The sequence below is a fragment of the Dryas octopetala genome, chromosome 2 (genome assembly GCF_963921425.1).
Source record: "Dryas octopetala chromosome 2, drDryOcto1.1, whole genome shotgun sequence".
NCBI classification, from domain to species: Eukaryota; Viridiplantae; Streptophyta; class Magnoliopsida; order Rosales; family Rosaceae; genus Dryas; species Dryas octopetala.
Genome location: NC_141367.1, coordinates 5,665,875 through 5,726,822, shown reverse-complemented (window position 1 = coordinate 5,726,822; position 60,948 = coordinate 5,665,875). Strand labels below are relative to the sequence as shown.

Here is a 60,948-nt window from a genome sequence, read left to right as displayed (position 1 = left end):
GTATGGTTTATGGGAGCCACTTCGCATTATAATTCAATGATCAAAGCCATGTATCTTATATATCTATCTACAAGGATCATCCTTGCCAAAAATTAGGTCAAATTGACATAATTGACATCAAATTGAAAGACGTACATCACGCCAAGTTTCCTATGGGTTGATACATGATTATTAGTAGAATACTTTACTTTAGCTTTTGGGTCGGGAGAATACAACACAGGAGGTATACCTCAATTAAGTACTACGAGGTGGGAGTTGATATTTTGGGGATCGACTTAGACACAGAATCAAACAAATTATTAGAATCATAAGAAAAATGTACCTTAGGAAGCACATCTGGAGATGATTGTACTAGTGGTTCAGTAGAGGGGGTTATAGATGTTGTATTATCATGGACATCATCAGCAATGACTGTTTACTAAACATTTGGAGTGGAACATATCTTGAGATATTTGAAGTCTGCTCCTAGTAAAGGATTACTGTTTACTAAACATGATCAGTTTGATGTAGTTGGTTATACATATGCAGATTAATTGGGCAGGTTCTGATGATGACAGACTATCCACCTCTGGTTACTTTACATTTGTGGGTGATAATCTTGTTACTTAGAAGAGTAAAAAACAACATGCGGTGTCAAGGTAGTGCTGAATCTGAATTTCGAGGCATGGCTCTAAGAGTATGTGAACTGTTGTGGCTAAGAAATCTGTTGAGTGATCTGGGCTTTAGACCCAAAACTGTTATGGATCTACATTGTGATAACAAGTCTGCAATCGAGATTGCCCATAACCTAGTTCAATATGATCATACTAAACATGTTGAAATTGATTGACGCTTTATTAAGGAGAAATTGAACACCATAATTATTGCTTTTCCATTTGTGAGATCTGAGGATCAGTTAGCTGATGTGCTCACCAAGGCAGTAACTAGCAGGGTGTTTATTGACTTACTTGTCAAGTTGGGTATGTGCGATATCCACGCACCATATCCACGCACCAACTTGAGGGAGAGTGTTGGGGTGAGTCAACAAATATGAGTGATTATGTAATTAATTAGAGGGATTCATATATGAGATTGTAATCAACATAATTAGAGGGATTTGTAATTAACGTAGGATGTACGGTTGGTAGAGAGTTGACTATGTAAACCTTCTATATTTGTACATATATTGTATCACACTACTTATACTTTTGTTTAGAGATGAATAATATATTAGAAAATTGATCATAAACTTTGAATTCTAGCATGACCTCATTGAAAATGATTCCATGTGAATATTCTAAGCTCATAGTACACTCGTTAGATGTAAATTTTCCTTTAATAAATGTCACTCCCCCACGCACCGTCATCATGAGCATCAATAAAATTCATGAATTGATCACTCCAGCACCTCATTACCATGCATATATATGTGTATATGTATATAGAGGCCACTTCCATTGAGGTATATCTCATCTTAAACATAATAACGTATGGTTTGTGGGAGCCACTTCGCATTGTAATTTGATGATCGAAGCCATTTATCTTATAAGTTTGTCTACAAGGATCATCCTTGCAAAAATTAGGTCAAATTGACATAATTGACATAATTGACATCACCAAATTGAAAAAGGTACATCACGCCAAGCTTCAAATATTAATTAAGATGATAGGGAGTGTTGATGGGGGTCAAGAATGAGCTGAGGTTTGTGGATGTGTGTCTGTGCAGCCATGGCCAACTCAAACTCCTTTAAAGAAATAGAAGGGAAAGAAAGTATTTGATCAGGTGGAGCATTGAGGTTATTTTCCCAGCAACCCTTTATTGGGTTTGTAGTGGTAGAGCCATCCAATCCTATGTGTGTCACATGCTTCACGTCTGTTGGGAATCCAATTTCCATCTCTTTAGTTTCCATTTCCTCGATCTCTTCCTTGTAAACTAATTAAGCAAAGATATAAGACAATTAGAGGGTAAACAACTAAGTAGAAAGAAAGAACATGTGTATATCTGTACTGCTATTATTCACCAAACAAAGTTTCTTGGTACAACTAATTTCAAAATGTATTCAATGATACTAGAGTCACTTAATTTAAATAAATAAAATATACCACATGATCTGGTAAACATTAATTTGATCGACAAACAAATTTGATGAATATAACGTACGTACAGTAACCAAATGCATTTTTCTCGATCTCTTCCTTATGTGATGTCCTATGATATATTAACTGGGGGGATTAATTTTAAAGTAGAAAATGTTGAAAAATCTACTAAAATTTTGGTTTCAAATCTACTTTGATATTACTATTAAAACTGAATAATATTTTTCATTTTAACACTGAAAATGTGTAGTTTTTATTCCATTACAAGATTTAACAAACACCAAATGAGAAAGACGAACCATTTTTTGACATCAATTTATGTCAGCTTGTATCCCAAACCCTAGAATGAAAATCTAAAAACCATTCCACTCAAGAATAGTCAAAGGGCATACAATCTCAGCCTAATTCCCATTCTATCATTCCAGTAAAACACAAGAAATGAGTGCTATTTTGAGCATGCATGCATGCTTATAGTTATATAGGCGTTGAAATGAATCAATTGCAACCACTCACCAAATAATTGAGAGAACGTACTCCTGATGCTTCCGATCAATCTCTGCATCCCAGTACTGGATATGTGAGGCTTCCTTAGAGTCAGGAAATGAAAAGTGCTCTTCATTTTTGCTCCAGCTGATGATGACAATTAAGCTTAATTAATACCAAACCAAGCAAATTAACAATTACAGAGAGAGAGAGAGAGAGAGAGAGAGAGAGAGAGAGAGAGAGACTTGGTGGTGGTGGTGCTTTTGGTTTGCATGGTTGAGTAGTACTTGCAGTGCCAACAGCAACGCTGGACTGAGAAGAGCAGCTGCCAAAGCCAAAACGAAGAACTGCAAATCTTTTTATGCGATCCCTCATTCCTTCATACACAAACATAGACATGGAAGCCATGGAAATGAATTAATGTGTTAATATATTAGCTAGGATTATTAGGCGGGTGTGTAGCTGGCTTTATGAACAAGCTAGATAGAATGATTTACATGTGGAATAATATCTGATCCATTATTGATAATTAAACTAGTTTAGTTTGGTATAAATTAAATCAATTAAGAAACTATGATTGTGGAGTGGGTGTTTGGAGTTGTTAGTTAAACTGTAACTCCAACTCATCAACCTACTTTTTTTGGCTGATTGCAAGTCCAATTAGTAGGGATTAGAATTGACTCATTGAGCAGCTAGCCGGCCCACAGACCAACCTTTGTTTTCATTATTAAACTGTTCCTAATAATACTTAATTGTATATATGGTGGGCTCCCCTCACTTGCCTCTCTTTGAGACCAAGCCACCCCGGCCCCCCTCTTCAACATTGTGATCATTCTCTTCCTGAGCGTTATGTTTGGATATCTCTCCCTCTCATTTTGATCTCATTTTCATCCATTCAAATCTATTCAAAATAAAGAATGAATTTCAGAAAAAAAAAATAAAAAAAAAGAATTCATTAATTTTTTTTTTTATACAAAGGAGAGGATTTAAACTTGGTATCTCTTTCAACAAAATGAAGAGAAATATCACTACACCAATAATTAACTAGTAATTTCATTAAAGGCAATGCTAGAGTGCCCTAATGATATGGAAATGCCTTTTTATTTAAAATATTAATATTATTGAATCTATTTTATTAATCAGTTGTCATATAAAGACTATTATAACCTTTATTATAAATCTTAAGAAATCTAAATTATAAAAAACAAAATGCAAAATCTCAAATTACTAAACATTGCTGAATCGAGATTGAAACTAGGAAATTAAACTCTCTACATATACCTTCATATCCCTCCTCTTTTTATTTTGGTCTATTCAAATCTCTCTTCTTTACAAATTAAAGAAAATACTTTCAACCATTTTTTTTTAATCTTTTTTGTAGATTTCACCTTTCCTCCTTAGCCACATGGGTAAGTTTTACTGAACTCCTACCTGCAAATCTAAAATTACAAAAAATTAAAAAGACTTCATCCCAAAATTTAAACAACCTAACGTCATCTCTTAAAAACAAAAAAATTGTCCAAATTTTAGAACCCTAAAAATTCATATTTGAGGAACTCTAACTATGGTGTTTTCTCTACTCCAAGGATATATTGAAGTTCTTTTAAAATCTGATCTTATGATTCATTTATAGTATTAATTTTTGTAAAGTCATCTGCCATAAATAGTGGCATAGGGAGTGCAGCAGTTTTCATATTCTTCTACAATCATGCATATCGTTTCTTTTATATTTTATTACTTTTGCAATTTTTAGTTCAATTATAATTGATATGGATAGATTGGCCAAAAAATAATAATAATTGATATGCATAGAACAATTTCACATTTCAATTACAACATGGGGAGTTAATTTTCTTTCGATGGCACTGTTTCAATGGAGAAGATCTAGATATATACAACACAGATTTCAATACTGCACTGTTTCAATAAACAAGAAGATGTTACATATCACTTATCAATTAAGTTGTAATTTCAACCATTAAATTTAGGTTGGGCAAAATAGTCTTTTAACAATAATGATATTAATTTGATGTGGCAATTAAATAGTGATGTGTACAAAATAATCTTGTCACATCAGATTAGAGCACAAAAGCCCTGTGCCCTAATAGGACACAAAATCATTCAAGAGGGCTTCTATATATCCATACCCTGTTGTTTTCTCACTTTACCCTTTAAAAAATTTCATCCCTAAAACTTCAGTTTTACAATTAATGAAACTAAAAGTAAAAATGTTTTTTATTTTAAATACCAAAATCTCAATAATTTTTCATTTTAAATACTACAGTTAAATGACTTTTTAAATTAGGTACAAACTGAAGAGTCAAAATAAAATTTTACCAATATGCCCCTCACCTTCCTAATTTTTCCCTCACTAACCCTTCGGTTGGCCACTCGCCGATGACCTGCAAGCCACCCTCTGTCGGGATAACGGTATGACTGCACAGAGTTCATAAAAATGTAAGCTTTAAGGCTTTAAATTTAGACTTGTGGTCTAACCTAGATAGAAACTAATTAAAGTCTAAGCCTTAAATCACAATACATCATTGAAAAACAACTAAAGATTTAAGCTAACTGTGACTCAATTAAAAATTTGTTGTTGTCTTGAAGTCTCTAGAGGTCAGCAAAAAGTTGGCTGAAATTTAGCCGACAATTGGCCGAAGGGTGGTGAGGAAAAAAAGATGGGCCTATGGACAAAATGCTAATCTCATAACAACGTAGGCACAAAATTAGTACCTAATTAAGTTATATTTAATTAGTACCTCAATCAATAAAAAAAAATGTTTTTTTTTTAATGTCCAAAACAAAAAAGCCCATAATCGGCTGGCCCACCTGCAAAAACACGGTGACGGACCGGTCCCATTTTAATGAGGTGAGCACTTGAAAATTGCCACAGTCAGAAAGTGGTAATTACCACTGTGCGACATTAACTATTTGTCATTGTTTGACAGTGGCAATAATTGCTGCAGTGCGATAGTGGCAATTTGCCCAATTTAAAAAAAAAAAACCACGCTGAGCGCTCAGCACAAAAAACACAGAAGAAAATATAATATGGACTTTATTTGTACAAAGTGGAACTATTTATTATTGCAACTTTTTAAGTGGGTTTGTTTATCATTAAGGGCTGTAAAATAGATTTTAGAGTAATTTACTTTTAAAAAAAGTCCATGTGTTGTTTTCCTAGAAAAATTTTGATCTATATTTTCTAGGGCTGGACACGGGACGAGATGGTACGAGATGGACTAGTTACCAATTCCAATCCCAGAATATGAGTACGGGACGAGATGAGACAAGATTGCCATTTTAATAAATGAATCTGAATCATACCATAACATATCCAGAACGGGACGAAACGGGATGAGTTCGGATTGTGTCAACCTTTTAAATTTTTTTTTTTAGTTGTCAAAATAACATATAACAACCTGTTTTTGTTTTTTTAGTCAAAACAACATTTAACAACCTAGAATTTCGAGAATTCATTATTTAGATCAGATGTAATTCAAACCTAACAAATAGAATGCCCAAATTCATTATATATGCAATTCAACTATAATTAAGTCTATAATGCCAAGAATTCAAAATGCAAAATTTGAAAAAGAGATGTTAAGCCTTATGGCTTATTACAAACAGTTAAACACAATAGTAGTACTTAAGCCTTATGGCTTATTACATTTTTACAAACACTCAATACTACTAGTAGGCTGCAGCAAAACACAAAAATTGCAGCGCGCAATAAACAAGAAAAAAAAAGAACCAATTCAACAGCAAATTGCAGCTTGATTGCAACCTTCCACACTCCAAGTTTACTTTTCCTTTGCATTTAGATTCGAAGTAGTGGCAGTGAGAGTACTTGCATATTCTACACAAATATCATCACATAAATCATTAAAATTAAAAGCAACAAAGCAAAGTACCAATATACCAAAAAATTCAAGTTACTTGAAACATAATCAAACATTACTTGATTCAACACTTTCATAAAATTAAAGTTCTTCAATACAAGGATCATCTTCCAAGATGGAAATACCAACCCCCCCCCCCCCTCCCTCCCTCCCTCCCTCCCTCCCTCCCTCCCTCCCTCCTTAACTAGCTTTGCATACATATCAAGGCTTCCACTGATTTAGGAGTCAATGATGAACTCCTAAATGCATTTATGACTCTGCAAGCCACCAGTGTTAAAACTACTCTCAGATGCCACTGTTGATACTGGAATGGCAAGACCATCTTTTGCAATGGCTTCCAACACAGGATACTTGGGACCATTGAGCTTCCATTACAATAATATGTCAAACTTAGCTGCATTATTCACTGTCCATTCTAAGGGATCCATCAAGTATTTATCCACTTCATGTGCCACCACTGCTCTATCATTCTCTTCCACCAACTTTCTCCAATCATCCAAAATATCATCCCTCCCACTACCTCTACCACTATGTTCTACTATTGAATTTGCAAAATTGTTTTGTAAATCACATTCCTTCTTATATATATGCCACCATTTACTTTTGGGCCATACTATTCATAAACGGTCATCATCAATTCTTTAAACTCATTGGTTATCTGCTGCATATCAACTTGAACCTTGGATCCAACACAAGTGCAATCACCACCAAATGGTTCAAATAGTGTGACCCACAAAATTACTTGTTGTATTTTTTCTCACGTTGGCTACTATGTCAACCAACACTTTTTCAGTATATGAACCGTAGCCATCTCAGGTGCCACAAACTTGTCAATCTCATGTTCAATAGCTAGAACATCATGAAAAGTTGTGTGGGTAGTGGGGTGCAAAGATGCACTAATCCTGAATGTGACATCATTAAACACCCTATAAAACATCATAAACACCCTAGCATTTTCCCAATCAACCTCACTTGGTGGTCCAACCCTAAGCCTCTTACTACTTCTCTGAACAACATCGCCCTCCTCATCATACTATTCATCTGGTTACTTGAAGTAAGCCAAAAAGGGGTTGTCCTCATCCTCCACCATTCTTCCAAAAGCCTTCTTAAATTTCAAGGTTGAATCCAATATTATAAATGTTGAATTCCACCTTGTCGGGACATCCATGCATACAAGACCTTTGCTGGACAGTTTCAGCTTCTCAACACAAGATTTAAAATATTACAATCTATGTGGAGAGGACCTCACATACTTCATAGAATTCCTAATTGCTAAAATAGACATATTAAGCTTCTTCAACCCACTTACTATTATTAAATTGGTTATGTGAGCAACACATCTCACATGGAGGTACTTCCCACCCAAAATAGCTTGTGAATTCTCCCACGTATTCATCTTATACCTAACTCAATCTAAAGTAACTTTATTTGCAGAAGCATTGTCAGCAGTTATGATCAATACCTTCTCTATCCCTCACTTTATCAAACAATCCTCAATAAGCTTCTCTATGGTGGACCCTTGGTGATTAGGAAACACATAAAGGTTTTAAAACCTTTTTGTGCATTTTCCAATCACTATCAATGAAATGGGCAGTCAGCACCAAATAATTGCAGTTTTGGATACTTGTCCAAGTGTCAGTAGTGAGGCTGATACTACGTGCACTTAAATCGTTCTTCATGTTCTCTTTATGGTCATCATATATTTTTAGAAATTGTCTAACTATAGTTCTCCTGCTAGGTATCTCAAACATAGGGCAAGCAACACTACAAAACCTCCTAAAACCTTCTTCTCTACAACACTAAATGAAAGCTCATCTATTACAATTTTGATCTAAATGGAGTCCATGTTTTGTTTTTCTAGAAAAATTTTGATATATATTTTGATTATTTTGATTAAATAAAAATAAAAAAGGACTAGAGCTTAGGAATCATATGTTAACTATTATCAAATAAACCTATGAAAAATCCTAAATTCAAACAAAATTGATCTCATATGTCATCTAAATTTGAATCTTATGTGCTAATACAAGTAATTATGGCTACTTATATGTAAGTGTTAGCATTTAATCAACATATATATTGGGAGGCGGCACTATTCGCAGACTCCCAATATGTATTCAAACGCTCTTAATTTTAGTATTCTCATTTTCTTTTATTATTTTAATTTTCTAAACTACCATTAACTATTGATTCTTAGCTTTTATGTTGGGCTAATTGGGCTTTCATAAAATACAAATCCTTAATCTTTAAGAAACACCAACGTCGTTAATCAACATGGCAAGGCAGTTACACGTTTGCCGTTTACGTATCGAGGTAAAAGTTAAGCTTAACCATCACCAACCACTGTCCCCTTTTCATCTCTCACATAAGCCATTGCAGCAAAGAACACCAAAGATTCTAACCTGTATCACGACAATACATTATTTTGGCAATTTAACTCCTCCACTGGCTCTAACACATAGGATAATCAAATCCCAAAAAAAAAAAAAAAAAAAAAAAATTGATGGACCTTTCACAAACATGAGGTAAGAATTGAAAGCTGCATTGAGAAGATTCAACTTTGGAGCCATAGTTTGTTCAGCCATGGTGGTCACAAAAGACAAGCATTTGGTTATGTGTGATACAAGGATTGGTTAGAGTTGAATAGAAAGGGTTTCACTGCACACCCAGCTACAGATTCTATTGCAACCCGAAACTACACTCAGCTGCCTATTATGCTATCAGTTCTCATAATTGTGCCTGCTTTGAGGAAGTATATGGTTAAAAACTGTGCCTTCATCCCAAGTGTACCTGAAGGTGTAATTAGAGAGCAAACCAAAGAGTCTTAGGCTACGTTTGGCACGTTGAACTGTGTTGGACTGTGGGCCAAGGGTGTTATCTAATTCAACTTAAATTAATACTTGGTGCTACCAAACATGTGCTAAGGGTGTTATTTAATACAATCCTAGCTAGCACTAGCTAGCACGGTGAAACAAACGTAGCCTCATGAAAATTACTTATGGGCATCTTATACAGATAAGATACCTGATTTAGATAATATTGTGTACCAATTTATTTATGTTCTGGAATTTACATATACCCATAATTGCTGTTATAATTGAAATTGAGAAGGATTTTACTGATTAGTTATGTATCAATTTTTATTTTCTTATATCATTAAGGAAACGAAATTTTAGATTAAAATTCAAAAAACATTCATGAATTAATAGTTAACGGTTCCAATTTGTTCTGAATTTTTGCTTTTGTGACAGAAAAATCCAATTTTTTCTTTTCAATAGAAAAAAGGTAAGGGAAATTTTTAGGTGTGAGGGGGTGGTAGGCTGGCCGGGAACCATCGAGAAAACAGAATGTTTTGGAAATTAAAATAACAAAATAAAATGAAAATCATAAAATTACATGGAGTATACGAATACAAATTGAGAGTGCCAATAGCGGCACCCAAAGTATTTCTATTAAAATGAACGATTATAATTTATTCAATACAGTCCAAGAAACTGTACAGTCCAGTCCTGCAACCAGCCCTCAGTGTTCTTAATCTAATTTCCCTGTAAATACTAAAACTCAATAAATCACCATCTTTTATTCACTCTTGAAGTAACTGAAGATCTCACTTCCGGATGAAATGTGTCAGATGTAGTCGCTTTGTTGGCAGAAATATTTGTAGAAGCAGAATCCTGGAAGCTAGGTAATGGTCTTGCATTCTGCTCATTAAAGTTCATGGATACATCATGATTCTCATGATTTTTGGGTGGAAGTTGAACATTAGGAGGTTCCTTGTCAACACGATTAGGTGTAGGTGGGACTTGAGGAGGTTCCACAGGAATTTTACTGGCCATGCCATTCGTATTTGGTCCATTCTGCTCAAATGATTAAAACTTACATTAGTCAACAGACATGTCTTCAACAATGCAATGTAAGATAACCAAGTTGAAGTTATCATATTATGTTACCTATGCAAATATCAAGCAATGAAAGAACAGCCTAGTGCTAGAACTGAACCAATCTTACCAGCAGGTCCTCGGGAGGCAGATGAATCAGGAACCCATGACCTTGTATTCCTCAGCTATTGCAGTCAAGATTTTCATCTTGGTAGGTCCATCAGGTGATTTGGTAGAAAATTTCTCCACTAACTGAAAGGGCAACATAAAAAATAATCAATAAAACGAATCTACTGACTTTTGACAGAGTCCACCCTGCAATCCCCAATTGGCCCAATTTCAGTTTCCATATTAACATTATTCAAGGAAATTACACAAGGTATACAAACATACCATGCGACTTACGCCACAATCCGGCGCAGTTCAACAGCTGCAGAGATAAATTCTTTTCCATATTTAGCTGCAAAATGCTTGCGAACATCCATGAGTTCTGGTATGTCTACACAACTTGGGGATGCAAATATTTCACTTGAAATTGCTTCCATCAGATCGATGGGGCAGTTTCTGTAAAAATATTAATCAAGTCAACACAATGCAAAATCTTTTAAAGAAAGAACAGAAAATGCAAACTGAAAATAGCAAAAAAAATATCACTTATTCTATGACAATAGCAAACATAGACAAGAAAAGCCTCTAAACTCCAAACCCTTAGTTGCAGAATTCTGTAATACTTATACTGATAGCTCTATGCATCAGCTATGCACCTAATTCCATAGAAAAATAATGTTAAAGTAAGCACTTCAACAATGGAGCACTTAACTGTAGTCTCAAATAGAAAAACTGAAGCTACATTCATTGGTGCCATTGATCAGACTGCAAAGCCACAAAAGCATGCAAGATTTTTGTTGATGTTGCATCAGACCTGTACTGTAAGGCCACATACTCCAAAATTAAAGTTCTACCTTCCTCTATCTGTTCTCAAATTGACAAAATATTCCTACATTGCCATGTGTCACTAACTGAACAAAGAACTTCACAGGCTGAACAAGCTATTTAAAATATAAAAAACTCTAGAACATATATAGAAATGCATAGAAAAATTTTGCTAAATTTAAACATAAAAGTGCATGCAAGACCAGAAAATGCCAAGAATATTCAAGATTTAATGGATTTTCCATACTTTTGTGACTCAATGATAGACAAGTGTGCGGCAATAAGTTCACAATATATCTAAACAAGTTCATATGCTGCCCTTGCCTTCTCTTCCCTGACCACATGTTCGACCTGAAATGCAGGATGTGTGTATAAGTCATCAAGAAATGTTCATGTTAACACACTGGAAATCTCATCAAGTACAGTCCACTACTAAGGTCAGACATCAAAAACAAAGAACTAAGACCACAACAGTGAATTCAAAATCTCCAAAAAATAAAAATTAAAAGAAAACAAGGAACCCAAAGTTATTGCAATTGGACTTCAAGGATCAAAGCCAAACCCGAATTCTAGCAGTCCGGTCCTGACCATTCTCAAGCAATTGGACCAATTCCGCCTTTATCTGCTTCACCTGTGCATCTTTCTTATTCTTCAACACCTTTATTCAAGACAAATCTTACATGTATAGCTGGCTCTATAACATTTGGCATGCTACCTTTTCCAATGATATTTGAATTCTAATTTAACGTTAAGTTTTAATGAAATGATCTATTGCTGTTATGATCTCTGCTGTATCTGAGTGTTGAATTTTGTCCCAAGTTACTATTATATATTTTGGAACAGAAAACATATGCTAAAGTAGATGGACTTTTTATTCATATAGGAATTCCAACAAGAAATCGAACAAAATGATCACAAATAACAAGTAAACTATCCCAGTATGTCATCACCTCCAAGTATAGATGAAAAAAATAAATAAAATAAAGCTAATCTAACAACAGGGGGAAATGAGTCAATTTAAATAATCAGAATGCTTTTTGTATTCCTAACCCTTAATTAGCAGCATCTTGCAAACCATCATTATGGATATGTATTTATGGGGCTCTCAGTAACAATGAACAGCATACAATCTCCCTTGAATGAGATTTGTGGCAATTATCTGGAGCCCAATCAGCCAGTTAACAGCTTTATCACAATTAATCAAAACAACATATTACAAATGAATCTTCACAACCAAAAACTGTATTAAGTCGTAGTCTTGATAGATTTCTTGGCAAATGTTTCAGCAACCAGCAGAGGGAAAGCAATTGTTGCATCGCAATGCACCTGGCACAACAAAGCAAAAGGAGGGAAAATAATCAGAATAATATTACAACTGAAATGAAGATGAAAAGATTCTTTTTGTTTGTCTGTCAAGTATACCTTAACAGTTTTAGCAGAGCCCCGTATTTTTCCCCATGATACAGCCTCGTCGGGATGAGCTCCAGAATCACTCCCATCAAACTCTTGTGCAGTATTGATGAAGACAGCATAATCCGCGCCATTACGCATCATATTGGCATTGCAAATGTGATGTTTGGGCAGGCCCCCTCCGAGGATGATCATTCCAGTCTTCCTTGGACTTGCATGGACAGCTTCACCATTCATAGCCCTAATATCTGTTTAAAGGGCATGCTATCTTATGATTTTCTTTCTCAATCTGCAAACCACCAGCTGCAATGGAAATGCAACAAGAAACATACCTTGCACTACATCAATGATGAGACCTGGGCTGCGGAAAGAATGAAAGTACAACATGTCTCCCAATGAGCCATCTGTTAAGCCTGGACAAAAAACTGGGATATTGTTCTGGAAAACATCAACAAAAAAACATTAAATGTTACTGCAACGATTACTGCTAGAATGCACCTTCCAAGTACCCTTGCATAATCTTGAAACACAACCCCGGTATTATAAAATGGAAAATATATATAGATCCTAAAAACAGACCCCGGGGCCACAGATAACCATTACTAATCAGTCCACTCATCATAATACAATTTCACAAATTTCTGTGTCCATGCATGTTTATCCAACCAAATTTAGACTTTCAAATGAGCAATTAGTACAAACATATAAGCTTAAGAACTAAAGATAAAGTGCTTGGCTTTGGTTGATTTCTTGCCTTGTATGCCCAATAAAGATATGAACTTTGATCATTTATTTCCTTCCCCAAGCGTGCAATCAGTTTAGACGGTGTCCACAATACATTCTGGTAAGAAATTCATAAACAAAAAACTATATCAAACACAGGTTGACAACCACAAATACCCACAAAAATAAAACCAAAATAATAAAACAAATTACTTAAAAAAAAATAAAATAAAAAAAGATACCTGCTCAGTTTGTTCCTTCAACATCTGGTCAAAAATGGGTATGATCCAATCCTCAAATTTGCAATAGTTATCATTAGGAATAAGCAAATTACCAATACGATTCAAGCCTTTGGACCGCAACTGTGCTCCGGGTAGAGAGAAATCACCCTTATAAGTGGGTGCAAGGCATTTTATAAGATCTTCCTCTATACCACCAGCAGTTGTAGCCACAACATCCACCATATGGTGCTCTACCAAGTACCGAATGGTATCCCTAATCCCAGACGAAACCAAATTCGAAGTAAAACCTAAAAAAACTTTGCATTTCACTGACTCTCTGTATTTCAAATCCCTCTCATCCTCACTGCAATCAGCTATGGCCTCATCCGCTAGCCTCCAATCTAGCTTCAGTCCAATTAAAAGGATAGTTGGTTAAAAATTAAAACATGGTGCTTGTATTTTTTAGAAGAGAAATTTACCATTTGGTTGACAACTTGGATGGCATCACCAAGATTGGAGGCTTGGAAGCCAGTGGAGAGCATAGAGCTGAGGAGGCGAGGGTAGTCTACTCCTTGATTGAAATTGTACCCTTCAATTTTGATGCATTTTTCTTCCAAACTCTCTGACTCTTTGAACACTGTGGAGTGTACGGTTGCAATCTGATTGTCTTCCATCTAGGGGTGGGCACGGACCAACCACAAAGCCCAAACCTTCAACCAAACCGAAGTGCTCGGATAGGAAAACCTGGAACCGAAACTGAACCAGTAAGGTTCCAAACAACAGGTTCGGATAACCAAGATAACCAAAATCTGAGACAGAGAGCGGCGACGGCGAGAGAGAGAGAGAGAGAGCGAGCGAGCAGCTACGGTGAGACAGAGAGAGGGATGAGACGGTGAGACAGAGGGAGCGATCGGCGAGAGAGAGATAGTGAGGCGGCGAGAAAGAGAAAGTGAGAACTGAGGGTGAGGGTCGAGAAAGTGAGGGTTTAGGGTTTAGGGTGAGGCCCGTGAGGGTGAGGGTTGGGTTTAGTTTTTACTTTTTAGATTTTTAGGAATTTTTAGGCTATATAAAAAAGTTTAACTAAACTCTAAACTCTATTAAAGTATTAAATAGTAACTACGGGTGCACACGGTTCGGACAACTGAACCACAAAGCCTAAACCTTTGTCCAAACCGAAGTGCTCGAAATGGGCAAATCTAGAACCAAAACTGAACCAGAAAGGTTCCAAATCGACAAGTTCGATTATTTGAGCTTTTCTGTTCGGTCGATTTGAATAACCGCATAACCAAAATCAGAGAGATGAAGGTGAGATAGAGAGCGGCGACGGTGAGATAAAGAGAAGGATGTGACGAGAGGTTATAACATTGCGTTTCGATCCCCTAAACTATTGGTAGGGCCTAGTGAGCAATTTTGCTCCTCAGATTGCGGTCAGATGTATTGTAAAATATGACCGTGTGGATCCGATGATTTAGTATACCATGTAACCATGAGGTTATCACTAGTTTCACATATGGACGTTCTTCCTACCTAGGATCGGTTGTAGACTGAGAGTTAGTGGGTACTACGGTGTCGGCTAGTGTGGGTCCACTGTATTTTAGTAGAGGTTGTGATTATTGCTTCAGTAGGAAGACAAAGGTACGCATGCATATTATTTATGTTGCATACTAACTTGATTATTTTTAGATAATAGTAGATAGAAACAACGCTCATAAGGAATTCTATTGAAACCAAGAAATATAGGCATGTCTGCCATGCATACGCGAATGCCATGATTATTAAATAATGAACGTATATATGTTTATGAATACTTGAGTAATATGGTGATGAGTGTGCCATGAATTTATCTTTGGACTGTGATTCTATAAATTTTCGTGATATCATCTATGGATTTGATATTTTGTTGTGAAACCCTTTGCGAGGGTATGTATGTGCTTGTCTGGCCTTACTAAATATTAAGATAAAACTTGAAACTTGTGTGATTACAATTTTCTAGTCAGGTGAGCCGAGCAAATGATCCTGTGACAGGACCGTCCCCAGATTCTATTTCTGAAACCCGGAGTGATCCTGTGGGATTCAAAACCAAGGAAAATCCTATCGAAAATTCGACAAAACCTCCCCTGAAATTGAACTAACCCAATTTTTAAAATACCTGAAAAATGCACTTCTATTCCTCAACAGTCACCCCAACCACAACCAACAAGGGTCTCTAACCCGTACAAAATTTATACAAATATAAAACATCCGTCATTTTCCACGGGTCATCAGAGTCTCACAACTAAAGGATCATATTTTTACACAACTAACTACAAGGAGAACACTAAACCTACAATGTCTATAGAATGTAGTGTAGTTGCCTTGACGTCATTGGCTTGACCCCTCCTACCTAGGGGGGAAAAAGTTAACACAAGACACCAAAAGCGTGAGGGAAAAACCTCAATGAGTGGACATAAAAGTAAAATAGAAAATGAATACCTTTCACAAAACATTTCCCAAAAAAATTTGTGTTTTTCTCAAAATACTCCCAAATTTTGAAATCCCTCAATTTTAAAACCATAACTAAATTCCTTTATAAACAAATCAACAAACTAGCCCACGTAAAGCTTTTCATTATTCAAGTAAACATAAATATCCAGATATATCTTCCATAAAACATGTAAGGTAAAATATCAAGAATAATATCACACCAAAAAATAAATAATTACATTAAAAACCAGATCCTCCATTTACATCCATGCACTCTATCCATCTCTAGGCCATGAAATAAACATAAAATCATATTCGTATCCGAAAAAATTGCAAATCATACTCTTAAGAACATAAGCTCGCTACATCCAGTGCATATGCACGAGCATACATATAAGCTCGCTACTTCTCGTGTAGAGTGATTTCGATGCACAAGCAGGCAGGTAAGCTCGCCACTTCCCATGCAGAACGAATCGATGCACAAGCAGGCAAAAATGCTCGTCACTTCCCATGCAGAGGGAATCAATGCACGAGAATGCTCGTCACTTCCCATGTAGAGCGATTCAATGCACGGGAATGCTCGCCACTTCCTGTGCAGAGCAGATCAATACACGGGCAGGCAGGTTTGGACATACATCGCCGTAACTTCTCATAAAATCCAATTGCCCAACTCATGAACACCAAAAACCATGCTTCCAATTAATTTAATTCCTGCCAATAGATAGATATAGAAATAGCTGATGAAGTATCTCAAAACAATACCCATGAAACAAATTCTCGCATAAAACTTTCAATCTAAATCCTCAATCAAATCCTTCAATAAATTCCCCAAAATTATCTTTTTTTTTTTTTTTTATAGTTAAATTAACTCATGCAACCTTCATATCAAAACCATGCATGCAACCAAGAATTCAAATCCCAAAATGTCAAATACTAGTTTAAAACAATTCACGCATCAAGAACTCAAATACTTATATGATTATTTAATCTCATGCATGCAAACATTTTTGAATTTCCTTAACTCTCACCAAATCATAAAATCCAATGTAACTAACTCAAATGGAATACTATTTGAAGAAACTTTAAATCGTAAATCTCAACTCAAAATTCGAAACTAAATCAAATTAAATATCAATAACTTAGAGGTCATAAATCCTTTCAAAACAAAGTTTCACTCGCAACCCTTTTTATCTCAAACCCAAACTCAATGAAATTAAGAAGTGAATTAAAATCATACAATGTGTAAAACATTTCAGAAAACAAAAGTCCACTCACAGTGCGAAATCAACGTCGATCCTCCGTCAGATTGTCTTGAGTCTGGTTGATATTGCCTATATTATACACAAATAAACATGGAATTAGGCTCGGCTCAACGAAAATATATAGTGCGTGTGTGAACCTAAACGTTCCGCTTAAATCTATTATTTTCTCACGGTTAGTTTAAAATTATGCTTAAAGCCCCATCACTCAAAAGCCTTCTAGACCCTTCCCGGCTCTATATCCAACAACACTCAAACTTTTTAATCCTCTCATTTCACTCAAATAAACCTTATACACGTTATATTTCAGCCGGGGTTCGTCTAGAAGTCGTTTCGGTAACGCAAAGTGTCCAATTACAGTATGATTTGAGGTTTCGTCAATTCTGAGAAACTTTCACCTATCCAACGTCAATAATCAACCCAATACAGTTTCAAAATTCATCTAATCTAAAGGAATTGACGGCTGGGTGGTCGAAACCACCGCCGTTGCTGCCTAAAGTGGCGGTGTCTAGCCTAAAAGTCACCAATCGTCCAAATTTCTTAAATTTTCTAATTCTAATAATCAATTAACGTTCCAAGGGGTGTGAATTGTCCAAATATACCTCAAACACCACCCAAAATCTCAAATTCTCAAGAGAACCCGAAATGGGTCCTAAACCCCAATTTTTCAAAATCACAATTACTCAAAATTGACAAACAATACCTTATGGGTTTGGAAGCCCATGAAGAGAGGAAGAAAACTCACATAAATCAATTTGATGAGAGCTCGGAGGTGGCCGAAATCAAGAGTTGAAACCGGCAGTGAAGCTTGGCTTTTCGAGCTGTTTTTGCACGCAGAAGAGGCTGACCGACGAGGGGAGGCTCGAGGGAGGGACGACTGGCTTGTGGGGGTCACGTTGGTGGCCTTGCACTGCCAGGATAGTTGTCGGGGAGTCGCCTCTGACAATGAGGCCGCGCGCGCAGTGGAGAGGAAGAGAGAGAAGTGAAGTGTCGAGGGGGGAGAGAGAGAGAGAGAGAGAGAGAGAGAGAAATCAGATTTTGGGTTTTTTAAAATCCAATTTATAAATTTACAAAATTGTCCCTCACTTCAAACGCATGTATCTCTCATACCGTAACTCTGATTAACGCACTGTTTGCGTCTATGGACTTTTGAGCTCGAGACCTTTCCAACAAGCCAAAAGTCAAAAACAAAAGTTCATTAGAACACAAAGTCAACTTTGAGTCAAGCCCAATTTAAAACGAAAATTAAAAATTAACCCAAAATAAATTATTTCTCAAATAAATTCTCAAAAGTTTAAAAATTTTTTCAAAAAAGAACTTAAAAAAATACGGAGTCTCACAACTCAACTTCCCACTACGTCTCTAAATGACCATTACGAATAAACATTTAAATTTCTCGTGAAATTTGGTTCGGGTTGTTACATCCGGTGATTTGGTTATGCTCACCCCTACATAGATTTCTTGTAAGAATAGCGTCATGGTGATTATCGAGGTACTTTATGATGACGAGACCCCTCCGACTACTACGAGTATTCGATATCCGAGCTCCAGTAGTTCCCTGATGAGCGAGTGAGTGCCGAGACCTATAGCTTTACTTTTATGTGGTTATTATGTTAGAATTTGCATACTGGCTCAATATTTCCTTTTGATTTTGTTGACAAGCATAAATTAGTGCATTGCAAGACTAACTTGGGGGTGTATTGGGTCAACCCTATTAGTTTTTATCAATTAAAATTCCAAATTTGACCTCGGTTGACCGAGTTATAATTTAGGTTGATTAAATGGTTAACTAATAATCAACTCAGGCCTAATCTAATAAATGGACAAATATACACCTTTTGACGGGCTCACCAACTGAGTGAATGTACGCTCTGCTAAATGACTATGCCTACCTACCATTTTCGAGGGTAGATTAGTAAATAAATAGGTTTGTGCTTTCTAATTGATGTGAGCTAGGTGGAGGCATCAGAAGTGGCAATCAAACTCATATTCGTAAGGAGGTACGTTGGCTGCCACAAGCTCGATTCCTCTAGGCCCAAAATCGAAGTGTGACAGATCATCTAATTAATCGATGTGCAAATTTGTCCCAATTTAAGTGGTACAAAGATTTATTTCTCTCTAAAATATTCCTTAGAAATTAAAGATAGTAATGCAGAATTCTAGAAAGAAAAATTTATTGCTGGCCTACCAGGATTATTGCAAAAAAGATTAAAAACATAATAAAAAATAAGAATAATGGAATCGTTCCTTACTCTCATTATAAGTATGGCCAGCTTGCTTCTGAAAGTTGTGCCGAAAGAATTAGTTTATGTACTAACATTAAGTTATAAAAGCAAATTGATAAAGAAAAAATGATATGAAAAAAAAGAATTATGAGATTTTTGTGACCAATTTGGATTTAATCCTCCTAGAGTTTCCCCTAGCAAACATATCTCCTCTAGAGGAAGAAGACAATATTATTCTTAAAGTAAATTAATCTTATCCTAAGAAATATGAAAGGAAGCTGTGCAGAGTATGACATCAAGGTCTCAAACTACGAACTCAAGGTCCCAAACTATTTTTACGAAAGTAAAAAACTAACAAAAGTGTGTTTTCTTAATTTCTAAAAATAATAAATAAAATACTAATAACCTTAAATAAATTCCAAAAGATTACTAATAACTAGGGATGGACGCACCTTATAGGTTGGGAGGTCAAGCGACCCCCTGAACGGCGGAGCACGAAGCCTCCGACCTCTGGACAACTACACCGACGACCCTTCGAAGAGAAGAACGATGACCCCCTATACCGAGTAACTGTTTCATGAAAGTCTTGATTGAGCTAGTGTGAGCTGCGGCTCTTGGCTTTTCTTTTTTCCTATTTGTTGCCTAGCCAAAAAGACATCGTTTTGGCCAGGCTTGTTTTATTTTTTTATTTTAAAGTTTCTTGCTCAGAACAATGTCGTTTTGAGCTAGGAATTAGAAAAAGGAAAAAGAAAAAAGAAAAGATAAACCTGCTACTAACCCGTGTGCCCCTCAGACTCCTCATTCCCTTCCTTAACCAAATTTCCCAAAACCCATAAAGACCCAAACCAGCCCCCACCACCGGTCCACCATAAGGGCATTTTGTCGCCGGCCCACTGCCTGCCGCTGCCCCTATTTCACACAAATCACCACAGCACCACCACCATCTCAAGACTCAACTTTCAATTTCATTTTTCAAGTAAGTTTGAAGTTTCAAATCCTAATTCCCAAATTCTCAATTCACCCTAAATTTATAATATATGATGTTTTTTAATTATTAGATAATAGGGTCTGAGCCCCCTCCCTAAGGCGTCCCTCAGGTTTGAGACTCACCTACAACAAAGCACTAAGCCTAGATCATTGGAGCTTGGGCCTTCCATTAGTGCCAAGGCTAAGGATACACCTTAGCCTTTCATGTTCAATGCACTGAGGCCTATTGGGGCCTTGTGCCTCTATGTTATTGAGTGCTCGCATCCATGATCTCTTGGTCACCAAGCCTCATTGGGCCTTGACCCACTAGTCGCCAAGCCCGCCATTGGGCCTTGGTCCTTTGGGTCAAGAGTCTATGCTTGGACCTCGCCCCATCTACTAGACCTTTGGGTCCTATGGACGTGTTTCTAGTCTCTTGAGCCTTTTCCTTAGCCCATGTCTAGGCAAACAATGATCCGATAACCACTCAAGTCTTGTCATTTCCACTTCTACGATGCGTAGTTCTACTCGATCAATATGGGTATCAACACCTCGCATACCACGTTTTTTATTTTATACACACACCTAGGCTTGTTTCTTTCAAATTCGATCAAAGAAGGTAGCCCGACTTCTTTTCTCACTCAATTTTCTTTCCAATCACCTTGTCATGGTTAATGCCAATTTATGGCCCAAACATAATCATATGAAAATAGTTATGAAATAAGTTTAGACTTTGTAGATTTACCTTAGGATTTCATCAAAGATTATTAAGAACTTCAAAAATGGTTCTTTCAAAAGCTTAGATGTGTGGTGGTGTGGGTGTGGCTGAGGTTTTAGCCCTTTTAAGTTCAGTGGTTTAGTGCTCTGGTGTCTAACCGAGGCAATCGGGTGGGGTGGTGGCTTTCACATTTTGGGTTATATAGGTGGATTTGAGTAAAAATATGTTGGACTTATGTCTTTACATAAATGGTGACATTTTAGGAATTATAGATGGGTGTACTGTGTAAATTTTAACAATTTTAATGAGACCGAGGTGTAGTAAGAAAGGGAGGGAGTGTAGTAAGCAAATGGGGAGAATTATGCGAAAATCATCATTTTATGATTTTATCCAAGTTGTGCCTTTGCAAAGCCAGGCCAGTTTTTCATTTTGTGGGGGAACACGAGCACATTGCTAGGAGGTGGCTTTATGTCCAGGACTCCAGGGCCATTGGCTCTAATTATTATATTGTTTTAAGCAACTGATCATATATTCATATTAAACAATCTATACTATTATTGATTGTATAAATTTGCTTGAATACCCTTACTTAGAAAACCTTTTGAAAATACATAAACGATTGTATAGTTTAATCTCGAAAAAGATTACATGAAAATGAAAATAATGAAAGGACAGTAGAGAAACTGCGCCACTACTCATCCAAAAAAGATAATGTTATTTATATATGTGTGGTTCGTCTTTCAGCCTGAGTGAGCTCTGTTGAGGTGTTTTAGGAGCAACTTTGATGAGGAAATGGTTCCAAACACTCCAAGGAGAGACCCAAATGCAATTAAGGCAAAGTTAAGGAGCATGAGAGATTTTGATATTTGGCCCCAACAGATCTTGAGGTAGAAGGCACAAGGGAAAATGACACAAATACCAATACTCACAAGAGAGCCAGTGAGGCTGAGAACATACTCAAAATATGGCACAGAGAGAGCCAGTGCTAGTATCACCAGAAGTAGAACTGAACCCACACTGCCCCTCACAATCAGCTTTGTTCTGGAACTCATAGAATCAGGAAGGTTATGCTCAAGCTGGATGGCTAATGGTGCAAATTCCAGAGCATATTTGGTCATTGGTGTCAGCACAGTGGCCCATAGTGCAACCTTTGTGACAATAAGATGTGGAGGCATGCTCAGTGTGATTTGAGGGTCCACTTGGGGACCAAACAACTTGGCACCCATGAATGCTAGCGATGTGTAAAGCATAGTAACTAAACTGAAGCTTATTATGGATACCTGCAGGAATTTAATACATTTGTAAAAGTTAAAAAGAGAGAAAATATAAGGAAATTAATTTTCTCTTGTCAAATATAGTTCGGCATGTTATGTTGCTAAATTTTTTGGATTATTGATTAAGTGGAATCTTGTTTTTTTTTTGCCAAGGAAAAAATATACAATGAGACCCTTTGTACACACTCATGGTTTCACAAATATAAAACTAGATTTTTTGTTATTGTTTTATAAGTATAATAATTACTCTTGGGCTTCTTAGAAAGAGAAGTAGGTCTCATAAAGAAAAAGAATTAGGTTTCTTGAAAAATAAGTATTTCTATAATTAAAATAATTTTAAATTTTCCTAATTTTTTAAGTGTAAATTCCTATCCTTTCTAAGGATAGTTCTAATAATTCTAGCCAGCCAAGTGCCTTAATATAAGTTTATGCTTCAGTGAATTCAAAACAAGTGGTTTATTATTAACTTAACTGGATAGAAGAACCATATTCAAAAATCAAGTTTTTTTTTTTTTTTTGGAGTGATAATTCATATTTTAAATAATATATTGTTAATAATTAATGAATGTTCATTATAAAAAATCTCTTTCATGAGGCTAATTATAAATTGGAAAGCTGAAGAAGTACCTTGGTGAACTTGGATGGATCTTTCATGGCCTTGTATAAATTGGGAAAGACAATATGTCCTGCATAGCTGAAGATATAAAGGCCGGATATTGCAGGAATATTATGAACCTGAAGGACTGGTATCTTGTGGTTAGCTTTCACCCCTTCAAAAATGCCTGTGCATGCCACTGATGTAAAAATGACAAGTGACATGAGAACACCACCAAAGGAAAGGAAAGATATGGAAGAGAGATCTCTCAACCACAGACTTGGAAGAGCCACCACAACTGCCATCAAGGTCAGTAACTGGGATTTTGATAACTTAGCCCATGGGACCCTTATAAGTTGGGTCCCTGAGAACACTCTGATTAGGTTGTCATGCAGTGAGATGGTGTAGGATACAAGGGCCATGAAGATCTCCATGTAAATGAAGGTTGCTGCTAAAAGTTTTCCTTTGGTTCCAAAGGCTTGCTGTCCAATATCTGTGTAGCTTCTTGACTTGGGATTTTTGTCGAGGCATTTTCCAAGTAGATGGGAACAATATGCACATATTATTCCAAGTCCTATCATTAAGAATGCCGAAGACCACCCCCCAGTTTCTAAGGCATATGGAGTTGATAGCTGTCCCAAACCTGCAGCACAATATATATGCAATTATAATATTTTCTAAATCATACAACTGAAATGCAAAGGAATATGTCCACCTATATGGTTTGGGAGTAGTAACGTGCCGATTATGAGATTACACTGCAAAATGATCAAAATAAGAAAGAATGTAGATTGAAGAAGATCACTAACATATATTCCCCTTTATTAGAAATTAAGATGGTATGCAAGATGATGAGTGGAACAAATAGTTCTATTAAAAAATGTTTACCTCCTTACATGTAAGTAGTGGTTTCTTCTTACTAAGAAATCGAAGCCTCATACGTATATCAAGAAATTTTCTCAGGACAGGACATTAAAGAGCGGGTGAGGTAGTTTTTGTCATTTTTTAACAAATTTTTGACAAAGTTCAATATTTAGGGTATGGAATTACTGTTTGATGTTATATTTAGATTTTAATCGAGGAATCAGTCTTGATCAACAATTCTATCCCCTAAAGTGTTAAACCTTTTGACAGCGGAATTAGAAAGTGGAAAAAAGTCATAAAAAATCCAAGTATGTTAAAGAACGGACGTCCCGCAGAGTGAAATACTACATATATTTTTTTACAGTGTCATATTGGAACTTGTACGTTAATAAAAAATGGATGAATTACTCATCTAACCACAAATTTGGTGATGCAAAATGGGAGAAGACCTTTTAATTGGGGCGCAAAAGGGGAGACGAAACCATACAATTAATGCACAAGGGTCTTAAAAATTTACCTATGAGCATCCCAGTCATGTTGATTACAGAATGAGTAACAGAATTGTTGGCCTCTCCATGGTGCTTATCATCATCATCAATATCTGAGACTCTCTTAAAGCTCTCAAAGCTTTGGTCACACTTACACGCTTTGTTTTCCTCTAGACAAGTATTGCAACTCAGCTGTTTTCCAGCAGCCAAGTTCGCACGTTGCACTGTGTCACTAGCAACTTGATTTTGGTGTGGGAGGCACTTCGATTGAAGCCCTAGTGATTTTCCAATGGAATTCCACATTTTGCTTAAGACAATATATAAAATGAGGAAACTAACTATTACCCAAGAAAGTTCTCAAGATTGAGATACTTTGGTACACCTTAAGTGCTAGCTATAACAAGTTAAAGAGTACGTGGAGATATTTATAACACTGAAGAGAAGCAATGCTCCAATTTAGATAGATACTTTATAATCTTGCAAAAGAAGAAAAATAGTGGGTATATTTATTGACAAGATGGTATTTGTACACGTTATACTAGCTTATAACTACCATTTGTAAGAATCTGAGTAGTGTTAATTAAAGATGCATATATGTCGAGTACTAGAGAGAGTTTTGGTGTACACCTGGTATCCTGTTGGAAATTTGCTGGGGAAGTTGGCAAATGGAACAAGTTGCTTTCATTCCAACGCAAATAAGCCAATAGTGGGGACATGTTTTGGGCAGAGATGAATGATTTCCAGGCCTAGGTGACAAATAACCAACCTGATATTTCTTTTGGGTCAGAATAACCAACCTGATTAGGAATTGTGTACTGGATCAAAAACAATTATCTCACCTAAAATAAATCACGAGGATTGGAGGTTTCGGATGATAGAATTAGAGTATCCAACCCAAAACCAATTGGCAATGGGTGGAGAGGCCCAAGACTTATAAGCACATATACTAAACTCTAGTTTTCCGATGTGGGACATTACTTTCAACATCGGACTCAGGATCTCTTATACACAAGATTTTGATATCGTGTTATAGACAATTAGACTCAAAAAACTTAATTAATATGTTAGAAAGTGAGTCAATAATGTGTATCAAACATACAAAATACTTCCAAAATAATTAAGTTGAGGACAGTATTGCTGTATCAGCAACTCAATTGCTTCACCTCAACACTTTCATGCATCCTAACATGGTCTGTACAGTACCGGTCACACTAATAGCAAGAGGTTAGGTTCCTCTAGAAATGCATTGCATGACTGCTACAAAAAAAGGGAAAGGCATCACGTACACGATCGAATGTCTTATACTCTTATTCCCATGATCTGTTATATTCTGTTGGTATCTTTATTAGATCGAATTCCCTAAAGTGGTGTACATGTTTGGATGAAAAGGATATGAAATTGATACCAAACGAATTGAATGATGGGTATCAAATTGTGACATATGACCTAAGTACCTAACCCGACTACCCCCTCATGCATGCCTTATACAAAGATACTGATCATCAGTTGACAATGTGACATGACCTTATAAATTGGAGTTGTAGGGGAAATTGATGCCAAACGAATCTGATGCAACTGCCAAATTAATAAATTAACGGCCTTCATTCCCATAGCAGATGGGCAAAAATGATACCATTTATATTGCCTAGAATGCGTAAACATGGATTCCTATAATATCTACTCCTTTTTAGGATGTTGGGGGACAACATGGTTGATGTCATCACTTCCTTGTGCCTTTTATACACTGCATATGATATTTTATAATTTGATTCTACAATTGAACATATATATGATATATATTTAATGCATATATATATATATATCAAGGCGGCTCAAAAGTATGGGGATAATTTGGCATCGAGTGAATTTATTTGGTTCAAATCTCAGGTGCCACGCATCATGTAACGACCCGACCCAAATTTTCAATAGAAATTTAAATTTTTATTTAACTATGTTTTTTTTAAGAGATTTTTTTTAAGGTGTGGAATTGCATTTTAAAGATTTTGAGGTTTATTTGGAAAATAAAAAGGGGTTTGATTTAAGTTTTTATTTTTGTTTTAATTTGGGGTTTGACCCAAAATTGACTTTTAAAATAAATGAGATTTCGATTGTGACTTCGAGTCCGTTGGAAAGGTTTCGAGCCCACGATTTCATAGACACGTAGCAGGCGTTGATCCGAGTTATGGTTTGAAAGATATGGGCGTTTGAAGCGAGGGGCAATTTCGTAAAATGGACAAATTGGGTTTAAAAATCAGATTTTTTTTGAATTTTCTCTCTCTAGAACCTTCTCTCTCCCTTTTTATTATCTCTCTCTCTCTTTCTCTCTCCCGCACACTCACTTCTCCCTCTCTCTCCCCGAGCTCACTCACCTCCCCCTCTCTTCTCTCACCGGCGCGGCCAGCTCCGGCCACCGTCTCGACGACCCAAGACCACCGGCGAGTCGGCGCCGATCCCCCCAGCCAGCCACCACTTCGATGAGGGCCACAACACACAGTCGCAACCCACCCCTGCACGCACCTGCCCCAGCCACCCAGCCACGTCCGGTCACTTTTTCGGCGACCTAAGGCTCCGGCGAGCCTCCCCCAACGCCGACCACCGTTCCCGGCCACTCCTCCAGCCAGCCCAGCTCCCACACGCGCGAAAACAGGGCCAGAGACCACCCAGCCTGCCGCCATTTCTCTCCGGATTCCGGCCATCCCCCGTCGCCAATCAATGCTTTTTCCGGTGGGTTTTTCTTCTCTCCTACTGGGTTTTCATTCCCTTATGTATTTGGTTGTTAAAAACTAGAAATTTGAAACTTGAAATTTGGGGGTTTAAAGCCAATTCGAGTGTGCTTTGAAATTTGGTTTTGGAGATTGTTCTTGGTCTATTATTGGGCGATTTCCACCTCTTAGGAAGGATGATTGATGTTTAGGATCAAAATTTGGAGTAATTTGGAGTAAGTTGTAGGATTCACTATGGTGGGTGGCGATGGCGGTGGTTCCGACCACTCAGCCGTCAATTCTCTAAGATGGCACGAAATCAAGAACTCAAATTAAGTCGGTCGTTGTTTTGGACTGTTGGGTGTTACCCAAATTGACGAAACTTCAATTTTGGGTGTTATTTGGATACTTTTGATTACCGAAACGACTTTCGGACGAACCCCGACCGCGGTGTCCTATACAAGAAGTTTTATTTGGGTAGAGTTGACGGATTAAAAAGTTTGGTGTGTTATGGGTTCTGAGCCGGGAAGAATATATATATATATACTGATTTGGATTTATGGGCTTTAGGATGAAGTTGATTTTTACCGTTGAAAATAAGGGGTTGAACGAAATATCTAGTTTTATACACACACCTTGTAATTGGTCGTTGAGGTCGAGATTAATGATACTATTCACTGTTTATTCTATAGGTGAGACGACCGTGGGCCTAGACGATCCGGCGGGGGATCGAAGCTAAGACTTTTCACTGTGAGTGGACTTTATTTGCAAATACTTTTCTAAATTCATGATTTATTCATTTGGTTATTGAATTTGTTAGAGAGATAATAGAAGTTGAATTGGATCTTTGATTTGGAAGTGTTTTCTTAAATTATGATTTTATTATTTGGTTATCATGAATCTTGAATTAGAAATATTGATTGGAGAGTTAGACATTTTCCTTATGAACATATGTGGTAAATTTCAATGATTTAAGTATCGTTTGACATGGATTTGATTTGAGTAACGAATTTTATGAAGTTAAATGAGCAGTTTTAAATCGCCATATTAGTACCCCCCTTCAGCAGGTATATATTTGCTCTGCACTCGCCTAGAGATGACTCGGCGGTGTACGACCAGCACGCAAGTATATAATTGCTCTGCACTCGCCTAGAGATGACTCGGCGGTGTATGACCAGCACTCGCTCTGCACTTGCCTAGTTGGCAGTGTACGACCAGCCTTACAATTGCTCTGCACTTGCCTAGTTGGCGGTGTACGACCAGCATTTGCTCTGCACTTGCCTAGTCGGCGGTGTATGACCAGCATCACAGCAGGTATAGATTTGCTCTGCACTTGCCTAGAGATGACTCGGCAGTGTATGACCAGCAGTTTCCCGGGTACTAGTGTGGCGTGAGTTTTCAGTTGTGGAGTATTAATTGTTTTTCAGAGTTGGATTTACGGTTCGAGGTGATTTAAAATAGAATTGAAAGAAGAAATTTTCGAAATGGTTTTAAACTGGGGGTTTCAAAGAGTAACGTGATGTTTTAGAGCTAAACGCGGTTTAAGAGGATTTTCTGAAACAAAAAGTTTACTTTTGTTTTCATTTTATTTAAACTGTCCACTCACCGAGTTATCTCACGGTTTATTTTGTTTTGTCTTAAATTGTCCCCCAGGTAATAGCTTTGGTAGAGGTCGAGCCAAACACGTCGAGGCAGTCACATCCATCTCCCTAGTCGGAACATGTAGGCGCCATTTAATTTTTATAGAGATTCCTTGTAATAGAATAGCAGCTCTGATAACCACTCTAAAATCTTAAGTTGAATTTCTGTGAAATTGTTGGGTCTAAGACCCTATTTGGTTGTGGTAGAGGTGGTTGATGATTAGAAGTGCTTTTTAACAGGTATAAAATTTCTGGGTTAGTCCATTTTTAGGGGAGGTTCTGCCGAATTTTCGGTAGGATTTTTCTTGAATTTGGATTCCCGCAGGACCTCTCCGGGTTTCAGGGTGGAATCCGGGGGCGGTCCTGTCACATCATGTATGCTCGAAAATTATATATATATATATTATATCATGCTCCTTTCGTTTAGGTCTACTTTATCTTAAAAATAATGAGTTATGGCTTATGGGACCCATTCTGTATTGTAATTCAATAATCAAAGCGGTCTATTTTCTAAGTCTCTATACAAGGATAATCCTTGCAAAAAAATAGCTAAATCAAAAATCGTTTAACTATTTTATTAAAGGCCATCATTTCAAGTGTTTATAGAATCACTATATTTATCCATTTATTAAATCACAATTAGATATGTTAATGGTTTTCGATTTACTTAATTTTTTGCAAAGATGATCCTTGTATAGAGACTTAGAAATTACAGAGCTTTGATCATCGAATTACAATGCGGAGTGGGTCCCACAAACCATATTTTATTATATTTAAGATGAGTTATACACTTATACCTCAATAGAAGGGGAATCTATATATATATATAGTTATACACTTATACCTCAATAGAAGGGGAATATATATATATATAGTTATACACTTATACCTCAATAGAAGGGAAATCTATATATATATATATATATATATAGTTTTTCTCTTAGGCGAATGTCTTCAAATTTTTTATTCATAATTCTAGTCTGTCAATATAAAACTAGTTATTGTGTTAAGAGTATCTCTAAAGGAGATGGCAAATGTATAGACTAAATGTGTACTTTGCCATGAAAACGTAGTTTTATTATTAATAACTGCAAGAATATGGTAAATAGAGATAACAAATAATATTATATATATAATAATCATGTGAACTAGGGCTCACCAAATAGCCCAAGGCCCGAAGCCCACCCGAAGCCCGCCCGGCCCATTGGGCCCGAAGCCCGATTTGGCCCGACATTTGGGTCGGCCCGGCCCGGCCCGAAAATTTTTTGGGTTGGGCTTGGGCCATCCCCTTGAAGCCCACGGCCCGCCCAAAGCCCGGCCCGCTTAGGCCCGCCCAAAGCCCGGCCCGAAGCCCAAAGCCCAAAGCCCGTTTAATATCTTCAATAAAAAAAAATATAGGATTTTGGCTATGTTATGAATTGAACTTGAGACCTCATAAAACAAATTTCAACTCTCAACCAACTGAGCTGACTAGTTTATTTGTCTAATTTGTGAATCATAACATATTTAATAGGTTTTTCGTTTGTTTACTCTAATAAATTAATAATATGGTTATTAAGTTATTATATAATTCTATAATATTAGTAAATAGTAATAGTGTAAAGTGTAAACTATACTATGTAATACCATAAATAATAAACTTTGAAAATTATATACAACATTACAAATTTACAACTATAATAAAACATAAATGTATATGTATATATACAACTTTTATAATACAACTATAATTAAAGTTATTAAACCATGATTGTTCATTAATTTAATAATTTGAACCGTTCATTTTATATGTTGATAGTCAAAGATTATCCTTACAAAAAATCGGCCAAATCGGAATTCATTTACCCATTCGATTATCATTAAAAAAACCATGATCATTCATTAATTCGACCATCGTTACGTCACTTTTACATATAAATACACTTGAAGAGTTGAAGAGTATAATTCTAATAACTTTCTCGTTGAAACCTTATTGTTTTCATAATTGTGAAGACCACAACGTGATTTCAACAATCTGAGCCGTTCATTTTCTATATTCATAGTCAAAGATCATCCTTACAAAAAATCAGCAAAATCAGAACTCATCTACCCATTCGATTATCATTAGAAAAATCACGATCGTTCATAAGTTGGACCACCATTATCTAATTTCTACATTTCCAATTGAACTAATTTTTTGCAGGGATGATCTTTGAGTGAAAAACTAAAAAATGAACGGTTCGGATCATTGAAAACTTGGAAACACGATCGAGATGTGAGCTTCTACATATAAATACACTTGAAGAGTTGAAGAATATAATTCTAATAACTTTCCGGTTGAAACATTGTCGTTTCCATAATTGTGAAGACCACAACGTGATTTTAACAATCTTAGCCGTTCATTTTTTATGTTAATAGTCAAAGATCATCCTTACAAAAAATTGGCTATATCGGAATTCATCTACCCATTCGATTATCATTAGAAAAACCACAATCGTTCATTAATTCGACCACCGTTATGTCACTTTTACATCTCCGATTAAGCTAATTTTTTGCAAGAATTCTCTTTGAGTGGGGAACTAAAACTTGAACGATTCGAATCGTTGAAAACACGATCGATATGTGAACTTCTACATATAAATACACTTGAAGAGTATAATTCTAATAACTTTCCCGTTGAAACCTTGTTGTTTCCATAATTATGAAGACCACAACGTGATTTCAACAATTTGACCCGTTCATTTTCTATGTTCATAGTCAAAGATCATCCGTACAAAAAATCGGCTAAATCGACATTCATCTACCCATTCGATCATCATTAGAAAAACCACGATCGTTCATTAATTCGACCACCATTATGTCACTTTTACATCTCCGATTAAGCTAATTTTTTGCACGAATTATCTTTGAGTGAGGAACTAAAATTTGAACGGTTCGGATCGTTGACAACACAATTGCATCGTTTGTTTATAAAAATATGTAATAAAATATATAATAAAACATATGTACATTTATGTTTTATTATAGTTGTAATGTTGTATATAATTTTAAAAGTTTATTATTTATGGTCTTACACTATTACTAACATAATAGTATTATAGAATAACTTAATAAGCATATTAATAATTTATTGAAGTAAACAAACGAAAAAGCTATTAAATATGTTATGATTCACAAACTTAACAAATAAACTGGTCAGCTCAGTTGGTTGAGAGTTGAAGTTTGTTATGTGAGGTCTCATGTTCAAATCACAACATAGCCAAAATCCTATATTTTTTTTTAACATATATATGTGTCTAAACAGGCTTTGGGCCTATTTGGGCCGCCCGTTTGGGCCTAGCCCGGCCCGGCCCTCCAAGCCCGCAAGCCAAAGCCCGATGGGCGGGCCTTGGGCTTGTGTATTAAAGCCCAAGCCCGGCCCGGCCCGGCCCGAAAGCCCTATTGGGCTTCTATCATTCAAGCCCGAGCCCGGCCCGAACCCGAAAAATTTGGGCCGGGCTAGCCCGGCCCGGCCCATTGCCGACCCCTAATGTGAACTCCAAATACTTTAACTTTTCACCATATCAGCTGGAGGGGTGAAAATTTAATGTGGAATGCCAAATTCAATTTAACATGTTAGATACCACACCCATTGGAGGTGCTTTAAGTTCAATAATGTTGCGTTTATTGTTTAATTAGTTCCACGAAAGGGCATGTTAATTTATTAATTATGAATTGTAATGAGAGGAATATGATTCATTTTGATACCCTCTTATTAATCATGAATTGTAATTGAGCTATTGAGATATGGTCTCATAAATTATATCTCATTATGTTTAAGTTGATCAGGTATCTCAATAGAAGGACATCTATATATATAGCTCCTCTTAGGGGAATGTCTGCAAATTTTTTTTTTCATAGATTCTAGTATGTCAATATGAAACTAGCTAGTTATTATGTTAAGAGTATCTCTAAAGGAGATGACAAACGTATAGACTAAATGTGTAATTTGCCATGAAAACATAGTTTTATAAAAAATTAATAATTGCAATAAATATGGTAAATAGCGATAACAAATAATATTTTATATATATATTTAATAATCATGTGAACTCCAAATACTTAAACTTTTCACCATATCAGCCGATGGGGTGAAAATTCAATGTGGAATACCAAATTCAATTTAACATCTTAGATACCACACCCATTGAAGGTGCTTTAAGTTCAATGAACCAAAATGGGTCCAATGTGTCACACCTCAAACCCCAAGTATGCAACAAAGACAACTACGTACCTTGAATGCTCCAAGAGATTAATACTACTAAATCAAGTATTAATCTCCCAAGATATTCAATGCGGGTTAAGCCTTTAGGGTTTATTACGGGTTGAATCAGAGATAATAAATAATGAAAAACATGTAAAGTAAAAAATAAAACTTCTTTATAAAATCAACCTCCAAGGTTACAGTAATTCATTGCAACCTTGAAAAATTACATAAATTCGAAATACATAGCAAGCATAGAATAAAGGTTTCAAAGCTACGCAAATGTAAAATCAAAGTAAATAACTCAAAACCATCTTCAATCAATGGAGGAAAAATCAACAAAACATATTCGACACGAGAGATCAACTAAATGACAATACCAATTGAATCCAGGAAGTTGACAAGTCTCAAGATGCTGCTATGCTTGACCCTCGTCCAAGTTCATCCCTTTACCGTGCTTTATACCTATAAAAACATCCAATAAACAAAGAACACAAAAACATGATCATAACTTCCCCTCAGAGGACCCTGGCTAGTTTGAAAACCACAAAACCTTTTTAGTGTAAATCATAGTGGAAATCATTTTCTTATAGATCCTTAAATCATCAAAATAAGTTCTTCCAACCTTTCCTTTGAAATTTTTTCAAAATATTTATGACTCGACTGTACAGTAATATGATTATAAACATGAAAATCCATAACAAATCATTTATAGTGAGAGTGCCATAATCACAAAGGTAGAGATTTGAGAACCGTACCACCTGCCATTTGATAAATTATGAGCTTTGGCTTCGCACAAGCACACGTTACACGTATTGCCTTGGCTCATCACCCTATAACCTTAACTGATCACTTCTAAAAGATTTAGGGACTTACACCCAGGGTCACGTGCGAACAACGCTACCCTTACTTTCAGACCAATCAACATAATCATAATAGCATGTTATAATAATTTAAAAACACAAACACATACAAAGTCCATAGTCAGAAATGTAGGATAAATCCTTCTACTTGGAATCCAATGCTCTTCACGTATTCTTTTACATAGCATATGCATCCTCATCCATCTCGAATCCATCGCCTTCTTGTCACGTCACAAAGAAATCCTTCGATAACTGATGTTTCTAGTGTCCGACAATATGACAATTTAGTCAAAAGTTAAGTTCAACAAAATCTCATTATGACTCATTCTTTTAGGTCACACGTCCCTAAAGACTCTAGTCCTAAGTGAACTAAACTCTACTCTTTAGGGTTTCTAAGTTTCAAGTTTTATCTTAAAGTCAAACCACTTGACTAATTGCTTTAATTCAAAGTAATTCCACAAATTAATTTAGGTTATAATAAATCAAATCTAAGTATTTAATTAATTAGTATTTCTTCAAAATATTCCACTAATTAATGAAGCTCGAATAATAACTTAAATCCAAATTAATCTTTTCAATAGAAACTTGCTAAACCTAACAAGTTATTAGCCTTTAATTAAATCTCAAAATTAAGGTTACAACTAATCATACTTAATTAACCAAATAAATTAAGCAATTAAATCTCCAAAATAAACCTAGGCATGCTTGATTAATAAATATATAAATCATATTTAATTAATCTAAGCATGCAACCTATTATTAAAGCCTAAGAAAAATAAACAAAATAGAAATAATAAAATACTTACCCGGTTGTACACCTCCAAAGCTAGACTCCACTCCTAGGGACTCTTTCTCTTTGGCAAGCTCTCCAAAAAAAACTTTTAAACTATGAAAATTTTCTTCCATTTTGGTATGTCTCTTCTTAGAGAGACTCCTAAAGAACCATGGAGTGAGTAACTCTAACTTTACTTTGTGGTGTAAGTGAAAATGAGGTACAAGAGTCTTTATTTATAGGCACTTGAAGATGCATGGGAAGTCTCTCTAATTTTTCAATGTGGGATATGATGCACAAAAATGTCAAAAACACAAGAAAAAGTCGAATTGGGTCAACACAAACTAGCGGGTCGCCCGGGTCAGCCCATTTAAGGAACACGCGGGTCCAAGAAAACCCGGATGAACAATGACCACTTCTATTCAAATCAACGACTGGAATCTTCTTGGTTTAATAAGGCCAGACGGTCCAGATTAGATCAAGGGCCTTCATTCCTTATGATGCGGCTTACAACGCTTCTGTGTGCATGCTCGAGTTAGTGCCCCTACGCCTCGTCAGTGCCTTGTCAGACATGTTGGGCTAATGGTAGCATGCCATGTGTCGTTTTGTCGGCCCAGTCAGCAACGTTTTCAATTTCTTTCTTTTCCCCATTTTATCTAATTTCTCCGACTTTACAAATTTACCAAATATAGCTCAGAACTCCAAATAATTTCTCGAAAATCCTACGAACTAGTAATGATGAGTACTAATTTTTTGTAGTCTCAAAATAGTTAAATCACTTCTACAAAAATTATGAAAATCCTCCTCTCATAATTTAATTCCAAAAAATGAATATAAATGAAATAATAACTAAACTCTTGCATTTCCTTTTTCTAAAATTCACTTCTAAGCAACTAAACTCTAGAACCACAACTAAAGGTCTTAGTCAAAACAAAGTTAAGGAAAATTTCAATTCTTTTAAACAAACCTTAAGAACAAGGTTAAAAAACTTAAGTAATGAAATTACCATAAGCCGAAAATTCAGGGTGCTACACACTGTTATTTGATTTAAAAAATGTTGCGTTTATTATTTAATTGGTTCCACGAAAGGGCATGTTAACTTATTAATCATTAATTGTAATGAGAGGAATATGATTCAATTTGATACCCTCTTATTAATCATTAATTGTAATGAGACATGGTCCTATAAATTATATCTCATTATGTTTAAGATGAGATATATCTCAACAGAAGGGGCATCTATATATATAGCTCTTCTCTTAGGGGAATGTCCACAAAATTTTTTTCTCATAGATTCTAGTATGTTAATATGAAACTAGTTATTGTGTTAAGAGTATCTCTAAAGGAGATGACAAATGTATAGACTAAATGTGTACTTTGCCATGAAAACTTAATTTTATTAAAATTAATAACTGCAATGAATATGGTAAATAACGATAACAAATAATATTATACATATATATATTCAAGGAATTAAATTTTGAATTTCGAGGAAATTTCGATGGAAATTTCAAAGATTTTTAAATTTCGACAAAAATTAGACGGAAACGACGGAAATTGCTATCAAAATATGGAAATTTTTAATGAAACTTTACCATATGTTTATTTAACATATTATCTACTAAATTGATAAAAAACATTGAAGAACCAAATTATATAGTAAGTTTCATGTGATATAAGGTGAATATAATGCGCGCTGGAGCAAATACTGTTAAATAAAATTAGTATATTCTTTATACTCTATAATTTAATTATATACTAAAATGTAAACCCTAATACTCTATATACGCTATATACACTAATACTAGCTATTTATACTATATAATTTATACATTAAACCCTATATACTCTATATTCTTTAGGATATTATGTTTTAGGCCCTTTAGGATATTTTTAATACCTTTTTTTTTGCTTTCCAATTACCCAAAGGCCCCAACCCCCCCCCCCCTTTTTTTTTTCTTTCTTTACTTTTTTTCCCCGTGCCTCTCTCTTCAGTCTTTTTTTTTTCTTTCCTTTTTTCCCATGCTTCTCACACAGCCAAGTTTTGTCTTCACTGAGCGTAACAACCCAAATTTTGGCGTATGGTAATTTTGTTACTTAAATTTTTCAAACTTGTTTTAAGGTTTGTTTAAAGGATTTATAAATTTCCTTAAGTTTATTTTAACTAACTTAGACATTTGGTTGTGGTTCTAAAGCTTAGTTGTGTGGAAATGAATTTTAGAGAAAGAAAATTCAAGAATTTGGCGATTATTATTTTTTTCAGAATTAAATTATGAGATTAGGATTTTTCATTATTTTTTTGAAAGCAATTTGACTATTTTGAGTTCGTAAGAAATTAGTACTCATCAATACAAGTCCGTAGGATTTTTCGGTGAATTATTTGGAGTCTCGAGTTATTTTTGTGAATTTCTGAAGTTGAAGAAAATAGAAAATAAAAATTAATTAATTGTTGATGCGGAAAATTTTGATAATTTCAATAAATTTCGGTCAATTTCGTCGAAATTTCAAATTTCGGGGAAAACTTCATGAAGAATTGTTGAATATGTGTTTCGATTTCGGAACTTAAAAAAAACGAAATTTTTGGCAAAATTTGAAATTTAATACCTTTATATATTTAATAATCATGTGAACTCCAAATACTTTAATTTTTCACCATATCAGCTGGAGGAAAAATTATTAGGTGAACTGATATACTATCACGTGGTGTAACTAATCCAACATGTAAGAGTATTATTGGACGGTATATTTATATTAGTAGTTAGGGTATAATATTAATAATATATCCACCCATATTATGACACGTTGAATTGGCTACAATGTAGTGATGTATCGGTTACACAAAATAATTTCTCCTGCTAGAGGGGTGAACATTTGATGTGGAATGCCAAATTCAATTTAACATCTTAGATACGACACCCACTGGAGGCGTTTTAATTTCAATGAACCAAAACGGGTCCCACTGTTATTTTATTTAAAAAAATGTTGCGTTTATTGTTTAATTGTTCCCACGAAATGGCATGTTAATTTATTAATCATGAATTGTCATGAGCTAGAGGAATATGATTCATTTTAATCATGAATTGTGTGGTGGTGTGGGTGTGAGGTTAGCCCCTTTAAGTTCAGTGGTTTAGTGCTTTGGTGGTTAACCGAAGTAATCGGCCGGGTGGGGTGGTGGCTTTAACATTTTGGTATTTAGGAGTTATGGGAGTATAATAATAACAAAAATGTTTACATATATAGGTGGTTTTGAGTAAAAATATGCTGCCTGGACTTGTGTCTTTACATAAATGGTGACATTTTAGGAATTATAGGTGGGTGTACTGTGTAAATTTTAACCATTTTAATGAGACTAAGGTATAGTAAGTACGTGTTTGTGCCATAATTTCAAAAATGCCACCTGGCATAAACCTAAAGCCCATAAGAGAAGTTTTAAGAAAGAACTAGCCCAAAGATGATACCGACTCAACTAAGGCCCATACAGGATGGCCCGAGTGAATAGAAATGCCTTGGTAGAATAAACTCTCGACTATACCAAGCCAAGAAGATATATTATGAAGAGATTGGGGCCATTGAGACAGTGACACACGTCCACATAAAGCTGTCCAAAAGCTAGCCACAGCTGTCAAGTCACGGGTACCGAGATTCCTAAGCTTGTTCAGAGTCATACACGCGTCAGCAATTTGAAGGAAAATCAACTAGAGTTTCAGAGCCTTGTCCTACTATTTTAGAAGAAGAATTCAGGACCTCTACACACACAGAACCCATAAAACCCTTGCATATTGCATATTCTCTCTGCCAATGGTTTGAGTCCTTTCTTTTTTTGAATTGTCTACTCATAGAGCTTGTCCTTTATTTACTATTTTAATATCATTTCTTTTATTATAAGTGTTCATCTTTGTTCATCTATTACTTTCATTTACTCTTCTTTACCTTTATTTTGACAATTAATGTATTCCTCCTTTGGGATCTAAGTATTAATCAAAGAGATACTTGTTTATCAAATAATGAGTATTTATTATTAGACCCCTTTTATTTATTATATGAGTTTATTATCCTCTTTCTATGACTAGATCCATGGTTAAGATTATAAGTGGGTATCAACCAGATCTGGAATTCATGTATTTTCTTTGTTAAGGATCTGCTACACTAGTATCTTTATCAGCATCACGAACAAGCACACATGTTAATTTTTAGCACATAGAAAAGAAACCAAGCACAAACGTCTGATTTCACTTTATTTTTAATCTTTAACATTTCGATCATTTTGCAATCGTTCCAAGTACAACTTTACTTGGTGGCACACCCCTTTCGCTCAGTTGAACGAATGGTATGGATCAAATTCAAGCCTTACACGTGGTTGAGACATTTTTTACCATAACTGTAAGAAAGGAGGGAGTATAGTAAGCAAATGGTAAGAATTATGTGAAAATCATCATTTTATGATTTTATCCAAGTTTTGCCCTTGCAAAGTCCGGTTTTTAATTTTGTGGAAACATGAGCATATTGCTAGGTGTGGCTTGTAAGAAATATGATATTTGGTGAATAATTCTTCTGTGTATTTCATTGAAAAGGTACAGCAGAACTTTATACAGTATAGAAGAAAATTAAGATCCTAAATTAAAGCATGTACACGATTGTTTCCTAGTTTACATTCTTATACAAAATAGGAATCTAATCAATTCACGTTGACCATCCATAACTCAAGGAGATCTCTATATCAATGCATCATCTGACTTTAATTCCCTCAACACTTCCTCTCAAGTTGGAATGTATGTTAATATTTCCCAACTTGCCAAGTAGTGAATTGTGAAAATGTCGGCTGGCTGTGTGATGTGGATATGTAAGCCGTTTTGATCAGTCCTTTTTCAATCTTTTTTGTAAAAGATGACAATCGATCTCTATGTGCTTTGTTCGCTTGTGAAAGATAGGATTTGAAGCGATATGGAGAGCTGATTGGTTGTCACGTCACAATACAATTTCACATGATGCGAATGTTTAATGTCCAAGTCTTGTAAAGTATATTTTGAACATTAATTATTGAAATTATACTTTGATCTCATATGCAATGTTTGGATCCGAAATTATGTCCTTCATGAACTTCATTACACAGTACCCACACTCCATACCTCCTGGCTGTTTTGGACACTACACACAATCCAAATCCAATGATAAATAAGACAGTTATTATGCATTTTATTTAATTGAGTCTTGACACTAAGAAACATGTTAACCCAAGTAATATAAATGGAACACTCACATCAAGATGCTTCCATTGAGGTGTAGGTCGACCTTTCCTACCTGTAACAACATGGAATTGTTTAATAGTATTAAATGAACAAGGCAAAACTTCAAGTTATAGTTCAAAAAATAAAATTTATAGATATATATATAACATAATTAAAAACATGAAGGAAAAGAGCAAATTACGTGTTGACAACTTCCATGAACTCTTAGGCACGGGTACATCTCGGGAGAGGGTCCATGATATAGACTACATCTTTATCTTCCTTAATTATTGTCAAAATCCATTAGGATCTTTCAAATGAACGAGTAATTAACATTCATCAAATGGGAAGCAGAAAATAGACTCACGCACACCCACACTCATCAATTAAATAGCTATACCCAGCATTGTAAGGTACCAAAAACATCCTATCGCATTTTTCTTGCTGGAAACGCTTTGCCAGGTAGGTTGATCTTCAATTCAATGGTCCAACTCTAACAGATATGCGTCCCGAATCCACAAACCCAACCATTTCTTGCATGTTAATTTGTTTCCACAAGTTAATGATATAGGTGCCTAATCAATTAATAGAGTTAAATGATAGCACAACATGTGACTTGACAAAATACAATTCAAAATCACCTCGGTCAGCTTATTTACCTATTGTAAACCACTATGCAATTGGCTGATAATTGTTGCATCTCCAATAGGTTAGTAATATCCTCCAGCAAGATGTACAGTCTATGGATTTCTCCAAATATATACATCCTCTTCTATGTCCCTTGTGATAGCTCTTCCACTGGACACCATTGTTTCCTTCGCAAATCGATACAACATCTTGCAGTCCATTGACACTCTCTTTCCGGCTTCATCTTTCTTGAATAACTCCTTCACCATTGCAGAAGCTTATTTTTTCTGTTTCTTTAGTGTACAATTTAACAAATAGATTAGTCAAAAAATAAAAGAACTTACATGACAATTTCACAAACAGATTAGGTAGGAGCGTAAATATCATTCAAATTATTCAATGAACGTACAAATGGAAATTATACCTTATCATAATTCTGAATGACTAGTTCCTTTGGTCAAGCCATAAGGCTTCCTACAGCTTGCCTAACCTTTAGTAGCGCTCGTCCCTTACCAGAACTAAAAGCAATGCATCTTCCTTCATCGCAATGTAAACAAACACTCGAACGTTGCCCTCGCCCAAAGGTACACCGTGCATTATTGATACTGCCATCTTAAACACTATCTCATACGCAACCACGTTGGTGATGCAACCTACATCCAACTTGCACGAATCGCCTTACCAAATAATTTATACATAAGTAATTATACACAGCCAACTTATGCCATTTTTAAAAATTTCTTTGAATCTCCATAATACATTATATATATCGATGTATCATGACTAAAGGTAAAATATATAAGAAGCTGCGGATTCAGGGGCTGCATCCTCATCACTTAGGTAATAGGTTACCATTACCTTATTCTCATACACCTCCATAACTTCTTCACTCTGTTCAACTTGAACCCCCGCAGCTTGTTTTTTCGAATTATGGTAGCTTGCTTTGTTAGACGCCAACCCTTACTTTGGAGTAATTGGGTCATTCCTATTATTCTGTTTCTCTAATATAATAATCATTTCCAGTAGCTCTTGACGTTTCTTTCGCAACATTATCACCACCTCATCCCGTGAAATGGCTTCCCTCGGTTTTTTAGGGATGTTAAAGTAAGTTGAAGGGTTTACGTTTCCCCTCATAGTTCTAACCCTACTTGCATGCTTAGGAGTCTTTAGAGCCAGGGTTAGAACATCGTTTGCACCATCCACTTTCAAGTCTTCGTGCTTTTTCTTTTCCAACAGCTCACCCTACCAATGACACATGATATCACGTTCCTATCCAATTTAAGCTCAAACTGACACTTGTGTATCATCGTTGTACTTATTATGACTTTGGCCACCAAAGCAACTTACCCATCCAAGTTGCCATTTGAATCTTCACTTGCTTTCTTCCACAGCACAGAACGGTCAATGTTATCCTCTACTACATTTTTTTTTCTGCTGTCCATACAATTAAATATTAGGTTAGTCTAACAGAAAATTCAACACAATAGCTTGTTTAATAATTCTATGCGTATGAACTTCAAATAGGTAAAACGCTTACCAATTTCTCCTCCAATCCAATATATCTCCTTTGCGACAGCCTATAATGGTAATTCATCTTGCTGGTTCGCTTTTTTTTAGCCTCATGCAATGCCTACACTCAAGACACCACCACAATTATCAAATCTTATAATTCACCTAAGTTTAATTGCACAAGATAATGGTCAAGAAATTTAATATGGTTTTTAGAAAGCCCCTTACTTACCAAAATTTATCCTTCATTCGACTAGCAACAAACTGCGACCAATGGGCCGCCTCAATGAAGTCATATTCCTCAGGCCAGGTTTCAAGAGCTTTTGGATAATCTTTGAATGACAGAATGAACTTGGTTGTTAAAGCAATCTTGAATGACCTCCATTTAATTATGGCCGAAGACAAAATCTTTCTCTTGTTGGAAGGTTCAAGATCGAATGCACCCTACATCCAAGTCATGAGCAACAATGTATATTAGAACACTATAAACCTCAGATAAATTATATTTGCACTAAAATCAACCTGCAGATTCCATCAGATATAAATACATGAACATCTTCCCATATTTTGTTTTTGAGATCTTCTGGAACTTTGGGTCAGTTCTTATGAATAATTGGCACTATGGTCATTGCCAAAACACCTACGTACGAAGCCAGCGTCTAGCGTGTTTCTCCCACAGGTATGCCATAAGTATTAAATTCAATCTTCATCTTTCTTCCTAACGCTTCTTCAAAACAATTCCATGCATCTTTGTAACACTTCGAGTGGATCTGGAATCCCCTTCAGAAGTAAGAGTTGTCTCTGAACTTGAACAAGCTTTGGTTGAGGCTTCATTTTCCTTAGGTGGTGGCGCGTCAATGATGGCTTTGGCCTTATTCTTGTCCACTTCAATTCCTCTTTGGTGGACTAGAAAGCCTAGAAAGTTTCCAGCCGACACCCCAAAAGTGCAATTTTTGAGGATTTATCTTTAGTTTATGCAACCTCATTCTTTCGAAGGCTTTCTTTAAATCCCCAAGATGGCCCGACCGAGTGGCTGACTTTACAACCACATCATCAATATACACTTTTAAAGTCTTGCCAATCATATCATGGAAAATCACGTTCATAGCCCACTGGTAGGTTGCACTAGCATTCTTAAGGCCAAAAGACATTACCAACCATTCAAATGCTGTTTTATGGACATAATCCTCTGCTATGTTAATTTGGTTGTAGCTAGAGTAGCCATCCATAAATAACAAGATTTCATGTTTGGCCGCTCCATCAATAAGGAGATCGGCCATAGGCATATGATATTCGTTTTTAGGAGTTGTAAGATTTAAATTGCGAAAATCAACACACTCTTATTTTGCCATTCTTTTTAATTACAGGAACAACATTAGAAAGCCATTTTACATATATCGCTGGTCGTATAAACTTGGCTACACAAAGTATTTTAATTTTCTCTTTCACCTTAAGCTCAACTTCTTTTGACATCCGTCGGGGCGGTTGTTTGAATGGCTTGAAGTCTTCTTTGATTGGAAGACGATGCTCCACTAGCTGGCAGTTGAGTCCGAGCATCTCAGTGTAATCCCACGCAAAACAATTTTTGAACTCCTTTAGAACTGACTCCATCTCGGCCCTTAGTTAGGGTTCCATCAAGCTGCTAATGTAAACCGGCTTATGCTCCTCAGCCGTTCCCAAATTCACTTCAATCAAAGAGTCTTGCACTTCAGCCTTGTTGTCATCAAGCTTGGCTGATGCTGGGTCCAATTCCTCGATTTCTAAGAGGTCCTCTTTTGGCCCGTCTCTTAAACATTCAACCAGATCGATCTCATCCTCGTCTTTCCAGGCAATTTCTTTAGCCAAGTGCGTTGACCATCTCTCCAGCGCTTCTTCAATCGTTTCTTGATTTTTGTCCATCATCGGATATGGATATTGATGCAAACAGGTCGGCCAACATTGGCCGTGATCCCAAAAGATTTTATACCCTTGGCTCCATCTACCAAGGTTTAGAAAGTGACTCATTCCTCATACAACTCAGCGTCTATAAAGTTGGCTGAAGCTGAAAAAGGCCGTATACTTATTCCAAAGTATTAGCATTGGTGCAAAGACGACGGGATGCACCACCTACCATTGATCCAATCTCGACCAAGAAGTACGTTATATTGGGAGAACGAGTTCACCACGAGGAAAGTAGTGTCCCTTCTCTTTTTACCAACCGCTACTTCTAGCGAAATTGCCCATAGAATTTCCTCGTCGTCCCCCACAAAAGAGCTTATCCTCATCTTTGTCAGACGCCGGTCGTGTTGTGTTTTCTTTAGCTTCCTTAGGGTAGACAAAGGTAGAATATTAACCACGGCACCGTTGTCCACGAATACTCTATTCATCGGCATTTCATCAATATGTGCACGGATGTATAACACTCTTACTTATTTGGTCATTGCATTTGTTGGCCTGCTAAGGAATGTTCTTAACTGGTTGTTGAGGTCATCCCCGTGCTCTTTGAGCCACGCAGACCGTCCACAATCATTCTCTTCCTGATTTACTACTTGCTCATCTATCTCTGCCCATGCCTCTTCTTCAACCATGACATCTCCTTCCAACTGGGTCACTTGTTCTAGCCTTACTTCGAAATCTAACAGCGAAGTAAATATCATGCCGCATTCAAATGGTCATAAAGACCAAAATTCGTATGTAATTTTTCCCGAAGGTGATATTTTCATTTGGGGCTTCTTTTCACCTTCCTTGTTGTTACTTTCTTTCTCCTCCTCATAATATTTTCTATCAAGGTCATCTTCATCTAAGTAATCTTCATCCCCAGCTTGTTCATATCCCATTTCTTGATCGAGATTGACTTTGTCTTCATCTTCTTCATTAAAAGAGTCCTTATTTTCTTCAGCCGGCACATTCGTTCTTGGTGAAAGCTCATGAGATAAGGAAAGAGGGTTCACCATTACTTGGGTTGAAACCGTCTCTTGGCCGACTTAAACTTTGGGTTGTTCAACTATAGGCCGGTTATTGTCACATTTAGCAATCTTGATCATGGATTGGTCATATTCGTTCTTGGAGAAGAAACCTTATCTTAATTTCATCTTTTTCTTTGTGTACGTCAATTAACCATATTAATTCTACATATTTATTCACATATGATGTACGTAGACTCGATTTGTAGACTGTAGCCATCTCTGCCACCATTGACTCATAAACCCTTACTAAACCCATTAATTTCTCAAACAAACAAAAACCCTAAACCTACAAATTAATACCTAAAAACGTTTTGTCCACATTGAGACGAGATCGAGACTCTGATCGACTTCAAGAGAGGTCTTCCCCTAAATACCTGGCCAGCGCATCATCATCCCAGCCCAAATCCAAATCAAAATTAAAATCCAAATACACTCCATCACCACCACAACGCGCCCTCTCCTCCTCTCTCACACCACACGTGCCGCCGCCAAACCCACTCTTCTCCTTCTCTATATTCGCCTTGACCTACTTCTACAAGTCAAAGTCAAAGTCCAGCCCATCCAAACTGAAGCTCGGTACCTGATATTGAGTCAACGTCCCAATGGCGAACCCGCCTGTGTCCACGCTGGCCATAACCGACGACTCGGAATCCGAGAAGAAAAACCTGTAGCTCTCCTCATTGCTGTTAATGGTGACGTAGGACGACGACGTGGTCAGGAATATCAGTGGCGGCGAGTAGGGGTTGTCGATGAACCTGATCTTTGGCAGAATCAGAAGGGCCCAGTAGTCCTTTTTGTTGTCGACTACGTCGGAGTACTCCAAGTGCGCAGGCCAGTATTCTTCGTCGTCGACTGAATGCAAGAGCTTGAAGAGCTCACAATATATCTCATTTTTGTCAGCAGACTCAGCACACAGCAGAGCCACAAACTCGTTGTCTTTGTCTCGTTGCCTCTTTACCACCGATGCTCGGTTTTGGCATAGCCACATGAGCCATATTTCAATTTTGCCCCTCAGCCACTGACACCCAAAGGCTTCTTTCCTTTCTTTCATATGGCTTGGACAAATTCCCCTCCACATCTTCATACCGCAGTGTCTTGTGGTAGGGTTGTTTATACAGCCTACAATAATTATCCTCATGCACTACAACAAAAAACCCTTTCCATAACGTTTGAAAAACGTCATGAAAGGGTTTTCATGGCGATTTTCAGGCGCCGCAAACCATGTCCTAGATACCGGTGCCATGGAAAGGGTAGCCCTACCACGGCACCCAAAAAACGCAATTTTAAACAGTTTTCATGATGTTGAAAATTTGTCATCCTTCCACACTTTTTATGGCGTTTGATTCGTGTCATGTAAAGTCTTTTTATGACGTTACCAGAATGTCATTAAAAAATGTTAACTTTAGATGACTTTCAGTACATGTCGTCTAAAGTGTTTATATGGCATGTATCAAACGTGAGCCTTGCCCAAACTATCGATATTCTCCGTGAGGTCAGTGGATAAGTTAACGATACTTCCTTGCAAACTAGTGTGCATACCGCAGATCTCGTCCATGAATCCACATTGCATGTCTATGAGAGTCCTCTCCAAACCTCTCATACTACCTTAGACACTGAGTTTCTCAGAGGTAATACATTCACCGTCCCTTGTCTCGGCCACTGCAACTGATGCACGTTCCTCGACAGCAATCGTAGCTTCTGGAACCATTCCCCTTTTGTTCATTATTGCCGTAAATTCCTCGGGAGTCACTCTTCTTTTGACGGTTTTGTCGAGAAGCTCTTCGATGGTCTTATGAAATGACCTCATCACTGTCATTCACCTAGTATTGTCCCACCGGGTGTGCCAAATTATTTTACCCCTAAAATTCACAGTAGAGATTGCCAAGAACCCTAATAAGAACACTGTAGTCCTTAAATGTATTTGCGGGCGTGCCACTGCTTTTGGCCGAGAGCCGTTTGCAGATTGAGATATGTATTTAATGGTTTGCGCTGAACTTATCTAACTTCTTCTCAAACAATTGTATGACAAGTAAGGAACAAAAACTCGCCAAAGTTCTTCCTGCCTTGATCCTCGAGGACTTTAATCGTAAGTCTCAGTTACTGTGTTCTCAAATTCATAAGTGCAAACAATATTAGCTAAAGTAACCAGATGAATGGCAAAATATTGGATTTTGATGAAAAATGTATGAATAACTTGATTATTATGAAAATGGGTCACAATGGTGGTTCTAACAACAGATCTCATGGTAGAAATACATGAAATCACTAGTCGAAACTAAAAAAAAAATTAATACTAAGGAAAAGCAAACCCTATTAGAGCTAAAAACAAGAAAAAGAACTTGAAAACTTAAAGAACTTGAAGAACACGAATTGCTACTGATCCTAAGGATTCTGATAACTGATTGAAAGGTTGTAAGTTGTTGTGTTGATTGTTTGTTGTGAGAGAGAGCTTTCTGAATGCTTGATGCTTCTTTATATAATGGTTAACCCCCTTTGTATTCAGGAACTCCTTCTTCAATTCGAACTAGGACTCCTTGCTTCCTCTTTTTTTACGCCAAAGTCATCTTACTAATTGCCTAATTTGGAATTCCTAATCTACAAAGGATTTCTCGGAGGGATTGACTAGGAAACCTCCAGAACTTGTACGTTTCCAGACTCGGGCCTGCTTGTTGGGTTTCAACTTTATACAAAACCTGGGCCTGACCGTGATTTGGCCCAAAACCAAATTAGGGTGTAAACACTCATACATATGACACAATGATTATATAAGATATAGACCAATCATTGGGGGGAAATAGGAACCCTTATCTCTGTTCCAAAGTTGTACCGCACAACTCCACGTCACTATTACTACTCAAGTCATGACTCGGCTTGTATGTTCCGATTTACATTTACAAATTATTAAATCATACATGAACGAAATTCTAATTTCTTTAAATTTCAACTCATTAAAGTTATATGGTTGGCTCTTGTTTTGTTTCAATGGCACGTTAATATCTTTCGATATATAGAATGTACACAACTTAAACTAAATATCATGGGTCCGAAACTTCAACTAAAAACTTATAAAGTAACTGATCCACAATTAAGGTTTTTATTTATATGAATAATGAAATGCTTACAAAAAAGAGATCTGAGACGCAACCCCAAGCAGGGCCTTAATTGTCCCACTCACTCAATAAAAGGGTCCAAGTGTTGATGCTCAGTCTGATCGAGTTCATTCTATGTTTTGTTGTTTTTTTTAGCCAAAACTAGAGAAAAAAATTAGCACCTTTATCTTCTAGTGAGTTCATCTCTCAATCATCATCTAGCGTGAACTAATTAGAGATCACCCACTTGAGTGATTTAAAGAGCTAACTCGAGGATAGCACGTAGATTCACACCTTAGTTGGTTTTCAAGCTCGGCAACAAGGTACTTATTCTCTATGGCTATTTTTGTTTATTTTGCATTGTTGAGCATCATTATTAGTATATATTTTATCTCCAAAACTTATATTTTAAGTCCTTATTTTTAGTATTATAAGTAGTTTGTTATTTTTTTCTAAATATTTAGTTAAATATTGGGCAATATTAGTTTTTATCCTATTTCTTAGATTTAATTAGGTTTTATTTGTTTTATTTAGTTTAAATTAATTTTATGAGCTTTTATCAATTGATGTTTTATTTATTTTGTAGGTTTATAAATTAAAAAGCCCAAAAAGAAACAAGAGAGAAAAAAAAGCCCAACCCAAATAAAATGAATGAAGAAAGAAGGAGGAAGAGCCCAAAACGAAGCCCAACCCAGCTAGGGGGAGGCAAACAGTAACAAGGAGAAGGAAGCCTTTTCTCTCTTTCTTTCCTTCGCATGTCACACACCTACGTGATCAAGCTTCAGCCCAACACCAAGCCAAGCCGCCCATTTGATTAATCATTCCATCATCCTCCACGTGGTGACATATGGCCTGCAGTTGTTCCAGCTCTTTTTGCACTCCAACTGCTTTTTTTCCCCTCTCTCACAGCGACACCTGTCCACCATCTCAGATATTTTGTGACTGCACCTTCCTAAAAGTCGCTGAATTCCTTTGTGTTTTTGCCTATAAAAGGCAGCCCTAGCTGTCTTTGAAAGATCTTTTAGCCTAGTTTTTCAATTCTGATTTTATTTTCTACTTTGGTGAGAAAATATTCACCCCTTTGAAGGGTGGAATTTATGGAGAGTTGTGAGAGTTTCTTTTATGCATTTTAATTTATGTAATTCTTTATTCTAGTTTATTTAATTTTAATTTGAGTTCTATTTTTCTTTTCTTGCTCATTTAAATTAATGTCCTTTTATTTCTTGCAATTTATTTTTATGTGTGAAAACCATGGGTGGTCCCTAAGCTCTTTTACCAAGGTAAGGGGAAACACCCCCATGTTACATTCTCAGTTAATTTTTAGTTAATTTCCCATGTTTTAGTTCATCAAAATTATAAATCTTGTTTATAAATTGTGAAAATAGCAAACTTTCACCCATGATGCCATGTATTATGAGTTGTTAGAAACCTCTTTTCCACATCTATGCTTGGTTGTTAAAGTTTCAATTCAAGATTCTTTGATCTCTAGTAATTACCTAAAATTTGGTTTCACTTGGGATGCTTAGAGGTTGTATCTTTAAGCAAGAACAAGATCTACCATAAAAAATCATTTATTTTGTGCTTAAAATATAAATACATTTGGTGGGAGCATCAAGTTGAGTCTTACGTGCCCTCCTTTCTATGAGAAATTACTAGATCTTTGTTATAAATAATTACATGGTGGTGTGAACCCTAGACCTTGGTTCCATACCAATTTCTAGACCCTTCCACTCATATTTTCCATTTTATTTAGTTATTATTTAGTTTCTTTTATCAAAAACTCAAAAATCTTCCAAACTAAGTTAGATCTAAATTAATATATAGTTTACAATTAGTGTGTCTATTTTTAAACACTCTCTTGGATTCGACCTCGTATTTTGTACAAACTTTACTACAACAACTCGTCCACTTGCGAGTAAATAAACAAATAAATTTTACAACAAGTTTTTGATGCCATTGTTGTTAAGTGTTTTGATGCACTAGTTTAGGCTTTTTATTAGTTTAAATCTTTCACTAGTTTTTTATTTTACATTTGTTTTTCTAGAAAAGAAAAAAAAATGTATATATATATTTCAAAAAAAAAAAATTTTGAATTTTGAATTTTATTTTTCCCCTCTTCTTTTCCCCCTCTTTCATAAGTACCAAAATAACGAAGAACGATCATATAATTCTATTCTCCGTTGCATTTATGCATTTATATGATCAATCTTTAACAATTATCACATGCAAACCACATCATTTTTTAATTTGCTTAATTGATAAAATTGGCGTAATTGCAAGCTAAAGTAAAATATAAAATGAAAATTACATGGACTAAACTAAAGTGGAAACTCACAAAAACTAAAGGGGTTGTAAGTGTAATTTGGCCTTTTTTTAGAGCAAATTATAACTTACACCCCTAAAATTTGGGGGGCTTCACAACTTGCCCCCTTTGGTTTCAATTTTTTCAATTTAGTATCTAACATTTTGATTTGCTTACAATTCACTACTGTAGTATGTTTAATTGTCTAATTATACGTTAATTGATGACGTGGCAGTTGTTAGTCCTACATTTTGTTGACTTGTAAGGCCGAACGATCTCTCAGACTACCCCATAAGACGTGCTTTAGCAGTTTGATATCGATTTTTGGTTTTTGAACGACCTCCCAAATTTTATATCAAACTTGATGTACTGAAAATACACATGCAAAAAGGTCATTCGATTTTACAGGTTGGCAAAAATATTGGATCTACAACTGTCAAGTCATCAATTAACATATACTTGGACAATAAAAAATATGGCAGTGGTGAATTGTAGGTAAATAAAAATATTATGTACTAAATTAAAAAAATTGAAATCATAGGATATAAGTTGTGAAACACCCTAAAGGTGAGCGATATAAATTGTAATTTGCTATTTTTTTTTAATAATTCTTATTCTTCCTTGTCGGAGGCAATTTGGACTTGTGTAACTTAGATTAGGCCCAACGAGCGTGCAAGGCCCAAAGTCCGAGTCTCAGTCCGTCGACAACTAGGGTTTAGGCTATCTCCCATTCAATTTACAGAGGTTCCTCCGCTCGCGAAAGAAGGCTTCCTTCCCATCTTCTTCTACTATTTCCGCTTCTCCGCGTCTCCGAGACTTCACAGCATGGCGAGCAGTACGCACTCTATCTTGATTTTCTATGCAATTTTGGATGTGTTTTCTTGGGTAACATTGGTTTTTTGTATTTGTTGATTTTACAGCATTAGCTAGATCCTTTCTTCAAGTGGCAGCGACTGAGGAGGTTGCTTCCCCTCTCAGAGTTGTTCAGATTGAGGGACTGGTAACTCTCCTTCACTCTCGACTTTTCTTTGTTTTGTTGATTTCTCTTATTTAATACATACACATCTATATAAATATGTGTACAAGTATGTTATATATATCTGTAAAGAAAAAAGAAAATTAACCCCAGTTCAAATTTTTTTTACATTTTTCGGCTAATATAGCTCAATTGACTGTACCTTTTATTTTTGTTTTAATGGCTCCCAAAATATCAGTGTAGGCAAACACAAGCATTCTATGATTTCACTCCTAAGCTCACACAAGTTTTAGTACTAATTTTTATTTTTCATAATCCCCAATTGGTTGCTTTTGGAACTGGGCATGCTAAGTTACCTTACTGTTGGCATTAATTTTCTTTTTCTATTTTTTTCCCCAAAAAACCAGGTTATCTTGAAGATAATCAAACACTGCAAGGAGTTTTCACCGGCTCTGGTCACGGGGCAACTTCTTGGTTTAGATGTTGGCAGTGTTCTCGAAGTTACTAATTGTTTCCCCTTTCCGGTATGTTGATGATGCATTTTCTTCTATTCTGTGATATCCAAATGCCTTTTTCCCTCATCCCTTGTTATCAAAGTTGCACTACATGTGTTTTTTTTTTTTTTTTAATTTACAGATTCGAGAGGAGGATGAAGAGATTGAAGCTGATGGCGCAAATTACCAGCTTGAGATGATGAGATGTTTGAGAGAGGTTAATGTTGACAATAACACTGTTGGATGGTAAGTCTCGATTTTTAACTTATTGCTTTCTTAATGACAAATAAAACATGTCAAAAGATGTCAAGTTATGTGTTTAGTAATATATTTCTGGGTTTTTTTTTCCCTATATTTATGAATTGCTTGTTTCTCTTGTCTTATCATGTTGCTTGAATATCGATCTATTTGAGAACCCCCCATATCCCTCCTATAGAATCCTGACACCATGGAATGTCATGCACTAGATTAGTGCTGCCTTTATGGGTATAATTACTACTCTAAGAAGCTTGACCCCCTGACTATTGATTTCCTCTTTCCATCTAATCCACTTTCCAGATCCAATGGAGGTTTTGAATGCTTTTAGTTATTTTGTTTTGCACTGTATTAGATCCTGGCCCCTGATTGTCATCATTTATTCTGTTCATAATAAAACATTTTTTATATAGAAAATTTAGATTTGAAATCTTGTGCATCTGAGATGTTAATGTGTTTAAGCCTTTCCTTGTCATTGTATGCTTTTCCTTCATTTTAGGAGATAGGAAGAATAATAAAGGGAGGCTTTGTCACATATTTGTGTTTTCCAAAAACTTTAATTTTAAATTGCAAAGTGCAAACTATTATGTTGTGTGTTCGTTTCAATGTTGCTCTGGTCTATCTTTTTCCTATAGGCTCAGTTTGGTTTATGACAAAATAGTCATCGTGGAATGAGGTTTTAGGAATTCTGAAATCACTCCTTGGAAAGAGGTTTTTTGTAATCAATGGAATTCAACTTTCCCATTCTACTGCTTAGAAATGCTGGGAATGAAAGTGTTTTCATTAGAGAGCTGCTATTTGCACACCCTTTTTTTTCTTTTTGCACACACTTTTCTCTTACACACCTCTTACCATTTTCTAAAATTTAAAATTTCTCTTTTACACACCCCTCCTATTACCAAAATACCCCAACCTCATTAATCTCACCAAAATTTCTCACTACACACCCACCTAATTCAAACACTACACACCCTACCCCAAATGTGAATTTTTAAATTAAAAAAAAAAAAAACAAAGAACAAAAAAAAAAAAATGTTGAAACCAGCCACCCATCCGCAAGCCTCTGCCATATATCCCAGCCCCTCCCCCTCCCCCTCCCTCCTCCCTCCCCCCTCCCTTCCCCTCCCTCACCGACCACCTCCCTCCCACTCTCCTTCCCTCACCCGACCACCTCCCTCTCTCTCTCCTCCCCGCAGCACCACCGCCTCCCCGCAACACCAACTTAAAAAAAAAAAAAAAAAATGCAGGTTCGGCAGACCAGTGCCGAACCTGGCTATTTCATTCAGCAGGTACCCGCCGAACAATCCTCTTCTATTCGGTGGATGCCTGCCGAACGAAACAGCCGAGTTCGGCACCGGTTCGCCGAACCACCTGCATATATATATATTTTTTAATTTTCAGGGGTGCAGAGGGAGGTGGTGCGGTGCAGGGGTGAGGTGGTGCGGCAGGGGGAGGGTTGCAGGGGGGAGGTGGTGCGGCAGGGGGAGTGTTGCAGGGGTGAGGTGGTGCGGCAGGGGGAGGGGTGCAGGGGGGAGGTGGTGCGGCAGGGGGGAGTGTTGCAGGGGTGAGGTGGTGCGGGGGGGAGGTGGTGCGGCAGGGGGAGTGTTGCAGGGGTGAGGTGGTGCGACAGGGGGAGGGGTGCAGGGGGGAGGTGGTGCGGCAGGGGGAGGGGAGGGGGATGGCAAAAGGGGAGGGGTGCAGAGGGAGGTGGTGCGGCAAGGGGAGGGGCTCAGAGTTGTAGAGAGAGAGAGTGAAGGGCTGGGTTGGTTTCGGGGAGAGAGAAAGAGGAGGGAGGATGGGGGTGGGGTGGTCGGCGGGTAAGAGGGAAGGAGAGAGAGAGAGAGAGAGAGAGAGAGAGAGAGAGAGGGGAAGGCCGGAACGGGGCTGGGGTGGTCGGCAGTGGTTCTCACCGGGGGGGGGGGGGGGTGGGGTGCTGTGACAGGGAAGAGGGAATGATAAAGGAATGGGGTTTTGGGTAATTTTATTTTGGGTGTTTTTGGTTATTTCACAAATTAAATTTTTGAGGGTGTGCAAAAAGAAATTTAAGGGTGTGCAAATAGCAGCTCTCTTTCATTATTACACCAATGAATTTTACTCTTGGAAGCAAACATATTAGTGTATGGTCATCACTATGATTTATGATAAAGTCAAAATCAGAGAATGAATTCAGGAAGTTTAATTTCCCTAAAACCTAAATTTATGAGTTTTGGATACTGTGGGTTAGCCAAACCCTAATGTGTACTCATCAAACATGAGAGTAGAATGCTAAAACCATTCCTTAGCCTTGATTTAACAGAGCAAATATTAGTAAGAAAGTTAGCCATGTATTTCATCCTCTTTACATTCGTGTCTCATCTCATTTCCAGTAGTGTAGTGTCTTGAACCATTTCAGTATCTTCTTCTTTCTCAAGTCTGATTTCAGTGCTTGCTTATATGTATGCTTTCAAATGGTGTCTACTTTTCATGGGTATGCACATTGTTGCATGGGCTTTGCTTTCATGCATGGACATTTTTTGTTTATGCTCATGCATGCATGCTGAATCTGTGTAGCTGGTAGCCCACATGCATGTGCACATGCAAATCCACATATATATAATAATGCATGCTCACATATACATTATTATGCATGGTGCTCTTCGATTGTTGTTAGTCAAGTGTTAAAAGGGAAGATTTTGGTCAAACTGTTTTTACACTCTTTTTCTCCTGTGTAATATATAACTATTATTAATACTATTCAGGTACCAATCAACATTGTTGGGTTCTTTTCAAACAGTGGAGCTGATTGAGACATTCATGAACTACCAGGTAATGATTTTGAAACTACTATTCTTGTTTCATGTAATTTCATTCAACTGAAAACAAAAACCTTATTTTTTCTTCATTAAATTTATGTGGGCACTTTTTTTTAGACCAAAAGGTCTTATAATGCTGTCGTAGTGCTCATCTATGGAGCCTTGGGATTCCAAAAAAGGAAAGCACCTAAAAGTGCTACTGGTTGCTTTTAGTTTAAGTGATAGTGAATTAGATTACATTCCTTATCATTTTAATTTTGCTATTTTTTGTCCCTTTTCATATGGTTTCATTTATATATTTTTTTACAATATTGTGCAGGAAAATATTAGACGGTGTGTTTGCATAATTTATGATCCATTGAAATCCAATCAAGGTGTCTTAGCACTTAAGGCATTGAAGCTTTCTGATTCTTTCATGGAGCTTTACCGCACTAACAGTTTTACAGGAGAGAAGTATGAGATCTTTCTGCTGTGATTTATATAAAATTATGCTATGGATGGAAGCTCACTTCTTATGTGTTTGGTACATTAGGTTGAGGGAGAAAAATCTATCATGGGTGGATATATTTGAGGAAATACCTGTAAGCTTTTTGAGCTTGATTATTTCATTTTTGGAGTAGCAAAATACAGTCTATACTTGTATATGCTCATTATCTTGGAATGGCCATTTGTTTTATGTTTTTTGATGTTTATGCTGCTTGAACTTGACAGATCAAAGTCTCAAATTCTGCACTTATTAGTGCCTTTATGACAGAGCTGGAAGCTGATACACCTGTTATCCAGGTTTATTTATGATATTTTTTTCTGGGAAATTCAATATAACTTTTTAAAATTATTTTAGTGCTTATTTAATTCATATTTATATTTTAGTGTGATTATGATCGTCTGCAATTATCAACCAGTCCATTTCTGGAGAGGAATATGGAATTTCTTATTGAATGCATGGATGATTTGTCGATGGAACAGCAGAAGGTTTGTGTTCTCTTTACCTGAAGGTTCTCATGTTATGATTGGTCGTTTGCATGTCCTGATGAGTGTCCTCTCTTCCAGTTCCAATACTATTATAGGAACCTGTCACGTCAGCAAGCCCAACAGCAAGCATGGCTTCAAAAGAGAAGGTATATATTGCATTTGGATTCTTCTATGGTGCTATTTTATAAATTTGTTATATGGTTTTGGATTTCCTCTTTGGGGATTTTACATGTCGGTTGGTTTTGCATTACTTTGTCAACGCTGCAATTTGTCATTGGAGGCACAGTGCATGAATATATAAGATAAAGCTAGAATATTTGGTCAATTTTATGTTCTTATTTGAACATCCATGGTCAATTATACATTTTAGATAAGGCTTTGTGATTTTTTGTGTCTGTTATTTATGGTATTTGCATCTTTACTTGGACATCAATGCTTTATTTATTTCTTTTTTCTATTTCTGTTTTATTTGGTTCCCTGGTTGGTATGCAATCCTTATCCTTGTTCAATCTTAATTTTGTTTGATGGAACAGTTGGTGTTTGGTTTGTAAAACTTGTGATCATGTCTTCTACTTTTTAAAATAATGAGTTTGTATTGTTTTTGGTCTGAAAGGCTTTTATTTATTTTGGTTCTCATCTGACGGGGATGTTGGAAGAAGCTTTGACCATGGCAATGGTTCTTCATGTATGGGTCTATAGTAACTATAACTTATGCAAGGCCTCGAACCCAAAAGTCAATTCCAGCTAACGCTTTGAGAGCGCAACCCAGCCTGGCTTATGTAGACTCAAGAGCCTGGGTATGATGATGACTCTCTACTGAAGATGGAAAGGGGGCTGGCCCCTGGGTTGTGGGGTAATGTGGATCCGTAGGCTGGTAAATGGTTGCGTCCCACATTGGAAAGGGTCGCGTCTCACATCAGGATTGGTTGTCCATTGGTAAGTGTGATATGTATGATTCCTCCCTTGGAAAAGATGCCAAGGTTTAAAGGAGAGGTTGTGATCCCCCAGAATTCCACATAGATAATGCATTGGGGAAGATTAGGTAGTTAGGCCTATGAACTCAAAAGTCAATTTCAACTAGCACTTTTGGAAGAGGCCTTGGGTCATTTCATGATCAGGTGGCATTTAGGTGTTCTCAGTGCATTCTGAAAAATTCATTCTATTCTTTCTGTGTAATAGATAAAGTTATCATGCCTAATAATTAATTAGACAGTGGATGAACTGATATATTTTTGAACTTACTAACTGCCCTTATAAAATGTGTTTTTAATTTCTTTTGTGAAAATAAGACACATATATTCATGGGTTTTGATGTTTATATTACAACCTTATAAATGTGGGTGACAATAAAATGTTTACAAATTCTCTGAAATAAATAAATAAAATGCTGACAAATTAGACTTGAAGCCCTTTTTTTATTTTGGAGGGGGGGGGAGAGGAAACCAAAGTGAAGGTCCTGTCCTTCCATTGTGGATCATCAAAGTAATAGGAGATCTGTGCATATTTGATATGGTGTCCTGTTTGGATGTTTTATTAGCTTTTACTTTTCCTTCAGTTGCTTATGCATTTGAGTTTACCAACATGTACTAAATGTAAAAATCTATTAGAAGAATGTTGCCTGCATCATTAATTCTGCTTGTTTTCTCCTGCAAAATCTGGACCATGATTAGGTTTTGTCTACCCAGAGTTTTGTAATATGACTTGTCTCTGCTCATTGCTTTTGCTATTTTAAGTTTACTGTATATTTAGTTTTCTGTTCTGTGCATTATAGGTCAGAGAACATGGCACGGAAGGCTGCAGGAGAAGAACCTTTACCTGAAGAGGATCCTTCAAACCCCGTTTTTAAGCCACTCCCCGAGCCATCACGTTTGGATAGCTTTCTCATAACAAATCAAATCTCTAACTACTGCAACCAAATTAATGGGTATGTTACAAATTCCTCTTAAAAGTCATTTTTGATTGTATTCCCCCTTAATACTTAATTTCAGTCCTCCGATATTAGTTGTTGCGAAAATATTTTTCTTTCTGATTTAACAGCAATAAATTAGTATACCCATATTAGTGTAGTCAGTCAGTCTCGGTCTTTAGTCAGTCAGTCTCGGTCTTTCGCCTCCCTTCATCTGGCACATTTAGTCATTGAAATTTTGAAATTTTGAAATTTCACTAATTTCAATTTTATGTTTGTAAAAACAATGTACAGGGTTGCTGGGCAGAGCTTCAGTAGATTATATTTGACAAAGGCTTTGCATGATAACTGATGTGATGCTTGCCTCATGCCAGTATTTCGAATGTTAGTTGTAAGGAGAAATATCTATCCTCAGCAGTTTCTATCTGTATAAGATAATGAATTTAGAGCTTTGCTTTCTATTTGTCTTAAATTCTTTTCTGAGTCTCTCAAATTTTTGAGCAATATTATATATTAAGTTTAAAGGCAAATTTGGATGCAATATGATGATTCCAACCAACATGGAATGCCTAACTATCAATTTATATTCTGGTTTCTCTTCCTTTTTCTCCATGGTTCCACTTTCACAATTGATGTATTTGCGTAGTTGCTTGCTATATGCTGGTTTTAATATCTTCTTGCTGACTAGTCAAGTAGAACTGTGGTATAAATTGACTTACATGAGGCATTTCGTGGATAAGATGCTTGGCTGATTGGTGGACCACTTTTGAAATTGACTATTTGGTGAATATTGCCTATTAGATAAACGACTCTTAGATTGATAGTAGCTTTGTGTGAAATCATTTTAATCTTTTAAGATGATACCATGAATGCAGTTGTAGATTAATTGGATATATGGCAGCATCCTGTCCTTTCAGCATTGTACACATTGTATTAGACGATTCCACTTGCAAGGGATTTTTCTTATTTTAAAATGAACCATAGTTGGGTGTAATTTAGTGTCTTCTTTGAAGCTTAGTTTGGGGTTCATGATGTTACAATAATAAGATGGTCAAAAGGGAACGAGTATATTCTGAGGTGTGTAGTTGGTTGAAACAACAAAATCACTTGACCCTAAGCCATGAATGTGCAAACATTTCAAGGGTTGAGGAAAATATGTGAAATTAATGTACGTCTCGGCTCCTCTCGTTACTTGATTTACCACGTTGGAAAAGTTAAACATAATGTATACAATTATTTTTTTGGTCGAAATGTATACAATTATTACATGAAAGTTTTACTTACTCATTTGACGGGTGGTGTTAAGAGTTTCAAATTCCCCTCAATGACAATGGGGTTCCTCGATTCCTCAAAAGTGAATTAGTTGGATAAAAATTTAAAGGTCACCAATGCCCTCTCAAATATTGGCTGATCATGCTGAATTTTTGTTTTAAATTTGATCATGTGGATACTCTTTTACGAGGGGCATTTTTGTCAAACAAAGACCGTCTCTCTCTCTCTCTCTCTCTCTCTCTCTCTCTCTCTCTCTCTCTCTCTCTCTCTCTCTCTCTCTTACCCTCTCTGCCTTCTTTCCCTTATCGAGACACCGAGACTATTGGAAACTAAGGGAATAATACCAGTGATCTTAAATTTAGATAAAAAATGTTATCACATTGTATGTATAAGTGTTTTGCTTATTATAAATAAATGAGCCTCAAATTCATATAGAAATCAATGGAGCACTACCACATAGGATAGGACCACATCATTTTGGACCACATAGGATAGGACCACATCATTTTAGAAGTAAATATTCATTATAATGAGAAAAACTTGTATGTAAAGGGTGTGTATATCCATTCTCTAACAATATGTTCTTAAATGCTAATTAAATAACCATTAATTATGAGAGAATGATTGTATACATCTCTTAACGTGAAAGTTTTTCTCCATTACAACTGTAGCTATAAGCCCTTACTATACACACGGACAAACCTTTTTCATTACACATTACACATTACACATTACAACTAGAGCTATAAGCCCTTACTCTACAGTAACAATTAATTAAGTTCTAGTTCTCTGTTTCATCAGTAAAAAAATTTGTTCTTGGAGAGTTAAAACTGTTTATCTACACGCCACAATGGGAGTGATATTTTTGTATTATGCTCCAACAATTTTGAACACAGAATCTTATTTTAATGGTTTTGATTATAAAAAGAGAGAGAACTTTTGACTTGCATCATATCTGGTATGACATAATTGTATCTGTCGTATATATTTGGAGCTTTATTTTAAAGGACAGAGTTGTAAGCATATTTGTTGGTTGGTCCTGTTCCTTCGTTATTATTGTATAATGGTGATAGACATTCCTTCATATTATTATTATACAAATTTGATGTTGTTTTTTTAACCACAATATATGAGGTGAATTATAAGGAGACCCGTGAAGTGTTCTGTCGTCTACCTCACAGAATGAAAGCATACAAACAATCATAAAGTCACCTCTCGTGTGTAGGGCCCGTACATACATATATATATATATATGTGTGTGTGTATATAGATATAAATATTTATAATATTCATAATGCAAAATCACAGTTTGATTGTGATTCTAACCTAGTCATCTACAACCCCATCAACAGTTTTATATTCCCAGAATTTCTGTATTTGCATTGTAACCATGGTGAACATACACAATGTTAGACGATTGAGATTTAGAGAAACTCTATCTTCTAACAGTTCAATACACTTAAGCAGATTGGACTATAGTCCTATACTTATTTGTACTAGACTAGACTGTATTGCATTTTGGTCTAGACATAAATAGATTATACAATGCTTAAGCCATTCTAAAGAGTCCGGAAAAACTCTGCACAGTACAATGAAAATCGAGTCTAGTTCAATTTAGTACAGTTTAGTATAGCGCGGTATCATTGTATGGTCCAATATGGTGTATTAGATGAGCCATATAACAGCTTGTAGACCCATCAAATGTATTGGATTTGAAAAATTTTCATGTCTTTCTTCCTGACATGAGGTTTTAGGTTGATTTGGGGCCAATCGTATAGTAATTTTCTTAGTCCAGTGCTGCATTTTCTTGACTTGCAAGACTTGTAAACCAATTCTATTAAATTATATACAAGTGTTCCAAAGTTCACATTGCAATGACACAATTCATCCATTCCACATTAGATATCTGC

The 60,948-nt window shown here is 36.2% G+C and overlaps 4 protein-coding genes, 1 long non-coding RNA gene and 1 pseudogene across 6 annotated transcripts in view; 1 reads left to right on the top strand and 5 right to left on the bottom strand.

Annotated features, from left to right (window-relative positions):
* Positions 1-1,637: 1,637 nt before the first annotated feature.
* Positions 1,638-2,934, bottom strand: LOC147292699 (CRIB domain-containing protein RIC4-like; annotated as a pseudogene).
* A 6,889-nt stretch (positions 2,935-9,823) lies between these two features.
* Positions 9,824-14,628, bottom strand: LOC147292698 (deoxyhypusine synthase). Of its 2 annotated transcripts, XM_086231331.1 has the most exons (9): positions 14,103-14,628; positions 13,645-14,028; positions 13,434-13,520; positions 13,012-13,117; positions 12,692-12,927; positions 11,832-12,595; positions 10,730-11,620; positions 10,467-10,588; positions 9,824-10,315 (listed from the first exon to the last, which is right to left on the bottom strand). In XM_086231331.1, the coding sequence occupies exons 1-6, from the start codon at positions 14,295-14,297 to the stop codon at positions 12,515-12,517; spliced, it is 1,089 nt and encodes a 362-aa protein (XP_086087457.1). In that variant the 5' UTR covers positions 14,298-14,628; the 3' UTR covers positions 9,824-10,315; positions 10,467-10,588; positions 10,730-11,620; positions 11,832-12,514. The 2 variants fall into 2 exon arrangements, with proteins under 2 accessions (XP_086087457.1, XP_086087456.1); XM_086231330.1 differs by having other exon boundaries at positions 10,730-12,595.
* A 1,685-nt stretch (positions 14,629-16,313) lies between these two features.
* On the bottom strand, positions 16,314-18,332 carry LOC147292697 (uncharacterized). Its single transcript, XR_015120768.1, has 3 exons — positions 18,091-18,332; positions 17,362-17,417; positions 16,314-16,797 (listed from the first exon to the last, which is right to left on the bottom strand). It is a non-coding gene; the product is annotated as an uncharacterized LOC147292697 (long non-coding RNA).
* A 3,483-nt stretch (positions 18,333-21,815) lies between these two features.
* LOC147292696 (Transmembrane amino acid transporter family protein) lies at positions 21,816-24,927 on the bottom strand. The gene is made up of 3 exons (XM_086232863.1): positions 24,505-24,927; positions 23,156-23,766; positions 21,816-22,534 (listed from the first exon to the last, which is right to left on the bottom strand). Exons 1-3 carry the CDS (start codon positions 24,776-24,778, stop codon positions 21,995-21,997), a joined length of 1,425 nt encoding a protein of 474 aa, XP_086088989.1. The 5' UTR covers positions 24,779-24,927; the 3' UTR covers positions 21,816-21,994.
* A 26,122-nt stretch (positions 24,928-51,049) lies between these two features.
* TIF3H1 (translation initiation factor 3 subunit H1) lies at positions 51,050-58,376 on the top strand. The gene is made up of 12 exons (XM_086232077.1): positions 51,050-51,206; positions 51,292-51,371; positions 51,755-51,871; positions 51,984-52,087; positions 54,835-54,901; positions 55,208-55,341; positions 55,421-55,469; positions 55,600-55,671; positions 55,759-55,860; positions 55,939-56,006; positions 57,632-57,784; positions 58,061-58,376. The coding sequence occupies exons 1-12, from the start codon at positions 51,197-51,199 to the stop codon at positions 58,116-58,118; spliced, it is 1,014 nt and encodes a 337-aa protein (XP_086088203.1). The 5' UTR covers positions 51,050-51,196; the 3' UTR covers positions 58,119-58,376.
* A 2,537-nt stretch (positions 58,377-60,913) lies between these two features.
* Positions 60,914-60,948, bottom strand: part of LOC147292694 (Leucine-rich receptor-like protein kinase family protein) — a 3,501-nt gene continuing 3,466 nt past the window's right edge. Inside the window, exon 2 of the mRNA XM_086234268.1 lies at positions 60,914-60,948. This exon is cut by the window's right edge and continues 1,629 nt beyond it. The gene's annotated coding sequence lies outside the window, so the exon portion shown is untranslated.

Excerpts from the sequence above, each read along its gene's own strand:
- LOC147292698 (XM_086231330.1), bottom strand. The coding sequence starts at position 14,297 with ATGGAAGACAATCAGATTGCAACCGTACACTCCACAGTGTTCAAAGAG. Across the intron at positions 14,029-14,102 it reads TCCAAGTTGTCAACCAAATG|CTAGATTGGAGGCTAGCGGA; the intron begins GTAAATTTCTCT and ends ATTGGACTGAAG. Across the intron at positions 13,521-13,644 it reads TGAAGGAACAAACTGAGCAG|AATGTATTGTGGACACCGTC; the intron begins GTATCTTTTTTT and ends ATTTCTTACCAG.
- LOC147292696 (XM_086232863.1), bottom strand. The coding sequence starts at position 24,778 with ATGTGGAATTCCATTGGAAAATCACTAGGGCTTCAATCGAAGTGCCTC. Across the intron at positions 23,767-24,504 it reads CATGACTGGGATGCTCATAG|GTTTGGGACAGCTATCAACT; the intron begins GTAAATTTTTAA and ends ATTGTGCTGCAG. Across the intron at positions 22,535-23,155 it reads ATCCATCCAAGTTCACCAAG|GTATCCATAATAAGCTTCAG; the intron begins GTACTTCTTCAG and ends AAATTCCTGCAG.
- TIF3H1 (XM_086232077.1), top strand. Across the intron at positions 51,872-51,983 it reads CTAATTGTTTCCCCTTTCCG|ATTCGAGAGGAGGATGAAGA; the intron begins GTATGTTGATGA and ends TTTAATTTACAG. Across the intron at positions 54,902-55,207 it reads AGACATTCATGAACTACCAG|GAAAATATTAGACGGTGTGT; the intron begins GTAATGATTTTG and ends AATATTGTGCAG.